This window comes from Hippocampus comes, unplaced genomic scaffold (genome assembly GCF_001891065.2).
Source record: "Hippocampus comes isolate QL1 unplaced genomic scaffold, H_comes_QL1_v1.1 scaffold327, whole genome shotgun sequence".
In the NCBI taxonomy this organism is placed as follows: Eukaryota; Metazoa; Chordata; class Actinopteri; order Syngnathiformes; family Syngnathidae; genus Hippocampus; species Hippocampus comes.
Genome location: NW_017806221.1, coordinates 2,033,190 through 2,097,381, shown reverse-complemented (window position 1 = coordinate 2,097,381; position 64,192 = coordinate 2,033,190). Strand labels below are relative to the sequence as shown.

General features: G+C 41.1%; 2 protein-coding genes across 5 annotated transcripts in view; both read left to right on the top strand.

Annotated features, from left to right (window-relative positions):
• Positions 1-23,201: 23,201 nt before the first annotated feature.
• LOC109507078 (neurocalcin-delta A) lies at positions 23,202-52,036 on the top strand. Of its 4 annotated transcripts, none has more exons than XM_019856233.1 (5): positions 23,202-23,486; positions 41,225-41,634; positions 45,233-45,338; positions 49,595-49,714; positions 50,286-52,036. In XM_019856233.1, exons 2-4 carry the CDS (start codon positions 41,257-41,259, stop codon positions 49,690-49,692), a joined length of 582 nt encoding a protein of 193 aa, XP_019711792.1. In that variant the 5' UTR covers positions 23,202-23,486; positions 41,225-41,256; the 3' UTR covers positions 49,693-49,714; positions 50,286-52,036. The 4 variants fall into 4 exon arrangements, with proteins under 4 accessions (XP_019711792.1, XP_019711791.1, XP_019711794.1 ...); XM_019856232.1 differs by having other exon boundaries at positions 23,203-23,486; positions 41,228-41,634; XM_019856235.1 differs by lacking the exon at positions 23,202-23,486 and adding an exon at positions 38,153-38,302 and having other exon boundaries at positions 41,228-41,634.
• An 8,904-nt stretch (positions 52,037-60,940) lies between these two features.
• LOC109507077 (14-3-3 protein beta/alpha-A) overlaps positions 60,941-64,192 on the top strand; it is an 11,007-nt gene continuing 7,755 nt past the window's right edge. The window contains exon 1 of the mRNA XM_019856231.1: positions 60,941-61,073. The gene's annotated coding sequence lies outside the window, so the exon portion shown is untranslated. The remainder of the gene's footprint in view (positions 61,074-64,192) is intronic.

Here is a 64,192-nt window from a genome sequence, read left to right as displayed (position 1 = left end):
TGTGTGTGTGTGTGTGTGTGTGTGTGTGTGTGTGTGTGTGTGTGTGTGTGTGTGTGTGTGTGTGTGTGTGTGTGTGTGTGCAAGAGAAAAAGAGAGCGCTGCAACAAGACAAAAGTTAATGAGGTTTGAAGGCTGCTGTGGCAGCGGCAGCCTCATCTTTTTTTCCTTTACCTCTATGCTTGCTGCCTGGGCCTTTATTGAAAGGATAATACAGCAAGGGTCTTTAAGTGTGCAGCTGCAAACAGAAAGACAAGGGTAAGAGAGGAGTCGAGGGGGGAGAGGGGATTTGGTGTGGTGAGCAAAAAGGCAGAAACCAGGACGGCATGAATATCGAAATAATAACAATAGATAGATAGAGTAGTAGTAATAACAAAAAAAAAATTATCAGGAAATCTGTTTATTTGGACAAACCGTATCAAATCGTTACATTTTAAAATCATTACATTTTTAAATCGTAATGTACCCCAAGTATCAAGAATCACATTGAATGGCCTCTTGTGGAGCGATGCACATCCCTGAGAGCTAGCTAGCTAGCAAGAGAGAGAGAGAGAGAGAGAGAGAGAGAGAGAGAGAGAGAGAGAGAGAGAGAGAGACCGCATTATCGCTTATAGCTTCTTGTCAACTGATCAATCTGACAAAATGAGCTAGCAAGCATTGCCTCTGGATTGTCCAATTAGTAACTTGTTAATTGGTGCAGGTGCACGGCAGTGTCAAGGGGCATTGTTATGTATGAAATGATCTGTGCAGACCTCCCATTGGCTCAAATTAGCCCACTTTTTGGAAAATGGCAAGTCTCAGGTGTGGGTGTTGTGAGCAAGACTTGTGCCTTTTAGTGGTGTCATGTGGTGAGTGCATTGTAATTAGGATGTGGCTGTTATACGTCTCCCGGTCGCCTTCTGTGTCTGACTGGCTCATTCCACCAGCTGTCTCTGTATTTTACCCCGCTGCTTTGTACAGCATTCTCACCTCTGCTCTCTCAATCTGCCTGCTTGTCAGCTAGTTGAAATGTATGTAATGTCGTTTTTAATTATTCACTTTCACTTTCCATTCTCCACTCATTTGTCCCAGGCTACAATATGCAAAGTATCATTCACACTCATTTATTACATCCATCTATTTTTTTTTTATACAGCTTATTTTATTCATTGCCACAGGGAAGCTTGAGCACTGGATTTGTATTACAAAATATTATATGATATAATGGTCTACAGTATATTTGAAAATTTGGCGACTGATCACGCACGACCCAAATGTTGATTTTTCGTCAGGGCTTGTTCATGGTCACAAATGGTCATGAAGACCTTTGCCAGACATGCGCCGGCAGTTTTAATGGTCACAAACAGCTTTTCTTGTTGCCAGGAGATGGTGAATTTCACTACATCAAGAAAAAACTCTTTGCAACCGCCCGAACTGTTGCTGCACAACTTTGGGACCGTTTGCAGCCCTTAACGAACCCTGATGAAAAAAACAAAATTGGCTACGTGAGCAAACACTCAACGCTCAAGAGATACGGGCTTAACAGTTTAATAGATTGGTAAATGAGTGTATGTGAAATGTATGTGTGCGTAAAACTCGAGGGTCACCACCATGTGATGTAGATTCACTAAAGATGGTGCACTCCATTAATCATTTTAACTAAATTGGATTTTTCATCTGTTGGACAATGACGTGTTTTTTTTTTCTTTTTTAGGAGGGTGGGGGGGGGCTGGCTAACAAAAGGCAGATTGACGAGCTGGTGAAATTTACTGACGGAGGCAACAGTTAAAATAACATAACGGACTAATTGACTGAGGATTACAGTTTGATTCGGCTTGAAAAAAAATTGACCGACGATGACAGACGGGTGCCCGGGCCGCTGACAAATAACAAATAACAGACTGGCATAATTGCCCACTCTCGATATAACAGGGAAAATTGGGGTTTTCTGGGCACAGAAAAGATGAAGAGACAAAAATGAAAAACAACCACAGTAACAACAAGGAATACTTGTGGCCCAAAAGGCATATGCTGTAGAATAGTACACACTGTATTTCCATAGAACATTTCCCTCCCATACTTGTCAAAATCATATAGTAGGATCACCTTTGTAAATATCCTCAACAGAGAATTTTAAATGAAACAATTGAATTGAGGATGTACCTTGTATAAAAGCTGGCAATGTACTTGGGGCATGTGCACAAGGATTATCTGTAAAATACTGGTGTGCTACCGTGATCTTGTGAACCAAAATGCTGAACCATGACACTTAGTCACTATGGTGGCTCCAGCAAGCTGAGTCATATATTAAAGCTACGCGCTCCTTGTTGCAGTGTTCGAATAAATGTATGACTTGTTGCGTCTGACTGTCATTTCCAGAAACAGTGTTGCCCTTCTTCTCAATCTGCAATCTGTATGCATTAGTTTCATTTGGTCTGAATGGATTTGGTTTGCATTATTTCTACTCCATATTTATATTTCATTTACATTTATATGATTACTTCTCACTCACAATCTAGATTTGCAAGGATTCCTGTTTATTGGGGGATTTGTTTGAACAATTGAACGTGCAAGGCGTGCGGTCCTAATTCCACACCATATGAGAGTTGTCTCAAAGGGAACATATCGGGTGAACAGGCATCGCCAACCATTTGAATGGTGAAAGGGAGTCATCAGCAATGGTGAAGTGACTGCTTTATATGGATGCAGGCACTGAAGCAACTTTCAATCTTATGTGTGTGCATTATATTTTTCTTTTTGAGTTGTTTTTTGTTTGTTTTTGGCATGGTGTTGAGCTGTGCCGATGTCACCCTCTTTGGTTTAGTTCACTTCCTCCTCTCTGCTGCTATCTCTCCGCTATCACTAATGCAACAGACATTAGCATAGCGTTTGATGTTGAGTCAAGATACCTTTAAATGCTCCCTGTTTAACAACAGGCATTTGCCACGTCTATTTACTTCTAGAACAACATCAAACAATAGCCATACATGGCTACAATTGGCTACAATGGCAACCTGGCTGTGGGGGATGCTGAGAGGAGAAAAGGGACAGATACAGAGTAAAAGAAGCAATTGAGCAGGAAAAAGCCGAGCCCTCACTCGAGTGAAAGCAAAAATGGTGAATCAGCAATGCCTCACTGCAGTTCCCTATCATCGCACAAGATGAGAAGAAACTAGACTGCATAGAGTTTGGATGTTCTACTCCTGTTTCCTCAAACAACTATAGACATGTAAAGAAGGTTAATTTCCAGCTTGATTGAGTGCTTGATTTTGTTCCGCATTTCAGATGCAACCCAGTTGCTGCCCACTGCTCCCCATGGTTCAGTTTAAGACGTGTTCTTCAACAAGTTCAATGTAACTTCACTCACAACTTAACGTCCAGCAGCACCGCAGCCATTGATTAGAGGTTTGTTTTAGCAGCAAAAGTAACACAAAGTCTCTCTGAGGTAAAAAAGCGAGAACCAGAAGGTATTACAGAGGTGAGATGGAAATGGAAAAGAGAACCAGCAGCAGCACCTCTCAAAGCTGTTTCTAATAGGATATAGAATCCTTTCTAGGTTGGGTGGGATAAAGGAAACAGCAGAATGTGATGCCTCCCGACACGCACACACACACACACACACACACACACACACACACACACACACACACACACACACACACCATGGAAATACGTAGTACGGGCTCCTACACCTGCCGAAGTGTCACCAATTTGTGCAGTTTGTGTACTGCTCCAAAAATCCATTTATCCATCGATTATCTGATCCGCTTATTCTCACAAGGGGTCGCCGGCGTGGTGGAGCTTATCCCAGGGGGGCACCCTGAACTGGTTGCCAGCCAATTGTAGGGCACACATAGACAAACAAGCATTCACGCTCACAATCACACATAGGCACAATTTAGAGTGTTCCATTAAATCTACAGTGCATGATTTTGGAGTGTAGGAGGAAACCGGAGAACAAGCACACAGGCACGGGGCGAAAATGCAAACTCCACACTGGAAGGAAGGAGCCCGATTCAAACCCATGACCTCTGCGCTGTCACGTGGACGTGCTAAGCATGCCCCCCGCTCCAAAAATGAAAAATGAAACCTAAAACTTGCACTCACAGGAGTGACCCCACGTAGTAACAGGCTTTTTATCGCTGCTAAGTCCCAGTGAACACATGCTGACCCAACCAAAACACTTACAGAACAACATGATGTCTTTGCACGGTCGACTTGGTGCCTAACTCGACCTCCTTGGCGCGGTGCTGTGCTGTTGCGCCAAAGCAACACATATACAATGAATTGGTTACTCAACGGCACACTGTGCTGACTTAGTACAGTGCAAAGAGGCCTGAACTGTTCGGCGGCAATCAAGAGGCGCCTGGCAGGCAGACGCGGCCCAGGTGCCACCTCTGGGGGGCTACTGTCGTCATGGTTTGCTTGCCTGACTTCTGTGAAAACAATTTGGGGTTCAGTTAATACTCAGTGATGGTGTTTGTCCATTGTGATTGACTGCCAACCAGGCTCTGACTCCATGTGTTCCTGATATGCTATGCAGCATGGGGTGTCAAACTCATTTTTGTCACGGGCCACATTGTAGTCACGGTTTCCCTTGGAGAACCGTTATGAATTTTGGGAAACCATATAAATGTTTAATTTATTGTAGTTAATAAATGTTAATTACATACAGAACGCACAACAAATTAATGAATAACTAGTTTTAAAAACAGAAGTCAAGAATAATGACTGTTAATGTGGATTACATATGACAATTTGAAATTTTGGTTCAGACATTACCAAGCATCATGGAACTTGACATGCTTTCGCGGGCCATATAAAATGATGTGGCGGGCCAGATTTGGCCCCCGGGCCTTGACTTTGACACCTGTGATATACAGCAAAGAAAATGGATGCGTGACACTTTCACCCAAACAGATCTCCTTCATAGAGGCACATTGTTGACATCGCTTCAAGGCCTCATCATGGTTTAATCTTACATTACCTGTATTTGTAAAAAAAAAAAAAAAAGTTCCATTAGTGAATTAATCTATATACACCCGATCAAATGAACCATTCACAGCGCATGCACACAAACATATTTTCATCTATCTTCATCTTTTTTCATCTTTGCATTTCAGATGTGAGCCTGCGTTCCTTGTGGCAGGTGTCTGCCAGTTTGAGCTGTCAAGGACAAATGGTAAGCAGTTCACTAGTGAGTAACAAGCAGTAATCAGGAAAGGTTCTCTGCTCCAGTCAGCCACAGACCAAATCCTGCTGCAATAACTCTGATAACCGAGGCTTTTGGAGTATCGATGTGTTTCTTTGGCATTTCGTTCTGGATATCAGTATTGAATAGGTAGCCCGTCGATGCTTGTGTGTCTACAACATTGTCCTCTGTTATCATAATTCCGCTGAGGTGGGCTGTGAGTGAAAGCCCCTTTTAGTTTGATATGTAGAGACACCTAAAGATCACTCGCTGGACGTTGATATTTGCCAATCAGCCTTTTTTTTTTTTTCACACCTCATACTGCAGCTTCAGCGTCTACCATACTGTCTACCTCTGTCACCTCCAGCAAATCCTTTCCCTGCACTGATAACACTCCAAATATCAGGTGAGTGACTGCTGGCAGACGAGATTGCCTGACCTTATTGTTTGCTGTCGCCCCCTTTTTGTTCTTCACAAATAAAGGTTTCTTCTTTTTTTTTTAATAAACTGAAAGGTCCTCTACTGTGGCCCATGGAGAAAATGAAAGGGGCCAGTGAGGTATGGTACAATGTGACGGGGGAAAAAGAGCAGCTCATCAGAAAATAACAAAGGTGCAAGTTAAAGATAAGGTGCTTGTCAGAGATTAATCCAGTCCTGCTTGATTGTTTTCTTTAATACCAGACCTGCTACAGCAAGCGATAAGTTTGCTGAGTAATTTGGTTTTCTAGGGGACAGGCAGGGACTGGAGTGGCGGGCTGGCTGCTCGAAATAATATTCAGGTGTGCTCTATAATTGATTTCTTTTTTTTTCTACACCGTAGTTCTCAAAGAAAAATGAGATGAAGCTCCAAACTGCTTTGACAGGCTTTTTTCGTTCAGCCTGCTACCCCCTTCTTTTCTTTCTTGCTCACTTTCTATTTCTTTTACCTCGCCTTCCCCCTTTGGATTAATAAACTGGCTTTGTTGAATACAGTAAGGGAAAAGGAAGAGAGTGCTTGAAGAAACATTATCTTCTTCTTCCTAGCACCTCAATGTGATAGTTTCGGGGGGAGTTGGGGGAGGGGATTGAATCAATGAAACCCACAGCCGACTGTGTCACATTCTCGTTAGTGTTACAAAAATGAATGCAGAGAACAATAGATTAAAATCTATTACAGTAGGCTGGTAATGAAATGCAACTAAAGCCACCCAGCGGTAATTGGTCTGCTGAAATAAATATGCAAATGTGGTACAGAAGAGAAAACTAGTTAAAAAGAATATCCAAGTCATCAGAAAGGGTTCTTTTCATTTTATGTAGAAATGTGTCCCTTTCTTTTGTTTTTTTTTTTTGTTTTGTTTTTCAACCCAATTTTAATAGCAGTCTAGGCAATATTCATCATTCATGTTAGGGGCCGTTATGGCTGTTTCTCATTATTGCATCCGTGTGTGCGTGCGTGTGTGTGTGTGTGTATGCGTCCACGTGCGGTAATCGGTCGCACGGGAGGTTGGTTGCTTGAAAAGTAGATCTTGAGTCCAAAAAGGTTGGGCAGCCCTGCATTAAACAGAAGTACTGTACATGTCTTCATCTCTGTGCTACAGAGGCAGATGGCTGTGGTGGCACCACCCTAATGTGGAACAAAGTCACTAATTGGCTTTAGCAAAAGTTATTTCTGACCAATCTTTACAAAAGGAAAGGAGATATATTACCCAGAACCCTTTAGGACAGCAATATTTAAAGCACAGGTGTGAAACTCAAGGCCCGGGGGCCAGATCTGGCCCGCCACATCATTTTATGTGGCCCGCAAAAGCAAATCAAACATGTCAACTTCCATGATTGATGCTTGCTAAAATCTTGCAACATTTCAAATTCTCATATGTAATAAAAAACATATTGTAAGCATTTTCTTGTGACCAAAGTCCTCATCACAGTCACTTCAACAATCGTTGAATAAACCCATTATGCTTGACTTCTTCATATGGTTTAACAGTCATAATGGCCCTCCAAGGGAAATGGTGACCCCAATGTGGCCCGCAACAAAAATGGGTTTGACACCCCCGATTTAAAGGAAAAGACCATCAACGAAGTTTACAGACCACACGGACGCTCAAGAGTTTCATGCTAGAGACGTAGATAAATAAAATAAATCAATACATATTTCGCCCGAAGCCCTTTACAGAGGCTCACATTCACCTATTCACACACCGATCGACGGCAGCTGCCATGGAAGCCGCTGCCAGGGACACTGGGAGTAACTAAGGGCACACTGCCGACGGACACTGAATGTCTCGCTCTCGCAACTGAGCCACAGTTGCCCCAATGAAACCACTTTCTGATCTCATTTGCCTGGCACGGAATTAAAAATTGAATAAAGACTACATAGAAAAATGGTGTGTCACTGCACAAACAAAATATTATACAGTATCCAGAATTAGCCACATCCAGCCAATTGACACATGAAGTACCAGCGATTCGGTTTCTCTTCCCCATAAACAGTACTACTGTACATAATCCAGTCAAATGAGCAGTCACACTTTAAACGTTCAACACAACTAAACAGTAAAGATCATTTATTACTAATTGTTTTTATTAGCAAGTCGAGCACATAGAGGGAATGCGCACAAGTGTGTGCACACATGCATGCGCGCACACACACACAAACACACACACACACACACACACACAAACACACACACACACACACACACACACACACACACACGCACGCACGCACACACACACTTCTCCTTGTCTTGTTTTCTCCCAAGGGTCTCTGTTAAAATTGACCTTCTCTGCCTTTCATCACAGGAAAATATCACCCTCAAAGGATAATAAGGCCGCCAGACACATTAATTAGAGGGCGTCTATTTAGATAAATGTCTAAGAGAGAGAAAGAGAGAGTGAGGAAAGAGCCAATGTGGAAAAAAAAATGTATGTCATTCGGCATACATAAAATACATCATGGTGCAATGTAAAGAATTCTTTTGAAATGATGGGGCCATTGTTTTACATGAATAGTAACTGACATCTGGGTTTCATCGACAGCGCACATTTAATAGACCACCAAGGATGGTTTATGCCACAGCTGCCCTAGTTCAACAGTATCCAAACTAATTGTGTCTGTAATGATTAATGTTTAACTGATATTTTCAATTTAAAAATATAATTTCAGTATCGTTTCTGTCTCTGTCTGTCGTCGTGAATTTTCAAATTTGATGTCACCTCATTAAGGTAAAAATTGAACAGATTACAAAAATAGACATACTTATTTTTTGACAGGACAGGGATGATATAATTGAACATGTACTTTGTCGGACTTTGCTCCAAATGAGATGTATTCGCAATGTTCGCCCTGACTTGAGTCTCGCAATTTGTGCCCAAGGCGGTTGAAGAAAAAGAGAGGAACAAGTTGAAAAATTAAAAGGGACAAAGAGCAAAATGTGGTCTCGCGGAACACTTGCCGTGGTGCAACTCTTTGGTTGTAGTCTGCTACAATCTTCGGGGGCACGCTGGCGAGAAGTCTTGGAGCGCACGGCCTACGAGTTTGTCGGGCCTGGTGAAATGACGCAGGGCGTAATTAACGATATTAGGCTGTTGCGTTAGTTGGCAGTGAGACAGCCGCTCTTGGTGCACAGCCAAAAAACTAGAAAAGAGAAGTTCTCAAAAAAGACAAGACGAAGTGGATGTTCAACATCAGTGTCCAGTGAGAGAAGCGGAGAGTAGAGACACAAGACAAGGTCCGGCGTCCTGCTGGAGCGTGGAGCCAAGAGCGAGAACAAAGGGGGACCGCGGGCTCTTATCTTTGGCACATTTCAAAATCAGAGGCCCCGTCCAACATATAATAAATCCTTGAAGCAAAAAAAAAAAAAAAAAAAAGAATCCATCCGTGACTGATTCTGAAAGAAAGTAATAAATTGTCATTTATAATTTGACTCTTACTTAATGCTGACCAACTAGTCTAGATAATGCAATTTACAGACATGAAACACATTCACAATATTCGATCTATTTAAATTGCATACACGTGACATTTCATGATTCCATTGTTCTGTTGCACATTAAGACATTTACAGTTCTTATCGTTGAGCTGGGTGGCGAACGGGTGTTTGGCTCGTGTCTCTTTTGATGTTGACGGACAACCAACCTAGAGTCTGGTTCAGCAGGGGTCAACAAAAACAAGGGGGCCTCCCCCTGCGGCAACCGTTTTTGAGACTTGATTTGTCGACAAATTGATTGAATTTCTGGTGGTTAACTGTGGTCACATGTCTCTGGAATGTTTGCATTTTACAATGGGGATTTTCATCCCTCTACCTTGAAGACGAACCAGACTGTCCAGTCCTCTTTGGAAATGACCAAATACAATGCCATACAGTGCATTTTTATTCATAAAGGAGTCTTATTCAACTTAATGAAAAGTCATATCTGGAAAACTGTCAAAAATCGCAACACTGCTGTTGACAACTTTACTCATTCCGACCTTACTGAGATTGAGCTGTTTTGCAAGTAAAAATGTTTTTTGTTTTTGTTTTTTACAGTTTGAGAGGTTTTTTTTTTATTTCTAAAAAAATGCAAATATTGTATGAATTTCGTTTTACGTCACAATCATGTCCCACTTGGTGGTGATTTTTAAAAAATCGAATTTTATTTCTTTAGGTTTGAAGCCTGAAATATGGCAACAGATCAAAGAGTTCAAGTGGGCCGAATACCTTCGCAAGCCGCTGTGTTTTTACATTTAAAACACATGTCGGGTAGTTCTTATTGTCACCAAATACGTGTACTCATTAAGTGTTAAAAGTAAAAAGAAAAAGGTGGCAACATCTCGTTTCCATGCAACAGTCGTCTCTCAAGACACAATCTACAGCTCAAGTGTGAGATGTGCTAACAAGACAGTTAAAAACAACGGGTGCTTGCACGTGTCACCGGCACGTACTTTGAAAACAGTTGAGAATTAAACGCTATGCAGCTCTCTGCTAGCTCATCTTTGTTAAATCACTTAGTGTCCAGAAAAAGCGTATGCCTGCTGTCATCGTTTCTTTACTCTCTCTTCAAGTTTGTAGCGTCCCTTTCTGTCTGTTTGCAAGTGCTTCTTTGTTTGCATGAATGTACGTGTGATGTCGTACATCTGTTTGCTAAATACTATTGATGTGACACAGCTCTTTTATTCCATCCTTTAGCTGTGCATGGGTGATGTGTGTGTCACTGCATTCAAATAGTGACCCAAAATCAAGTCACTCATGCAATTTATCATGAAGAAAGGAAAACTGAAAGACTTTTGCACTCATAAAAACAAACAAAAGGTTCCAAGATCACTCAAACACATCTGATTGAATTACCTGATGGACTTTTCACATTTCCTTTCATACCTTAACTGTGTAAATGAAGCACTATACTGCTCACTGATTTTAGCCCATTGCATGGTGAATATGACAAGAAATTAGCGATAAATGTCAAATCAATTTGACCGACAGAAAGTGAAAACCTACTGTAGATAAAATGGCTTCGGAGCTTATTTATGATGCACTGTCCTGAGTTTAATATATTAGCCTGATGCTTAAAAAGAGCAATTTTACCATGTAAATGTAAAATCTATTTTATTCCATTTTCAATTATGTGTGGTCATCGACTTGTTGGTCCAGAAGTTGGCTTTTTGCCTTTTCGGTGTAATTTGGTTGAGTGCAGTTTGTTGCCTTTGGGCTCATTAAGGACAATATAAACAGTAATTACTGTGCCTAATTAATTCATTGGGGGGAAAAAAGGCCGCGTGCCATTGAAGCCTCCAGTAAATCTTTTTGTGGGATAACAATTTAACAGATTCATTATGGCTGACATAATTTGCATGTTCCAAAATAAGCTGTAACAATGATTATTTTTGTCTCATTCAATGCATTTTCCCTTTTATTGTTCAAATTCTATCCCATTTCACTAAGCTCACTTTCTGTGAGTTATCCCTGTCTGATCAAGTCACTGTCTGCAGACTTGAATTGTAATCCCCCTATGAGCACGTTCTTTTGTCTTTTAGACCATTTCCATGCTTTGCTTTCATCCCTGAGCTTCACTTATAATAGAATTATTTGCTTCATTCTCTTGGTGTTGTCGAATCTTAGGATGTCATTTGGTCCGAAATTATGCAGTCATGTATTATGTATTATGTTACTGGTCAGTTTTAATTTTGAGCAATTATAGATTCCTCACAAAAAATAACAGTTATTTGTTTCAGACAGTGCATGGTGTACAATGGAAGCGAAAAAAATAAATAAAATCCCCCAAAACAATAGGAAACGTGGTGGGGTTTTGTTAATGAAACTGTTTCGAGGTCAACCCTAGCAACTGCTTTTTAAATGGCTTTCTATTTCTTCGAATAATGTAAACATGTACATATGCTGTATATATTTTGGTTCAAAATATCAAAGTAAGTAAGTCTCTTCTACAGTGATGCTTGTGAAGTTAGTGTATACCTGTCTGTATATATGATAGATTTGTCATGTAAGGAAATGAAGATGACGTAAAGAGCGTCTACCCTCCGAAACGTTGAAAAGTTCACTTGCTATTTGTGCAGGATTTTTGTCCATCTTAAATCATCTATTGTTGAAAGCCTCTCTCCTCGTTAAATTTATCCACACATTTCACTGGTGCCTCGTCTTCAGAAGAATACTCTAGCTTTTATCCCCACCTAGTGGTCTTTTGTCTCTTATTAAAGTCCTGTCACTTGTGAGGTCTGAAAGACCTCCTCTCCATCAATATGAGTCGACACAAATATATTATCCAACACAAGAAATCAACATAAAAGTTAAAGTCTGAAACACTGAATATCTTCCTATGAGACTGGAGCATTTAACGTTCTTTGATGTGTTTTTGTAAGAACATGTCAATTGTAAACCTCTAAGAGTGGAATGCAAAACACAATATACAGTACCTCACAAAAGTCAGTACACACCTCACAATTCTGCAGGTATTCATAATTGTTTAAATAATTTCATGGGACAACACTGAAAAAAATGACACTTTGACACAATGAAAAGTAGTCAGTATACAGCTTACATTACAGTGTCAATGTATTGTTCCCTCAAAATAACTCAAACAACAGCCATTAATAGCTCAGCAGCCCCTTGTTAAGTACACACCTAAGTAAAAAAGCCAACATTGTTTGTCATTTTCCCTGCCTGGTGTCATGTGACTCATTACTGTTATAAGATCTCAGGTGTGAATAGGGAGCAGGTGTGTTAAATTTGCTCTCCCACTCTTTCATACTGGTCACCCAAAGTTCAACATGGCACCTCATGGCAAAGAACCTACTGAAGATCTGAAACAAAATAACGTTTGCTCTACATATACATGGCCTACCTCGTCAAATGGTCAGCCTGTCTGTGCTCAGACCATACGCTGGTGTAAGCATGGCTGTCGTCCCAGATGAGGCTCTTCTAAAGATGATGCACAAGAAAGCCTGCAAACAGTTTTCTGAAGACAAGCTAAGGGCATGGATTACCAGAACCATGTCCTATGCTGGTCTAATGAGACCAAGAGAAATTGATTTGGTTCAGATGGTGTCAAGTGGTGTCAGAGAAGCATGGTGGTGGGAGCGTCAAGGTCTGAGGCTGCTGACATTGGAGAGCTACGGTTCATTCAGGGAACCATGAATGCCAATGTGGACTGTGAGAAACTGAAGCAGGTCCAATCCTTCCAGGGAAGTATTCCAACATAATAATGACCCCCGCACTGGGCTGGGGTGCGCCCGGACGATGGGTGCCCCCTCTCCGGTTTATGACACCGCATGTTTGTGGAGAGCATGGTGCTAAATGACTTGCAGACGACCTGATTCTGGGTCAGGGTTTCGTACGTAGCAGAGCAGCTACCTATTATTCCAACATAATAATGACCCCCAACCACACCTCCAAGATGACAACTGTCTTGCTAAAGGGGCTAAGAGTAAAAGATGACTGATTGGCTTCCGCAACACTGATCCAAGTAGGTTGGAACAGGTGGAGCAAAGTGTCAGGAGTGTCATGTGATAAGAATCTCTGCTATGATGAAGGGAAAAGTTTATAAGACATGAATGAAGACAAACAAACAAGATACGAAGACGAGGAGATCACTGAGTTTCACCGTCTACTTTCGTAGGAGACCTGACACAGGGAGACAAAGGAAGGTATGTACTTTTGTAGAACATAGTCATTTTTGCAGGAACATAACCTATTGTATGGCTACCATGTACCGTTTTATTAAAATGCCGCTCCAGATTCCTTTTCTTTGTCAGTGTTGCATTGGAAATCACTCAAACAAGCAAGCTTTGAATGAAAGTGATAAGCGTGCAAGATGTAGTGTACACTAACACATTTATGCAAAAGTATATGATCAAAAAACAAAACGTGCAATTTTTCTTTCTTTTTTGTCCTTTTTAGTTTTTCCTCCTGACAACCCTCGCGGGCTACTTATGATCAGTTTGCATTCTACCAGTAGAGCACGATCGACTGGTTGTTCTCATCTAGAATATATGAAATTATATTTCATTAACGGTTGAATTGATATCAGATACATAAAGTATATGAGTAAAAAATGATAAGTATACCAATGTGAACAGATTTGTACTCTGAATCTTAAATGTCTTCAAGTGTAAAAACTGCACTGTGAGAGCCTGCATTCAAAGACAGTTAATCATTATAGTTTAGTTAGATAATTCCTGAGTTTTGGTGAGACGTTTTTACATAGAGCAATACTTTCTTCTTTATTTAGTCAATTTACTTTAAATTAAAAATGTGTTGCTTAATGCCTTGGGTAAATGTATTTATTTTATTTTGGAACAGTTAATGGCCAATAGAGGACGCTGCAGACTAAATATGGAACTCAACCCACATCCACGAACAATAAACTGGATTGGAAAGACAACAGACTATACTGTACTAGTTTCGTGAGTTTGTTAAATTAGGCCTCTTTGGTACAAACAATTAGGTGATTTGAGCTAGGCTGTTGTGTCCGTCCTTTCCTACTGCCTCGGCAGCTTCCTATCTATCTGCACACACAGTTATCTACAAACACACTACCAATGAAGTTGATTTGCAAATCACATTGAGCCTATATTTAATTGGATACATAAAAAAGACAAGATATGTAATGTTCAAATTGATAAACTTTAGTGTTTTTGTAAATCATTAACATGTGGAAATTCCTCAGGACGAGTAAAAATGAGGCTCAGTCGTGTGTATGTGGCCTCCTCATGCCTGCATTACTTCCCTACAATGCCTGGGCATGCTCCTGATGAGATGGTGAATTGGTTCATGAGGGATCCCTCCCAGACTAGGATTAAAGAGTCAGCCTGCTCCTGTGGTGCAACGTGGCGTTGGCGTACAGAATAAAACATGTCCCAGGTGTGCTCAATTGGATTCATGTCTGAGGAACGTACCTGCTAGTCCATTGCATCACTGCCTTCATCATGCAGGAACTGTCGACACACTTAAGCCACATGATGCCTGGCATTGTCATGCATCAGAAGGAACACCACTGCTCCAGCATGAGATCACACAACGGGTCTGAAAATCACGTCAGGCTACCTAACGTCAGTCAAGGTACTCTGATTCCCACAAGGAGAACTGTGCGGCCTTCCAAAGAAATGTCTCCCCAAATCATTACTGACTCACCCACCGAGTGGTAATGCTAGCTCATATTGCAGGCAGCATAACGTTCCCCACGGCGTCTCCAGACTTTAAATTGGGCTGGCAAATTGGCGCCTTTGTTAAAGTCAGCTTCGTTCATTTTAAGCAGCTGGCTAAAGTAAAGCCTCTCCTTTCTCAAGGGTACTTTGAAACAGTAATTAATGCCTTTTTCACATCTCGGCTGGATTACTGGAATGCACTCTACTTTGGAGTCAGCCAATCCTCCATTAAGTGTCTCCAGTTGGTCCAGAATGCTGCTGCTCGGCTCTTGACTGGCACTCATAAGAGGGAGCACATAACTCCTACTCTGGCATCCCTTCATTGGTTTCCTATACATTTTAGAGTTCTTTTTAAGATCCTATTATTTGTTTTCAAATCACGCACCTGCCTGGTGCCTTAGGTCTGCGGACCAGACACTTTTAGAGGTACCGAAGAACTGAGCGGAGGCTCAGAGGGGATCGAGCCTTTTCCGTTGCTAGTCCCTCTCTTTGGAATGACCCCCCCACTGAATGGTTGGCAAGCCCCCTCGCTGCACATTTTATAAACAAATTTTTACTCTTTGGCTTTTGACTCAGCATGAGGCTTGATTTTTAGTTTTACTGTTTTTGTGCTTTCTACTGTCTTTATTAATTTGTTTTGTTTGTTGTTGTTTGAATTATTTTTGCTCCATGTACAGCACGTTGTATACAGCGGTGGTTTTAAAGTGCTCTATAAAATAATGTTAAGTTGAATCACGTCGGTCACATGTGCTCAGTATTAAACTGCTTTCATCCGTGAAGAGCACAGGGTGGCAATGGTGAGCTTGACAATCTTTATCTTCTCTGGCAAATGGCAATGCTGCTGCACAGTGTTGGGCAATCAGCAGAGGACCCATTTGTGGCCACCGGGCCCTCATTCCCCTCATGGGGTCTGTTCCTGACTGTTTGACCGGAAACATGCACATTAGTGGCCTGTTGAAGCTCCTTTTGCAAAGCTACGGTAGTCGTCCTCCTGTACCTCCTTGCACAAACAAGGTAGCGGTTCTGCTGATGGGTTGTTACCCTACGACAGTATGACAATTTCCACATGTCCTGGTGTACTGACCTGCCTTCTGGTATCTCCTCCTTGCTCTGGACACTGTGCTGGGGGACACAGCAAACATTCTTTCCACAGCTAGCATTGATGTGCCATCTTGGATGAGCACCACTACCTGAGTGATTTCAGCAGTTGGTGGACACCGCCTAATGGTGCCTCCATGAGTGGGACACTTAAGAGCAGGGAAATTGTTTGTGGACACCACATGCAGTAGCCTTATAGGGGTTGTCTTCAAAAATGCCTTTCATTTCCACCTGTTGGCTGTTCCATTTGCAGCATGGCTCAGTGGTAGGGTGGCCATTTCCCAACCCATAGGTTGGTGGTTTGATCTCCACCTATTATGGCCATGTCAAAGTGTTCTTGAGCAACGTACTGAACCCCCAGTTGCTCCTGATGTTGTGTCATCAGGAGGTAAATGAGGTAACAGTGTGAAGCATTTGGAGTACACAAGCTATAAAAGTGATTATGTGGCATCTCGTCACTCTGTGTTTGAATCCACGTTTTGTTTTTAATAATTACCATTTTAGATGTGATCATCCTCACTTTGAGTATTTTTCCCTGCAGTCAGCTGCACACTCCATCTGGTTGATTTGTGTCCGCTTACGAATGTGCTTGTGTGCATCTCAGTCTGTAAAATTCCGTCTGTGTCCATCTGCTTGATTGGCATGAATTCCTTATTCCCGTGTCAAACAATGAGGTCATGCATGGGTTTTGCAAAATGGAGGACACTTTTCTTTTCTTCTCATACATGAGTGAAAGTCAGTGGAACATTGATTCAGCTTTGATGTTTACAAAACAATTGTTCCAGTATATCAGAAATTAGCGAATGCTGACTTGTAATTCTCGTGCTACCTTGCATGCTGAAAACAACCAACAGATGACCCATCCTTAACATACATTTGTGCGGTAAGGTATGACACATGGCAGTTAATTTGGCTTTACTGCTTCAAATGTAAATACCTGTACATATTTTTATCTTATGTAATCTGCCATCATAATACATAATACATTCATTGCACATGCAATTAAAAAAAAATTAGTATTCTTAGCAAATAAAATAAGTGTAAATATAAGTCAACAGCTGTCAGTTGTGAAACTTGAAAAAAAAATGAAAGACTTGGGGCCTTATTTTCATGCCCAGCAGAAGTCTTCGAAGGAGCTCCAGTTTTTTTAGGGTGGTAAATTTTATCAAAGTTATATAAGACAAAGGCAGGTTCATTCTTATTTTGATTAGTTCTTTTTTTTGTTATTTTATTTTCAACATACTGTGATCCCTCGCTATTGCGCGGTTCGTTTATCGCGGCTTCAGTGCATCACGGATTTTTTCAAACATATTCATAAAAAAAAAAAAAAAATCAGATACATGGAGTACAGTACTGTATATGTTGCTCTATGTGACTCGCTGTTGTTTTGCTGACTTTCACAGCTTCTCATGGACCGTTTGCGGACTTTTTGCGGACTTAAAAAAAAAGTTTGTTTGTTTTATATGTCGCTACTTTGCGGATTTTCGTTTATCGCGTGTGGTTTTGGTTCCCATTAACCGCGATAAACGAGGAATTTCTGTATGTAATTTCATTCATAATTTGAGTTAAAAATAAGACAACACCTAAGAATTTAATTGTTCAAATAAAGGAATCAAATACATTACATTATACTTTTGGAGAATCATCAACACGTATGCGTGAGGGAGTTACTCATGGTATGACAAAAAGGTTCAGGGGCACACAAGACAAAAATGGTTGGGGAGCACCGTTTACGTGTTTTTTTTTTGGGGGGGTGGTTGCTTTGTCCAGTTGGTTCCACCGAGCAGACCTCAATACAAAGCTCCTAATTTTTTGTCAGAAACTGAAGATGGATGAGAATAGTTCACCAAAATTGCTGGATCGTTGCCAATCATTGCTTTCAGAGCCACATACCAAGTGTCAACAGTTTCCTCCTCCACCCAGATTGTGCTGAAATAGCGGTGGGTTGAAAGCGTCTTTGAGCGATCGTTATATGAGGGAGCAGCAGCAACGAGTGGGATGGTGACTGTGACTGTCATTTTGCCGCAAGTGAGTAAGCGAGTGCACAAGAGGAAGATGGTTATATGTGGGAGTATACCACTGTGGAAATGCTAGCGAGACAACACATTGCACTGCCTAGATTTATTAAGTGGATGAGCCAATGCGCAAATAAGCATGTCTGGTCCAGACACCCACACTGCATGGGATGGTGTCCTAGGAAATAAGCAAAATATTGTTGCATGGAGTTTTATCTGCTCAACACTGTGCATTGTGTTATTTTCACCGTTTCGCTTAAAATCATGCATTGCCTAGGGTAAAATCGTGCTGTATATTTTCTAATAATTGACACATTTCAATTTAGAATACAGGAGGTACGTTTAATTGTATTGACACATGCCTGAGCATTGAGACTCTCTTAGTCGCGGTTCAAGACTGACTTTTCTTAGCGGCGGACATATGGTTGCTTTTATGCAATATTCTTTGCTTTGACACACAACTCCCCTTAGCATAAAAATAATAAATAATTAACAGACGTCAACACAAGTCTACGGTCTGAGAGATTAAACGTACAGTATGTTGCTGAAAAATGACAGGAACATAAATGCCTGACTTAAAAGCAAGAATGTTCGATCAGACGTTTATCTGAGAATCATATTATATTGAGTCAAACCTTGTTTGTTCCGGTGGAGAAGACTGTTCGAGTGATTGAGCATGCAAAACATGCTAGAGAGCAAGTTAGGTTCACTGAATCTATTACCGCACAGACCGAGTCGGAATTTCTTTTACCCACCCTTCGCGACAGCAGTTAAGTTCAGACAATGGCATTTTTATGACTATTCATCCACTTTCTTCACATGTGGACTGAGCAATTAATTTAAAAGGTTTTACAAGATTTACAGCACTTTTATGCAAAATACAATAAGACAACCACTCTAGAGTCTAGAACACCTTAAAGCAGGGAAGCTGTCTTCCAAGGATCCAAGAATGCCAACAACACATATCATTCCTGGAAAGCAATGCTCATTTTCTATTAGCCTGTCAATGAGATTTTACATTGCTCGCTTTAGCACTGGCGACAATTTATAGTCTTCGACTAATTTACCAAGCTTGTCTTGAAATGATGGAGGAAACCAGAATCACTTGAGAAAGCTAGCACAAATGCCACACAGGAAGCCGGACTTGGACTCATGACCGAACAGTGAGGGTGACATGCTAACCAGTCAGCCACTGTGCCGCCATATTATAAACAATCACTGAAAATGGGAAGTGCTGCAAAAGCATCCGCTACGATATGTCCTTTTTGGGCTACTTTAGGTCGACAGATTCTTAAACTGGCTGTTGTGTTCAATACATTAAAAAAAAATAATTCTTTACTTCCATGTTGTCGCTGATCGGTGTTGACACTTGTTAGCTGCTAACATGCTATTTGGGCATTGAGACACGTGGATTGTTTCATGTGTTGAGTGAATGTACCCACAGTTATGAGTCAGTTGAAATGTACATGTAAATCGATGGATGTACAGTAGGCATTAAATAAGAATTGGTCACTTGGACCTGCAATTTAAGCCCGGCCTTACTAGTAAAGGAAGAAAACTTAACTCGGAAATAGTCCGGAGAAGGTAGTCTCAGGCAATGCTCACCCCAATGTTTTGTGCTTCTTTCTCCAGAGAATTTAGTCATGAATCCACAGAGGCCTCGAGACTCGCAGCATGGCGGCGTGCCAGTATGGTCATTTGGCTGAAAATTTTTCCAATGTGTTTCTGTCAACTGTGAAGGAAGACAGACGGCAGAAGATGAGAATATGATAGAAGTTACAAGATTAAGTCTGAGGTGAACGCATGTGGACAAAACTTTCGTTAAAGCAGGCCTGGGCATTATGCAGCACAGCCCGTCCATAGTTTCTGACCAACCTTCACAAAGTCGTTATTAAGTCAGAATGAAAACTTCGACGTGTGGCTTTTAAATTTAAAGCAATTTATTTTATGCCACTTGCTACAGAGAGTAATGTAAGATTTATTTTGTGTATTTCCTTTATTGAAGGGAAGATGGGGATTTGCCCAGATAATGAATGGATAATGAAGGAACAACTAGTGTTGGTGCTAAAATTTATATCCACTCTGTAGAAATTATTTTTTAGCGTTGCGCAAACACTGATATGTACAGCACTGCATTAAAGAATGAGAACCCCACAATGGTCACCAGTAAGACTAGAATTTGCCATATGATGAGCGTAAAGCTCCTGGGAGAGCATGTTTTGGACAGATGAAGCCAGAGAGGAGCTTTTTGTCAAGGCACATCAGCACGTTTATACATGCAAAAATGAAACATTCAAAGATAACACATGCATATCTCCTGAATAAATATTTCATCTTTAAGATCTGGTTTTATTTGCAGGTTTTACTTTTGAGTAGACAAAGTTAAGTGTTACATAACCTCATCCCACACGCCACGATATTTTCTCACTCTACACTAGTTATTTATATTTCCTGCCTAAAGAATGTTAAATTACAGTCAAGGCTTCACACTTCATGAATTTCCCAGATTGTTTTTTTTTTCGTTCGCTCAACTCATTTCAGTTGCATTCAGACAATAATGTCGTTCCCTAGGCGTGTGCTTCTAACAAAGACACCACATGAGACTGTTTCCTTTTTCAAAGGAATCTCTAAATGATTTGCTTTGGAGAGACAAGTTGTTTTCTCTTCCACCCAGGCTGTTGCTTCCTGAATCTTCAGCGGGGAGGAATTCCCTCTTGTGCCTGTTGCCCACTCTCCTTCCAAATGTGCACACACGCACGCACGCACGCATGCACGCACGCACACACATACAGAGCATGCAATACATTATAAATTGCATTTATTGCAACATTACATGAACTTAGATTGGAACCTTGAAGACAGAAAACGTACAATTTGGAAACACGCCACACATTTTCAGCAATAATGCCAAGTACACTTCTTTTCAAAATAGACAAGACTTATCCTTGCTTTATTCAGTAAACAAACTGTCAGCGCATATATTTGACAAAATTCCCATACCTTCGTTCACAGTACCAAATGAATTGATTATAGAAGGATAAGTGCATTATACTGTGATCCACTGATTAGCATGGTTGGATTCCAGTTTCTGGCCTCCCTGTATAGAGTTTGCATGTTCTCCCCGCGCCTGCATAGGTTTTCTCCATGTACTTCCAAAAACATACACCGTAGGTTGATTGGACCCTCTAAATTGTCCCTCGGTGTGATTGTGAGCACGAATGGTTGCTCGTTTATGTATGCCCTACGATTGGCTGGCAACCAGTTCAGGGTGTCTCCCGCCTACTGCCCGGAGACAGCTGGGATCGGCTCCAGCACGCCCACGACCCTTGTGAGGATGAGCAGTTCCGATAATGGATGGATGGATGAAGGTGCATTATAGAAAAAAACAAGTTTAAATAATAATGGGCTATTTAAAAAATAGCAGTGTCTGTATTTTTCTTTCCAAACTCAAATCTTGACTGTACAAACAGAAAAATCGTTTGAATTTAGCATTTCGATGAAATGCCAAATCATTTCTAAGAACATGCTTCAAATCTGTTGGATTTAGGCAACCAAGAGGATTTGACAAATTCAATAAATCCTCTGCATTTCTTGATTTTGTTTCAGAAATTTTATTTCTGACATCATCCCACAGGTTTTCGGTCAGAACTCATTCAATGACAATGATATGTACCATATTTGTCTTTTAAGAATACAGACATTCAATCTCCATTGTATATGTAATTCAATGATCAAGGAGCTAAATTTTCTGGGTCTTTTTACCCGCAGCAGGGTCACCCCAGGCAAACAGGTCCTAGATGACGGACAAAGCATGGCTCAAAAGACCCTATGATGAGTGAACACTTTGGACCTAGTATTTCCTCGCCTTGGACATCCCTCTGAACGTCACACACAAATCTCCTGACTTCAAATACACACTCATTGATAATAACCATAGAACTGTAAATGGAACTTATTGGTAAGTAGTTGTAATGTTGCAAGTTTATGCATTCTAATCATTCTTATCATTAACTGTTATTTGTTATTTGGGAATGTCAGAATAAGGAAAACATCGCCTATTCAGATTTTAGGATGCCAAAATGTTGCACGCTCAAAGCTTAATGTCCACTGTTTATTCCTGTCATATCTTCAAACTCTGTAAATGGAACTTATTGGTAAGTAGTTGTAATGTTGTAAGTTTATGCATTTTAATCATTCTTATCATTAACTGTTATTTGTACACATCTTGGGAATGTCAGAAAAAGGAAAACATCGCCTATTCAGATTTCAGGATGCTAAAATGTTGCACGCTCAAAGCTTAATGTCCACTGTTCATTCCTGTCATCCCTTCAAACTCTCAGTGTCTTAGAGACAGTAAAACATCCTCACATGCAATCAGTCAGCCATCTTAAATCCCAGAATTTGTTCAGCCACAGTCTTCACTCACTTTTAACATCATCAAGCACTTTGTGCTCTCTGTGCTCTGTATCCTGATGGCTTTAATCATTTCTCTATATCAGTATCGAGCAGGACACTTGGCAGTCATACCCAAGCTGCGGGTTCATTTCCACACTTCACTGCACACCCCTCCTTCGCCACATTCGGTTGACCAGCAGATGCTATTCAGATAATAAAGCTGTTGGTTGAGTGGAGGATGGGCTAAGGAGATGTTTTATTGGTTTTCCAAGTGCTGATGGACTCGTGCATTACAAATAGAAGTTGAGGGACGTATATTGTTGTATATTTTACCACTTTGGAAGTTACTGTGCTCCACATTTTCAGCTCTGCTTTATGGGTAGCCGATGCTCTTTCATTTATTATTTATTATGCGTTGCATCAAACCCTGGAGTTAAAAGTGTGCCGTGTAAAAGAGTGTAGACAACATTTGACGTTTAACTTTTAGGGAATAGCAAACATTTTTTTAATGTTGGTGTTAATATGTTTTCATGGGTGCAGTTAATCACACTCTTCGTTGTTCCATTGTGTTTTAGAAAATGAGCACAGGAATCAATCCCAATACCTTTTTCAGTTTATTAACGTCTTCTTTCTCTTACCACTGCCAGCCCCCTTTTTCTTCACGGGTCGTGTCATTTGTGCCACTCAGTTTTGCGTGTTTGTGCGTGTGTTTGCGTGTGTGCGCGTGCGTGTGCGCGTGTGCGTGCGTGTGCGTGTGCATGCATGTGTTTGTTGACCTATTGAAATCATTTCAGAGCAGTGTTCCTGTTGCCATGGCAATGCGGGCTTCTGTGTCTCTTTTTTTCTTAGCGTTTCCCCTCCCATTGCATTTCCCCTCCACTCCAGAGTGAGGTCACGTGACTGTGCTGACGTCAAGCCGAAGAGGCGAGTGAGGGAGAGCGTTAGCGTGTGCGTGTGTGCGCGCGTGTGTTTTAACAAACCCGCTTGCTGCAACGAAGAGTATCTGGACGTCTGTGTGTCTCTGTCATTCAGTTATCCAGTCAGTTTTTCGTTTAGCCCGTATTGTTCTTAAATCTATTTGTTTTTCCCGTTACTATTCTCGCCTGTTGCTTCCTCTTCTCCCTCCACGAACTTGGTGTACAGAGTGTTGGATGATGGACTGCTAAACAATTGCACATCGCTACAAAGTGAGGTAAGCGCCATGTGTATTTATTTTTATGATGCATTTTTTAGAGTGACTAGTGGTTGCGTCTGGAACCACTGCTGAGAGCACTGAAAAGCTTTCTGCTTTTTGTTCCAGAGCAAGAAGATTCCTATACTTGTTCGGGGTGGGAGGATGGGGGGGCATTCAATATTCTGTATTTATTGACCGACTGACTGTCCGTACTCGTTGATTACCTGCTTTTGGTAACCTGCAGATAATGCGATTAGGAAACAGTTATGATAAAAGATCACATACTGATTACAAGACAAGTTGCTTTCTGTCTGATCTTTTTTTCAGAGCTACTGCAGGGAAGTTATGAGGGGGAAGGCGGGGGGGACGGTATGCTCAGGCTAGTGTGATCATTACGGGGGCTGAGTGTTTGTGCTCTCGAGCCACGAGTGATTCGCTGCGCCACATGGCTTTTCCTCTCAAAGCATTCTAATGTTAGTGGCAGGCTGGCAGCCGTGGGCCGGAGCTGTTTCTTCTGCCTGCGAGAGATTTAGAAGACGGGGTGGGTTTGTGCAGCTGCCACCTGCCCCCCTTGGAGAGAATGCGAAACAACGAGTGGCATGAAGTGTATGTCTCCTAGTCTTCATGTCAGTTTTAATTATGATTTCAAAGCGCATGTCACTAATAGGGTAAGAATACCCCCGAATTTCTCTTGATGAGGGTCACACTGAAGAACACCCTCCCCCCTCTTTGCAACACATTCACACACAAACCAACTCGTCTAGCTGCACGCCTTAAAGGGATCATCCTGCCGGGATGGTCCATATTCACTAAAAAGCTCAACTTCCGTTTTTTAATCGGCAAAATTATATTAGCTTGCATTTTCAGTTTGTTTTTGGAGAAATCATCAAATAACTGACTACTCACAAAACGCCCCTTTCTAGTCAGCATTATGGCCACGCCCCCTCCTTCTTCCCATGTCTTGGTGGGAGTCGGGAAATTAATCGGACCAAATGTGTTCATTCAAAAGCATTGTACAGACATTGCTAATGATTTCCAAAAATGGCGATCAATCGGCACCCAAACTGATGTGGATATATCTACTTATGCCCACTTCAACCTCAGAAAATATCACAAGGATGAGACTCTCCATGACTGGTTTATAAGAGATTGAGGAAATGAGCAGCTAACGTGCAGGCTCTTTGATGCCGGATCTGTTTTCTCCCATGAGTCACCAGGATATGCAAACACAATGCTTTCCGAGAGGCTTTTCGTAAGCTGAATTGTTCGTAGATCATTTTTATTAGATTGCAATCAAGTGTTAGCTTGACTTCTTAATTCCCACGTCCACTTCCAGGGGGTACACCCACACCACTCATCCGAAAACAACGCGTTGAAAGCGGCCAAACTCGGCTGAGGAGGGTAGGCGTCTTGGTTGGAGCTCTGTTCCATCCATCCATCCATCCATCCATTTTCTGTTTCGCAAGTAGTTTCCAACTAAAATTCAGCCCTTAAAAAAAAAAAAAAAAAAAAAAAGAAACCCTGAAATCACGACAGTTTTTTTCACAGGGGTTAATTTTAGGACTGACATAATTTTTACACACAGACCTATTATATAAGTGCCAATGTTCAAGCAAACAAAAGCGTGCCAGCCCACATTTAGCTCAGAGAGGACGGAAAAAAGGAGAAACAAGTGGTTCAATTTTCCTATAAAACTCCCCACTCTTGCTTGCTTTTGTCTTTGCTTTCGTCATCGCTGTGAGATTTTTTTTTTTTTATCGCTTTCTCTCCATCCCCACTCCAATTTTGTGAGGCCAGACCAAGTAGCGGGTCATTTTGTCTTGTTGAAGGTTTATATTTATATTCACGTTCCTTTAGTAGAAGAGATTTGGGGCTTGTAATTTACTGTGTTTGTCTCATAGTAGCCACTGCACTGGAAGTATTTTTATCACTTAATTGCAGGTAGTAGGTTCTTCAGAATCACAGAGTCATGTAAAAATGTTTTCAATACAACAGCCTGACTACATACTCCTAGATAGATAGATAGATAGATAGATAGATAGATAGATATATTGTGAAGGAGTTGGCGTGGAAAAAAAAACAATATACAGTACTGTCGTTGAGAATATAAAGAGCAGTTGTTCTCCTGAATGCACCACCACTGGAGACAGATAGCTTACTTTTAGCTTTATCTGACATCCTGCAGCCTACCGCAACATGTGTGTGTGCGTGTGCGTGCGTGCGTGTGTGTGTGTGTGTGTGTGTGTGTGTGTGTGTGTGTGTGTGTGTGTGTGTGTGTGTGTGTGTTTGCACGCGCTACGTCATTTGTGCTAACTTATGTCAATGCAAAATCCAGTTCATGACAATTTTCTTTAGAAAATCTTGTCTTAGCTGCAGAATGGTAGGTCACAAAAACTAATTTAGTGTAGAAATGTTAAAAGATAAACCTACTTTTTATTTTCCTCTGTTAATGCAGTAGTGTTTACAAGATCTTTTACCCATAATTATTTTCAGCCGTCCTTCCATTCTCTGGACCGCTTACTTTAATCCTAAAATATACTGTTCATGAATTTCAAACGTAGTGTTTTCCCTGAAAAATGACAGAAAACAAGTACACTCTAATTTTTTGATCAAGATGCCAAATTATTTACTTGCCTTACTGAATAGAAAAAAACGTTTTATTGGTTGCTATTATAACATAACTATGTGTGAATAATTTATGACGTTTTTCGAAGTTGATTTTTCTGTATATAATTGTGCATTAGATACGCTTTTAATGCCCCCGAGTGCAGCGGCTGCTCGAGCTCCCAGGATGAAGCCCTTTTACAATGATATCAAAGGCAATTTCAGAGCCATCTCAATGCTCATCCCTTGCATGAAGTATAACTCGGATTAAGTAGAAACCAATTTAGAGAGAGTTCAGTGACAGCTATTTCATCTGCATTGAAAAGTACTTCCACCTGACTGCATCTCCTTTGAATGGAAAGATACACAGCACGGGGAGACAGGGACAACTGAATGCATTGCTCACGCAAACAAAAGCGGGGTAAACGTGCTGGAAGGTTAGCTCAGCTGAAGGCTAACACACCACCGATACCATCAATCTTCCTAGCTAACGCTCGCTCAATGGCAAAGAAAACGGATTTCATTTTGTGGTTCCAGGGAGATGCAGGCTTGTTCCTTGCTTTGTTTGATGGAAACGTGCCCAAACGACAACATGCCCTACGCAGCCTTCAAGCTTGATGGACTAAAACTATTTGTTATTTTGAGCCGACTGTGATGCCCACTTGGGGGCGCTGTCTCGATATCAACAAAGGTTGGCGCACAAACAGTGGAATTATAGTGATGGGGCCATTGCCCTGAGGAAATCGAGAATTTGAGTCTTAGAAGCTGGTCACAGTACTTGCATCACGAATTCACGGCTGTTTACATCATTGCAGTTTACATTGGTCCCAGAGCTCATGCTAATGCGAACACAAGCCAGGCATGACCGAACGACTCCAATAGTTCCCTGCAATCCAAGCACCCAGTGGTATTATATGTGGTCGCAGGTGATTTTCACCACACAAAACTGACGGGACACTCTCAACAGCATGGTGCCATACCAACATGGGCTAATAACATCCTGGAGCTGTGTGTATAATAACTCACGTGGTGCAGACAGATCCCTCCTGTGCCCTCACATTAGTTGGCCCAAGCTACCACATCACCATACTGATGGCCCCAGCCAATAAACCAATGGGGAAATGGTCCAAGCCCACAGTTTGGAGCTTCTGGGTGTGGCTCAGTGATGCTGCATCTGTGCTTCAAGACTTCTTTTAGTGCACAAATGTTCAGAGAAGCAGCTACTTTGGAAGCATAAATAGACCTGGAGGAATATGCTCCATCCATCCTGCGCTGCATCTCAAAATGTACTGATGATGTCTCCATCACCAAGACCATCACAATGTACCCGACCCAGAAACCTGGGCTGAGGTGTTTTTTAAATTGATGTCACCTAGTGGTGAATTTCATATACTGACGGACTTGGAAAAAAAACCCGGAAGTCAATTTGCTTGCAGACCTTCTTTTCACATGTCGTTTCAATCGTTAAACATCCTCATCCCCATCCATCCATTTTCTAATCTGCTCATCCTCATAAGGGTCGCGGGGCGTGCTGGAGCCTATCCCGGCAGTCGGCGGGGTACCCAGTGAACCGGTTGCCAGTCAATCGCAGGGCACACAGAGACGAACAACCATCCGCGCTCACACTCACACCTAGGGACAATTTTGAGTGTTCAGCCAGCTTGCCATTAGTTTTTGGAATGTGGGAGGAAACCGGAGTGCCCAGAGAAAACCCACACAGACACGGAGGGTACATGCAAACTCCACACAGGAAGGCTGGAGCCGGAATCGAACCCTGCGCCTCTGCAATGCGGGGTCAACGAGCTAACCACTGGATCACTGGGCCACCTATTAATGTTTAACCTTGGATATTCGATAGAATTCCATAGTTTAATTGCTATATTGCTGTTAGGTTCAAAATACATCTTTACCGAGTACACGTACTTTTGACTGAAAAAGAATATTTATTTGTTATACAACTTTGTTGAAATGTACCTTGTTTGAATTTGAGAATTAACATATTTGTAAAAAATGTTGTTTTGTTGCAGGCGGCATGGTACAATAAAGTTTAGTGCATCCACCTCACAGTGCAGAGGTGCAGGGTTTGATTCCACACAGGAGTTTGCATGTTCTCCCCGTGCCTGCGTGGGTTTACTCCGGGTACTCCGGTTTCCTCCCACATTCCAAAAACATACACGGTAGGTTAATGGAACACTCTAAATTGTCCCGAGGTGTGTGTGTGTGTGTGAGCGCTAATTGTTATGTGTGGCCTGCGATTGGCTGGAAGCCAGTTCAGGGTGTCCCCAGCCTACTGCCCAATGACAGCTGGGGTAGGCTGAAGCATGCCCGGGACCCTCATGAGGATAAGTGGATCAGAAAATGGATAGATATTTTTTGTTGCCTGTAGTTTCACAAGAAAAAAAGAAAAGGGATGCATTAAACCTGCCGACACAACTTTCAGTTTCAAGTGCTGCATCCTTCTCGAATGTTGACACTGACTGTTAGATCCCATCCTCACTAACAAGAAATGGGAGACAGTGCAGTGTTTTTTTTTTTTTCTCCAATATTTTCTTCATGGCCGTGCATTCTAAGTTGATTTTTGCTATTTGTGGCCAGGTCCCTATCCCACACGAATAGCAGGGATCCACTGTATTTTATTTATTTTTTTGGTGGGAACTAAACTAACAAGAAGTGAATGCATAATGCAGAGCTGCAATATTTACTGCAAATAATGGTTTGGATGCTACATTTATTGTAGTTGAACTTTCAAAGTTCTAGGGAGTAAAATATCATATGTTCAGCCGAGCTTCTGAAAGTATCTTCAACATCCTGTTTTGTACTTAAGAGGGCTCATGTAACACTAGTGGAAACTAACTTGAAGGCAGTTTATTTAACCAGTGATTTATGACCACAGAAAGAAAGAGATGGAAAGAAAATCCAAGTGAGAAAGAAAGGAATTTAACAGATGAGAGAACAGACAAATACTGCAGGAATTAAGTTTGAATCGGATTCTTCTCAAACACCGAATGGTTTGTCAGTCTTAAATAATGTGTCTTTTATTTTCACAAAAGTAAGCTGGACTCCACAAAATATTCCTTGTTATGTTGAACCTCTGAGGCCAACCAGATTCCGTTTCACGATGCTGGTTGATCTCTTATCATTCAGAAAATGAAACATTCCCTATTGGAAGTAATGGCAGCGAGAATTAATCCAGGGTTGATCTGGCCATTGTAAATTCTTTAATAACCATACAGGCAATGTTTTAAATTGTATTGTTTCCTTCTTAATTCCCATAGGAGTGTAAAAATAAGTTAACCACATTAAGTAGAAACAACAAAAGCGCTTAAGATTTTGGTGACAAAGGTTTCATGTAAAGCCGATTTGAGTCCCAATTGAACATCTGTGATGTAGTGTGCCAATCATAAACATACCTAAAGTCTAATAATCTGATCCACAATTTTTTTAAAGAACAACATTTCATGGAGGGGAGGAATTAAAAGTCTCTACTCATCAGGAATCGCACAGTGACCACTCGGTTATGTCAGTTACCGGGGGGTCAAATGTTTTTAACAATCAAATATTAATCAACAAATGATGTCCATCCCTCACATTGAGACTATTTTCAGTGGATTCCACAAATGTCAAAACCTGATTGTCTGCCATTGTGTTAGTTACTTAGCCCTTTGTTAACCATAGAATTCAACACAATTCACTGACCTTTCATAGTTTCCTTCCTTTTGTCAGCAAGGTCATCTTTTTTTAAGAACTTTTCAAGCTCCGTATAGCAACCGGGGCATTGTGTGTCGGTTGTCAAATATTAATTGTTTCACCTCTTTGAGACAAATGCTATTGGGTGTAGTTGCATCACAAACTTGCAGTGTGGCTCACTAATGTGCTTTTACACATCAACTTCTTAAACGTTCAGTTCAAACCCATTTTCAAAAATAAATGGAAATGAGGCGTAGTTTGCATGATTAACGAGTATGAGAATCATGTGGTCATTCCCCCCCAAAAAACTGTTGGCTGGGATCCTGCAAGTGTCTCTGGAAGGGAAAATGTAATTTATAATCAGGCCATCGGGTGTATTTATGGGAACATGAAGAAATGTACAGTAGATGAACTGACGAGCTAAAATTTGCTGGTCTTGAGTGTGGCGCAAGACAGGAAATATGGTGGATGCAGTTCATATGACTGAATTTGAGCACGCTAGACAAGTTTTTATGAGTGAATATCGTAATGAATCTTCCCAGTTTGCTTCTGATTAACACAACTCTGCTCACGATTACCAATCTAAGAGGAGTGTTTAAATTCTTTTTTTTTTCAATAACATTAATTTGTGAGTCCACCACACCCTTGTGAAACACTGCACAGATTTCTATGAAATCTGGTCAAAGATGATTACACGATGACTGTGGTTCATCACACATTGAATGCAAAAGAAAAATAGCCCCCCGCCCCCACCGCTCAAAAATAAATAAATAAAATACAAGAGAACTGATGTTTCTAACATTGCAACTCAATTTAGCATATTTTTTTGGAATGTGAGAGGAAACCAAATTACCCAGAGAAAAACCCATTCAGGTATGCGGAGAACATGCAAACTCTATACAGGAAGGTCGGCACAGGAATCGTACCCAGGACCGCTAAGAAGTCTAGTTAGTCACTGCTAATCAGTGGACTACAGTGCCACGCTGGGAATATATGTCAAGCCCCAAACTCACATCGGTGTGTGGTGTTTAGAACAGCCAAACATCCTCCACACAAGTCCATCCATCTATCCATTTTCTGATCCGCTGAACCTCACAAGGGTCGCAGGGCGTCCTGGAGCCTATCCCAGCTGTCTTTGGGCACCCTGAACTGGTTGCCAGCCAATTGCAGGGCACACATAGACGAACAACCATTCACGCTCACACTCACACCTAGGGACAATTTAGAGTGTTCAATCGGCCTGCCATACATGTTTTTGGAATGCGGGAGGAAACCAGAGTACCCGGAGAAAACCCACGCCGGCACGGGGAGAACATGCAAACTCCACACAGTTGTGTGGAAACTCCAAACTAACTCCACCAAACAAACTCCAGCCAGAGCTGGAATTGAACCCTGCGCCTCTTCAATGTGAGGCAAACGTGCTAACCAGCTGAATGTTTTATAATTTAGATTGTTCAAAGTAGGCACCTTTTGTCCAGATAACAGCTTTGCACATCTTAGTATTTTCTCAGTCAGCTTTATGATGTTGAGTATCCTATCTGTCGATATGTGGTTCAAGTTTGGTAGCAATCGAAGCAAAGTTCAACTTTGATACTCCCCTCGTAACAGCCAGATCCACCCCTAAAGAACAGCTGCAAACTAAAGTGGCCAACTTTACGACTTTACAGTTTGGGTTCTTGAATTGACACCTTGAGATCCTTCGCGCCTCATGCATGAGCGCTAATTAAACAAGCGTTCCTCTGTTGCCTGTCTTTACCCTTTCTCCTCTTTGCAAAAGACGCCGACCATGTCGCCTGAAATTGGTGAGTTATGCATGGCGAGTGACATGTTTATGATGGATGCAAAGGAGAACTGGCCTGCCTCAGAGTTTTGCCACTTTGCAGTTGAGTTCTTGACAAGGGGTCATGGGTCATTTGACTGAAATCCCACTTCAAGTGGTTGAAGAATGCACAAAGGGGTCATCTGCAGCTAAAGACTGCATGCATGGTGTCATGGCTCATTTGGAAAGGATAACCCTGGCCTATAGGCTCTTTTGCATTTGTGGGACCTATGGGAAACAGATGTTCTATTTTTATCCTCAGAGTGGAATTCCCACACACTGAAAAGTCATGCTGGCCACAAGCGAATGATAAAAAGGAAGATGATGTCTCTGTTGCTACTTTCTGGACTATGTTTGAAAGTGACACCATTTCATGAGATCATTTTGTTCGTGTTTGTGATATAAATTTTTCTAGCTGCCATAAAATCATCATGTCTAGAACAAAAAGTAAAATTTTTAACCTAACTATTCCTAAAACATTTTTGTGATTTGCTGTGATTCCTTTCAAAAGCAGATGTGACATTGATTTTGATAATACAAAATATACGATGGTGACCCGGTGGTCCAGTGGTTAGCGTGTCAACCTCACAGGGCAGAGGTGGAATGTTCGATGCTTCGGCATTCCTATGTGGAGTTTGCATGTTCTCCCTGGGCCTGCCTGGGTCTTCTCCAGATACTCTGGTTTCCTCCCACATTGCAAAAACATGCAGGACAGGTTAATGGAACACTCTAAATTGTCCCTTGGTGTGAGTGGGAGTGCAGATGATTGTTTGTCTACGTGTGACCTTCGATTGGCTGGCAACCAATTCAGGGTATACCCCACCGACTGCCCAAAGACAGCTGCGATAGGGTCCAGCCCGCTCGCAACCCTCGTGAGGATAAGCAGATTAGAAAACGGATGCATGGATGGATAGTGATCACGGTGAATGTCACAGTATTTGGATTGCGGAATGCTATCCTGTGTTCATCCTGTGCCCCACCTGATACAGTATTAGATGCGTGACACTTGATGAGTGTGTTTTGTACTGCAGAGTTTGCAACCTCTGTCTTAGCTGGATGTGAAGGTCATTTCCATCAGGCATGGGCAGTTTCGATTGTGCTCTTTCTTTCTCATGAGAAAGTATCTGTTTTATAATCTATTCCTGATATGATTTTTGATGATATTTTTTGACTATTATGACTATTGTAATTATTACCATACGTTTTGATTGATGTCTGTTTTTCGTGCTTTCAAAAAAACAACGTTAAGATATAAATCATTATTTGGTGAGCACACGACTCTCATACCACTAAGTCAAGCTGTCCAGCGGTCTGTATTTTGAGAAATACTTTTTTTAAAAACCTTTCACACACATCCTAGTTCCTTGGAGTCATCCTGTCTCCTGACCTCCCCTGATGTGACTTCCGTTCTATTGGTTATTTTCCATGATGCTATATCCTGTTTCTAATTTTTTCTGCACAGGAAGCAAAGCGAGCTCTGGTCCATCCCTGGGGGCATACTTAATGAGAACCATCTCTCGATTCAGGCTTTGCCTCGAGACTGCTCTCACTAACTGCCATAATGCATACACTGTAGTTATGAGTGGCATACACATGTCAATGTCTGTACACTCGCTCTGGTTGTTCTAATTAGGTGTCAGACTAACACCTTTTTAACCGCCATGCCATTGCACACTCCTGATCGTTTTATGTACAGTATAAGCAGGTGTTATTACGGGCTCACTGTGCCGGTCACACACGACACCGTAAATTGTGTTCCTTTCACTAGTGTCACCTTTTTCCTGGCCCCAACACAGTTTGGATGCGGTCACTCTGACACAACGCCGAGTTCTAGATATGCACGGGCACCCAGACTGAATGTGTTGTAGAATCAGTGCCATCACTCCTGTCACCAATTATCAATGCTAACTGTCTTGCATAAATATAACCCAAATTAACTTATACCATAATACAGTATTGGTGTACTTTCACTGTGCATACTTATACCTGTATGCATAATTTTGGATGAGATAAAAAGAACAAAATTATTATTTTTCAAATTAATTTATGTATTTTGTATGTTAACGGGAAAAGAACGGTTCATAAAAGTTTACCAAGAGTAGGTCTGTCTGTAGAAACTGCAGAAAGTGTTTGCTGGTTTGACTGCACACTGTTTTTGCAGGTAGAACAATATACATCTGTGTATCTTGCATTAACAAAGGGACTGCCTCAAGGGTCACGCCTGGGGCCACTCCTGTTTATTCTGAACATCTATATCATTGACCAAAACCTATGTAAATGTGAAGCTTCAGTTATATTCTGACAACACACTGATGTACTGCATAGTCCCTACCGCAAATCACACACTTTTTTTTTTTTTTTTTACAACTGTCTTATATTCATACCCAGAAAAACTTTTTTGATTGAAAACATGCTAGATGCAGACTAAACTAAAATCATGATCATGGATTGGTCTGAAAAATATTGTAATTGTCCATCTGGAAATTTCTTAACTGTCCCGCTGCCTGGACATTCTTGAAAAGTATAAGGTTTTCTTGGTTTATTAACGGTGAACTAAAAAAAAATCAGCGTATGTAAATTTCAGATTACAAGTGTAGGATTTTGAACTGATGGAACAATTATATAATTTATGAAGGCTTTGAGGTGTGGTTGAAATATTTCTTGCAATTTTTCCCCCATTGTCAAAAAGAAAAGAAGGGCACATTGTTTTGAGAATTTGAGCAGTTCAAAACATGCTCACGCTCATCTTCACAGCAAATGTAGTCTCATTCCAGGCAGTGACATTCCTAGTGTTTGTCAGGTCCGTTTGTCATGTCAGGCCGACCAGAGCCCTAACGACATGTTCAACAAATTCACCATGACCAATATTGGGAGTACAAAGCAGTGGGGAAGCTGAGCTGATTACCTTCCAAAATAGTTGTCAAGTGTGACTCACTTGAGTGGGTGCTGAATCCACTGCCCTTGCACCCTTCACACATTTTTTCCTTTCTCATGACATAATCTTTGTGGAAAATACCACACATCTCTTACAGTATTGTTTTATGTTCATTTTTTTATTACATCATCTTTAGCACAAGAGAAATACTGTAATCGTTTTAGTGATGATGAAATTGAGTTTATCGTCTGGCTGGTTCCATTCATTTTCCTGAATCAGTGATGCTCGATCGCCTACTCATCCTTTTGCAAGGTCTGTTACTGTGGCAACCTAATGAAGGAGGGAGAAAATTCGAAGGTATGTTCACCCTGCATCCATATCTTGCCTGGTCAACAGATTCTTGTCAGAATGTTTCAAGGAGTTTGACCTTTATGGGCCGACTGGAACATATTGGATTACAACATCATTATCCAAGTCTTGGTGAACAGATGCAAAACCTGTGGCATGGGATTGTAGGCAACTTTTTTTAAGGATTTTTTTTTTTCTGGCTTGTGGGCGGAACAGTGAGGGGAACAAAATGGTTCAATTGAAACAACCAGAATTAGGATGGACACTGTCACAGTTTAATCTTCAGAAGGTTTCTTTACTATTCTTGTTTTTATGGATGCGCATAATTCTGCTGCCTTTCTTGTTTCAGCGCTCAAAGTAGATTAGAGATGTGTCTTATATCACAGTAAAAGAAACATTTATGTAACGTTTATAGATAGAAGAGAGAATAGAACGTGGGCCTTATGTTCTCAAAATATGACCAATTTTGATTGATGATGACCTTGGACCCGTGAACAGCATTCATCCCATAGTGTCACAAAAGTGATGATTGACCCTTAAGTTCACAGGTACAACCCGTGGGTGTCATGATTCTGTTTGGGCCCAACAGGTGGCACTGTAGGGCTCCCCCTGCAGCTGCACACCTGTTGGTCGTTAGGTAATTCTATAAAAGGACTCCCGCCCGAACACTCATTGTCGGGTCATTGTTGCTGTTTCTTTGTTGCTGTCATGTCTGTTTGTTTGCTGTACGGTAGGCCGAGCGAGCCCCGTCCGTGTCCACGTTGAGCCGAGCCTCGTCACCTGTCTGTTCGAGTTGAGTCACATTCACGTCCACGACAAGCCGTGCCATGTCCACGCCCACGTCAGGCCGAGCCACTGTTCACGTCTGGCTGTCCCATGTCCCCCGTTACGTCGAGCTCCGTCCATGTCAGGCCAAGCCCAGCCAAAGGGTTGCCATTCGCTTCTTGTTCCTGTTCTTCGGCAAGCCGAAGGTCGCAGTCACTTTTGTTCCCGTTCCCTGGCGAGGCGAAGGTCGCCGTCGCTTTTGTTCCTGTTCTCCGGCGAGGCGAAGGTCGCTGTCGCTTTTAGTTCCCGTTCCCCGGCGAGGCAAGCCTTTTAGACAACTTTGGGACGTCTGGGATCCGTCCCTTGAGAGAGGGATACTGTCATGATTCGGTTTGGGACCAACAGGTGGCACTGTAGGGCTCCCCCTGCAGCTGCACACCTGTTGGTTGTTAGGTAATTCTATAAAAGGACTCCCGCCCAAACACTCATTGTCGGGTCATTGTTGCTGTTTCTTTGTTGCTGTCATGTCTGTTTGTTTGCTGTAGCTGTCATGTTCTCGATCATGTTTTGTTGACTGTTAGTTTTAGCTACAGCCTGGGTTTTTTTTGATGCTTTGGATTCTTTCTGTTTTTTGGACTATGTTGTGAATTTAGTTTTCTGTGTTTTATCAATACACTTCAAGTACACCCTGCTCCTCCCTCCTGCCGGTTTTTTGGGGTCCACCACCACCACGCAACGTGACAGTGGGCATGTGTGGACGAATGAACATACGACTTCTCATGTCTGTATCACAAAACGGCAAAGAAACATAAAAATGTATACAGTGGACCCCCATTAATCATGTGGGATATGTTCCAGACTCATCTGCAATATGTGAACATCTCTGCTATTGAGGGACTGTATACAGATATTTAAAAAAAAAAAAAAAACCACGCAACGTTGAATGCAGGCAAAACCCTGCACAGTAGCAAGTACATTCAATAATGGGATTTTTATTACTCACTTCATCATTTTGTTTTGCTGTTTCTCACATTGTAGAGCCTTCTTCCATTTCAACCATCATAAGGACTGTATTCATCACAATAGGCTGCCTGCTACTCACCTCACGTACCTTCACCCACACATAGCCTCCACACCCACACAGTAGACACACGAATCATGCAGTCCCAGCCTCTGTTTTAGCTAAGAGTAAATCCATGTATATGCGGATGAACATATCAGTGCATTCAGCCAGAAAGCTCATCAATGAACAGAATGTTGCTATGGTAACTGTTATTAGATTTAAAAAGAGAGTGTAGGTTGCAGTAAAAGGGCTCGTGTATGGAAATAAGGTGCAAGAAGGGAAAGAGGGGTAGCATTAAGATATTTGTGTAAGTTACATGACACGGCATATGTGACTATTATAGTGGAATCCCAAAATTTTAATTGTCTTTTCTGGGGTGATAGTCAACCTCGAATTTGTTTAGGAAAATAAACAAAAAATCTGTAATGAAAATGTAATTATACCTCGTGATTGAAACGTTAGTAGTCGACTTCACTGTGTGGATTTTGCCATCTCACCCGCATTTTAATTTGCATTACAGCCGCATTGGAGTCTGCTCCGACCTAATTGATGCTTTCTTGCATGCTGAACCGAGCTAAATTAAGGTGAAATCCTATGCTATGGTCAAACCGATGGCAAAACATTGCTTTAATTCGCGTTTGGTTGGACCATAGGATCTTATTTGACATCATGCATGCTTACAGTTCAACCTCCATATTTTTGTGCATTTTCTGTGAATCCAAGACTCAAACTACAATTTTGCAATTATTATACTGCAACACTAACATTCCCCAGCCATCGACTTTCACAATACTAAACCAGGCAACATTACAAAATGTTTTTATGTGCGGTTACCATAATTTTCACATCCTTAAATGATCATTTTAACTGGTGAATGTGCGAATGTGAGGTTATGTCATCGAAAAGTAAGTCAGATTGCCGACCTTCTTTTATTGCGGTCTGACTCGCAGTCGGTCTAGTTTGAATGATAATCTATTTGCTCAGTTTTGATTTGAAGAAGCGTGATTGATTCCGCAGGTACGTTTCTGTTAAAAAGCATTTGTCAAGGAAAGAAAAGTGTCCTGTTTTGATTTACTTTGCATACTTTATCAGAGCTGCGATGACATTACATTTTCCCTTGTAACATTGGAAGCTCTTTCACCAACAAAAACATTACCATGTTTGGCTGCTTAGCATGCACTTCTACAAACAGTAAATTTGCCTTTTGATGTTACTTTAGAGAAGGACTAACAGATGTGTTTGGCAAATATGCAGCTGTCTCTGGGAGCACTGGCTGGGATTTTACACTTAAGTGTTTCCAAACGTAATGCTCAATGGAGCTTCATGCAATTCCATGAATGCAACTTGTTTCTATGCAAGCATTAGCTAAGATCTGGGTGAACATTTGGAAAATGCCTTTAACAAACCGCAATATCTAGGACCGTTCATCACACAGTCTTCAGTTCCCCATCAACAAATGGGTGTCGCTTACTGTGAGTCAACATCAGGAAATGGTGCAGAAGGGCCAGCCCAACTTACCAGTTATCCTTCCTTTTCACATTTGTAACTCTTGTAGTGGCTGAGCCTGCGAGTACCCCTGTGTGAAACTACCGGTATGCTGCGGACCGGCGCCAACATTTATTCTGTTCCATCGCTTCCCCGGTACCACAATTACTGTGTCATTATTTACAGAGGTGGGTAGCGGAGCCAAAAATTGCTTTCGAGTGAACGCCATTACTTTGAAATTATGTGACTCAAGTTAAAGGAAGATGTCGGCTCACCAGGCAGAGAGTAGTCATTTTATGTATTATTACATTGAACTTCGTGAGGTGGATTTAAGCACTTAATAATAGTTCTGCCAACTTCCATCTTTGAATCCGTAGTGCTACGCATACATTGCAAAATGCTTTTTCTTCCTGTTCTTTTTGAATGAACAAAACCCTTTCAATAGTTAGATAGCTGTTCTTTTTTTGTAGTCCATCCGTTTCGTGTGCCACTTATCGTGAGCTGAAGCCTATCTGTAAGCTCAATATAGACTTCTGTTACATTGCACTTTGGGTCACTTTGAAAATGTTGCTTCTGTGTGTCGTCATGCGGAGACTTTGGTGCAGTCCCGTGACTGTCTGCCTGGCTCTGTTCGATGGGTCAAATGAAGTCAAAACACATCCCTATTGGATTGGTGAAACAGTCACGTGAGATAAGTCTCTCTGAGGAGCCAAAATGGACGGTGCAAGGAATAATAAACACATTTCAATAAAAAAATACAAGTAGCGGGCAGAATTGTCATTCATTTGTAACAGAGTAAAAGTATTGTTTGTTTTAAACAAAAGCACTCAAGTAGAAGTAAAAAGTATGCTGAATTAAAACCCCTCTGAGAAGCACGTTTCCAAAAAGTGACTTCAGTAAATGTAATAAAGTATATGGCGATTGTTAATGCCTGCCTTTGATTATTTACAATGTGACCATAAAAAAAGGAGTCAGCGGGACATGCAGAAGAGACAGCCCATGAAATAGCGATGGCATTATTTCGAATGAGGATTTATCGTGATGTGGTGGTGCAGCCGCCCGGTTCCCAGTCATTGAGCTGTGAGCGTGAATGGTGACCAATGCAGCTTGTAGTAGTCCTGCCATTCGCCCCAAGTCTGCTGTCATTGACTCCAGATTCCTGCTTCAGTTATCAAGAGGATGTACAGTCAGAGAAAAACAATGGAAGGATTCATCGTTAAGAGAGTCTTCAAAGCGTGCTGTATTGTTAAGATTAGACTGTTTTACTTTGACTTCTATCTGAATCGAAATGGCAATTAATTAGGAAAGTGTTAAAATGTCGCTGTGGGTGGCGCGATTCACTCACCTGACATTAACGCCGGCAATGTGGGTTGAGTTCCCACTCAGTGATGGCGTGAATGTGAGCGTGAATGGTTGCCTCTTTATATTCCCTGTGATTAACTGGCGACTAGTCCAGGGTATAACCTTCTTTTCATTGTAATCAGCTGGTAGAGGCTCAATATCGTGAACCTGAACAGGAGTGGTGGTGTCAGAATATGTATGTTAGTTTGCATTGCCTGCCAAGTAAAGAAGTGTTTTCTGATGACAGTTTGGGTTCCTGGACTACTTAGTCCAGATATAATGGATAAAAAAAAAGTTTTTTAATCATTTATACAATATAAAGGACTTACAGATGTCCTAAACACTTTTTTTGCAGCCAGGTCAGTGTTTGAGTCATTTGCTTTCTTCTGTCAATCCCGAGTCTCAATGTATACACTGGGAATTTATTATGAAGAAAAAAGGAACGTATCCAAATTGTCTGAATGATCTTAATTTTTTTATTATTCAAATAAAGGTAAATGACTATTTATATTATTTTTATGTGGCTGTAAATCAGCAGTGGTTCAAATGAAGTAATCCCATAAAATATTGCAATCTTGATTTTAGAAATGAAGAAAAATAAAATCACGTGATTGGCCCCGTTTTCTGATAAGAGCGAACAACGAGAGAGGACGCGCTCAAGAGCCATATACTGTATAAGTTAGTAGCTTCTGGAAGACTTATTTGGATTATATAGAGCCAATTGAAGCTCTCTTTACCCTCCATCAACCAACTGGCCTGTAAATGTCCGACGACAGTTACACAGACTAAACTTCCCTAACAAAACTGTGGAGTAGGTGCTTTCCAACACTCCCAATAAAATAAGCTATAGCAGGAGTCTCAAAGTTCAATTCTCACACACACACACAGACGAACAGCCATCCGCGCTCACACTCACACCTAGGGACAATTTAGAGTGTTCAATCAGTCTGCCATGCATGTTTTTGGAATGTGGGAGGAAACCGGAGGACCCGGAGAAAACTCATGCAGGCAAGGCGAGAACATGCAAACTCTACACAGGAAGGCCGGAGCTGGAATCGAACCCGGTACCTCTGCACTGTGAAGTCGACATGCTAACGACTCTCGACTACCGTGTGTGTGTGTGTGTGTGTGTGTGTGTGTGTGTGCGTGTGCGTGTGCACATGCACACGCTGTATGTAAAATGACAAAAATGGAATTTGCATGTTTGGGCAGCACTTCAATAAAGCTACTTAAGAATACACCTTTTTTGACTGGAAAACAATGGTTTTGTAAGTTGCTAATAGCTATGTATTCACGTGCATTCTGTCTTATCACTGTCAGATTGTTATTCTTTTATTCCTCACTTCATCAAAAAGACGGTATTTACTTTTATACACTACAATACTACACAGAGCAACTGAATCAAAGACAATTTATATCTGCACTAAAACCCTGATTTTCTGTCTGCATGATTTGGGGAGTTAACGGATTATTCACAGGAATGTGGATGTTTAACTCATGAAGCTGATTCATTTTGTTCTTTTACATCTTGCAAAATGTAATGTTTTTAATTTTAATGTTATGGCCGTGCTCGCGTGATGTAGGCAAAAGGTGGACCCAAATGCACGAAACGGGAGAAGGAAAATGTAAAAATGCAAACCACACTTCCCAATACTCATGTCTGCCTCACATAAAACTGGGATGAAAAATGTCAAGACACATTTCAAAGCTCAGTGTCGCTATCTTTTGCATCCAAATCTCAAACCTACTCATTTTCTCTTTTCCTCCAGCAGTGAGTCTACTACTTTAAGGCCCGGCAGACATGGGGAAGCAGAACAGCAAGCTTCGTCCTGAGGTGATGCAGGACTTGCTGGAGAGCACCGACTTCACCGAGCATGAGATCCAGGAGTGGTACAAAGGCTTCTTGCGAGATTGCCCCAGTGGAAACCTATCCATGGAGGAGTTCAAAAAAATCTATGGCAACTTTTTCCCTTATGGGGATGCCTCGAAGTTTGCCGAGCATGTCTTTCGCACATTTGATGCAAATGGTGATGGGACAATAGACTTTCGGGAGTTCATTATTGCTCTTAGTGTGACGTCACGTGGCAAGCTGGAGCAGAAGCTAAAATGGGCCTTTAGTATGTATGACCTGGATGGAAACGGGTACATCAGTAAATCTGAAATGCTGGAGATTGTACAGGTAAGTCATCACTATATCGTGTACAAGGGCTAAAATACACAATTAACCATTTTCACTTTCATTTCCAACTCCCTGTCATTGTAGTCTCTTTCTAAGAGGTAGTTCACCCACATACAAAGCCCAGCATTAGTCACGGCACAGATTGTAACAACAGTAAACCTCAATGTCCATAATAAACCCTTCATGAGAATAGAACAAGCACTGCTCATGATAAAGGAGAACAGTTTTTCTCCAAGAAATCAAAGAAGCTTTTATACCTGTGAAAGGACAGATGTGCATTAAATTAGCAGATTACCAGCACTGAAAACTTTCATTGAGTATGAAGAAGGAAAAAAGCATTTATAATATGAAACTGTTTTCAGCAGGCATTCATTCAGTGCACTCGCTTTGAGAAATGGCGTTGAAGCTCTCATAAAATGGAAGGCATGTCTTCTGTCCGAAGATAAATGTCCTGGGTCTGTTCAAAACAGTCCAAGTTTCGTTCTAGAATGGCTTGGGGATCCCAAAGGGGAATGAATGGCAGAGTACTGATTCGCTAACATTCGTGGATATTTGGATGGTGTTTCATTTAAAAAAATAAATAAATAAAATCTCAATATTTTTTGGGAAAATGCAAACTTTCGGGAGCAGTGCTCCCCTCACCTTTGAACAAGAAGTTGAAGGAAAGGAGAGAGCTTGAATGGCATTTCCTGCCCTTGCGCTCCAAATGTAAACACCATCACATGCAAAAGTCTTCCCGTAAAACATGTTAAACACAGTGTAACAGCAGCTAAGTGGCCCACTCCGGCTTCACATTAAATCAAGAGACACATTGCCCCGTGCAAGTCTAACGCGTGATGTAAATCTGTGCAGTGACAAGTTAGACTGGGTTTTGCTATTTTCGCAGACACGCACCTTGGCACAGTTAAAAGTGGCCGTTTTACGCCATTCCAGGTGTGAACATCGGGAAGAAATTGATTTGGTGGACCCCAAGCAGGTCAAAGCACATAAATGGCGTTAATAATTCTGCGGCCAGCCAGACCAAACACGGGTTCAGCGTTCATAGCAGGTCAGGTCCTCAACTGACCGGCTGTCACCAAGAGCTTGTTGCGGTGCTTTGCCAGGACCTTAACGTCACTGGTCATCCATGGCTTCTGGTCACAGCACACTGATGCGTTTCTCAATCGTGACTCTGGCATCGCAGGGTTTGATGTAACTGAGCACATCAGAATCATATGACTCTTGGTCTTGCGAAGCAGTTTTGGTGGCAGGCATCCTCAGGACACTTTTTTACAGACTTTATGACCGAGAAAGCTTTATTCCAGAAGGTGGGTCTATGCTTAGATTCCTTACTTACTTGGATTACTTATCTATGGTCACATCAGATGTTTCATTCAGAGTGGTGTTGCTCTGAATCCATTTTTATTAGCCCATACATTTTCCAGAATATTTACTCCCCTCGTGGCACATGTACTTGTGGAATTTGAGGAGAATTGTTTTTAGGTCTGCATGGTTAAAATCACCAGAGACCATGTGGACTGTATCAGGGTGGACGGTTGTTTATTTCAGTACGTAGCAGGCTAAAACAGTGCTAGCTTTCGTACTGATGAAGGATCTACAGCAGTTACCATGACAACATTAAACTCACAGGAAAGGTAAGCGGGTCTGCTATTAGTATTAAAATATCAAAAGGGAACCTTAACTATTGTGTGTTTGTACAGCACCTGTTGTTAATACAAATACTCAATTACACGGTCGCCCCGTTTCTGTACTGGAGTTGTGTTGTGCGGCCTCCTAGCTCAAAAAGCGTGACTGGGTGCAGCCACATCTCTGTGATCAGTAGAATGGAGGAGGACCTGACAAAATTGGTGCTGCGGTGGGTGGCAGTGCAGTCGTAGGTGTCGAGCATGAAGAGTAATATTCCCTCTCGATCAGTGTTTTTCTTCTCTTCTTATTGTGTTCTTATCTGTTTTCCAAGTGATGGATTTTTGATTGGAGAAAAAGATGCTGCAATCATTTTGTGTGGCTCTCTTCTTGTCCTCCATTCTTTTTCTTATTTAACTTAGTTTTTCAGTTGTCTGTCTGCTATTGTGTGATCTGCAAGTATCCTTAAAAAAAAAAAAAAAACGGAGTCGCTGGCTGCTCCAAATTTGTACTTTACATTTTTAGAGTGGCATTATTTTCTTTTAATGCCTGCTTTTGTTTTTTTACTTCCAATTTGCTAGCAGTTATAAAAAAATAGATATAGACATATCACCTCGATCCACAGTGGATATTTATTCATTCATTCATTATGTGAGCACTTTAGCCTCACGAGTGTCGTGGGCGTGCCCGGAGCCTATCTCAGCTGTCTTCGGGCAGTAGGCAGGGTACACCCTGAACGGATCGCTAGCCAATTGCAGGGCATACATAGATGAATGCCCATTTGCGCTTGCACTCACACGTAGGGACAATTTAGATTTTACAGTGTAGTATTTATGGTTTTGTTTACCTTGGGCCCCAAATGTCGAGCCCTGGGCTGAGCCAGTGATGTTGTAAACCAGCTGACATACCTTACCCATAGTGTGATTAGCAACTCGTGCTGCCCTGGACTTTGACGAACAAACTGAGATGCAAAATTGTTCATTTCCAACCTTGATGTATATTTACAAAAAAAAAAAACAACAACAATAACAGGAATTGTTTTTCTTGGTCATCGGTTTTGTGTTGCTCCGAATTACAGCTACATATCCTTGCTGAATAAATATCGAAATATGTAGTTGTTCACAACAGATGACGGTAACTTGCTGTTGATCAGCTGTTTTATGACCCAGAAGATGAGCTGCCCTGACACTTTGTAATATGAAGCATAACCATCACCAATACAGTATAAAGCACTGTAATCACAATCAGGCCTCTTCCGTTCACATGTCAGCTCTTATTTTCCTCACCGTTGCCTCCTTATCAAAGACGCCAAGAGTGGGCTATGATTCCAGTGTTTACCACTGAGCAGCCTGCAAGGACACAGACAACATTTTTTTGTGTGTGTGTGTGTGTGTGTGTGTGTGCGTGCGTGCATGCGTGCGCGTGCATGTGCATTATTGGTGATTATCTCAAGGTAGAGCAAAACATTTTTTAATAAGTTCTGTCCATTTTGCATATAAATTAGATGTACTGCAGACATTGATTAGCAGCAAAAAAAAAATCAAAATCATCTCAGCCATTTAATGTGCGATAAACAGCTTTCTGCTGATCCCGATACTGTATTACAAATTCAAAAATCATAGCGGATGCCATTTATGTTATCTCTTTCTTTCCTCCTCTTTCTATGGATATACTGTATATCGATCTCTCGATCTAGCTAGCTAGCTATCCATCTCACTAGCTATCCATCTCACCCAAAGTCAGTTGAGATTGATTCCAAATGTTTGGCGTTTAAGTTAAAAAGAAATAAATCAAATACAGTTTCTAAACATGTTTTTTTAAACCATGTAATGGTAATCCCCAAGATTGAAGAATGGTTTGTAAAAGTTTCATTTATGTTGTAAATGATTTGTTTCTTATAAATGATCAAACGGTTTACTTTCATCAAAGTGATTTGGGAAAGTTACTCACCAACTATTTGTTTGCCTTCATGCAGGCTATTTATAAGATGGTGTCCTCGGTGATGAAGATGCCGGAGGATGAGTCAACACCTGAGAAAAGGACAGAGAAGATCTTCAGGCAAATGGACACCAACAGAGACGGTAGACTTGCTTTACCTGCTGCTTTTTTGAAGAGACACAATTTCTAGGGGTTTGCAACATGCTAGTGCAGTCAAAATACCATAAAATGTGAATAATTTTAACTCACATTACAATGCCTCTTTTTGGTCTTGTTGAAATTAGTCTCTTTTGAATGTTCTATATTGTCTCATGCAAGTGAAGAAGGGCTCACCCAACACTTTTCATTGCTGGGCCAATGATGAGTGCAGATTTCTTCTGCATAACTCAGGGCAAAACTGGGAGAGGCTTTGTACTTTGAACCCCAAATATATCTATTTTTTAAAAATAAATACGTTTTAAAAAGCAACTGTAAAGCTCATGCAAGTCCCCCAAAAAACTGTCACGTTGCGTACAAGGCAGGAAAAAAAGAACTGCTTCGTATGCAACAGAGCGAACGAGAATAGGTGGATCCCCGAAGTAGCAGACACTGACAAGGCCTTCGTCTCAAAAAATAATATTTATTACAAACGAAAACACCGTCTAATGGAAAACAGAAAACGCTGGTCAAAACGAGAACCAGGAGATAATGTAACGTGAAAAAACAAAGCGCTTGCAAAAAACGGCAAGGAAAAAGATAAGACAATTCACTCGATCAAATCTGCGTTAATAAATAATCCCAATGGGATGACGAAAGTGTAGCGAACAACAATTGAATGCGAATAAGGTTTACGAGCATGGGCAATCACAGTGGCACGGCATGCAATACTCCGGCAATGAATCGGAAGCCTGAGTGCTTAGAAATAGCAGGTGTAATCATTAACAAATAGGCAGCAGGTGTGCAGACAGCAGAATGAACGCCTGCCACCTGCTGCCAAATACGGAACATGACAAAAACAGAGAGAATTATAATTTTCCTCATAGAGGAAGCAAGTCATCAGCTGCCAAAATACACTTTGTCAATCAATCAATGGTCAGTGTATTGTATGTGGCACATGCGAAATGCAAATTGCACTTCAGGAATAAGTGCCCAGTTATGCGCAATATTCAGGCCATATTTATTAGTCTTTTACCTTTTTTTCTTATTATTGTTGTTGTTATTTCTCACTTTAGGATTGTTTAGGTCTGTTCATGTTGTACATTGTCCATTGACTTTGCAGTTGCATTGGCACATATCCAATTCACATCTGAATTTTATTCACATTTCGAAATGGTTATCTAATTCATGCCTTATTCTATTTACAAAAAAGAAAGAAGATTTGATTTGTATGATTTGAACAATGTAGTGTAAATCCAGCGTTATCATTGAATCTAGGTGCAATGAAAAGCATGTATTTTGAAGTGCGTGTGTGTCAAAACATGTCACTGCCAGCTGGTTTACCGGCCGTCAGCTGTCTTCTTCTGATGAACTCTTTGAGGGGCCCCAAACAGATGGAAATCAGAAGTCGCAAGGTCTTGACTGTAAGGGGATGGGGAAGCAATTCCCAAACCAACTGGTTGATGGGCTCCACTGTTTTGGCTGCTTCATTTTGGGAACCCAGCGGCAGCTGACATTGGAGTGAAGAAAATCTTCATGAACAATTTGGTGTGCTATTCCAACAGAGATACTTCAACCGCATTGACCATGGTTGGAGTTCTCACTTCTGGCCTGTCTTCGCCAAGATCATTATTACGCCCTTCCTGAAATAATCTAGACCAGGGGTGCCCGTTATGTCGATCGTGATTGACCAGTAGATCAAGGACTGGTCTCAAGTCGATCCGAGGGGTGTGTGTGTGTTGGGGGGGGGGAATAAATGTGTCTCTGTGCATGTGAGTAATAATATTTTTTTTTGTGCTAATGCACACTGTACCCTAATCATTCTGTCACTCTCACTTTCACAAAAAGTATTTAAAAAATAAAATAAAATAAAGCAGGTCATCTCTAACCGGAAGTTGTTAGCGCACAGCAGTTGCAGCTTGCGACCAGAGTTGCTGCGCTATATCTTGTATCGTTATCATATTCTCATTCAGAGTTTGTTTTGTACAATTCACCGAGGGGACGGGCAAAGAATGGGAATCTGGAGGGCTGAGAGAAGCATTTTAAAAGGGTACGCGTGAGCTACAATCGTTAACAGGCTGACTAAGTGCGTCGCATGCCTCAGCGTCATGCTATTGCTGATTATGGCATGCGTGTGTACGTGCGTGCCTGTGTAAGCGTGCGTGCGCGGTCACGAGTCGATCGCTGGAGGTGGGTTGATCGAAAAGTAGATCCTCGGTCAAAAAAGTTTGGGCACCCCTGATCTAGACCATTTATAGACTTTTTTTCTGAATTGTGCTGCTCTATACAGAGCAGACATTCTTCTAAAAAAAATCACTTGGTTTGCACTGTTCTGATCTCGGTTCAGTCCTTGAGCACATTTTCATGTCAGCCATTTTATATCATTGGAAAACTGATTACAAAACAATGAGCTATTATCACAAAAAAATAAATACTGTGAATAGGACACTGGAGGTTCGAACATACACACAAACATGCACATTGCGTACACAATCACTTTTGCAATTCAAGTTTTATTTTCTGCATTCCCTGGCAAGTTTAATGATTGTCACATGAGTAAGAGAGCTCAATGGTCAGCACTAACCCAGTCTGTCCTGGCTATGGAATAAAAATTCAAAACTAGGAGTGCCACAAACACTTATATTGTTTGTTGACTAGTCAGCGATACTAGTTGCAATTGGTCGACTAATTGGATCGTTTAAATTACAATGACAGTCCATCCAACTGTGATGAAACTTCCCTTCCCTAAAATGTGGTATTTGGTGTTGTGAAATCATAATAAACAAATATAACTAGTTTCATCCCATTCTGAGGTAGTCAGATTAACTCCATCTGTCGAATTGAAACAGAACGTCCCAATTCTGGTTGATGGCAGCGTAATGAGGAGAGAAGGCATGAAATGCTGAGATAGGAATCAGGCCTCTTCCAAATGGGGATAACAATCTGATATGTATCAGATATCTGCCACTGCGCCTGCAGCGTATCCGACAGATTTGACACACCCTGTCAATGTGACCCTGACCTGAAAAGACACATGAACACATTTTACAAGCACACCTGAAAATCTTAACTATAACAGCGGTCACTGGCATAGACTATTAAATATGTTCTGAATATGGAACATTAAATATGCATCGATTATTATCATAGAATCATTCATGCTGACGGTGTCCGACAGAACAATGCCAAGGTTACTTATTTGAATCAAAGACAATCCAGGCCACACAAGTGGTGCAATATTCAGTTGTTACTCCTTCCATATTTTCCAACCGATTGTCACCATTCCAACTTGAACATATTGCAAAAATTAATGGCATGTATGCTTGCCGTTTTCTCTTTCCAAAAATTCACGTTTTTCTCCAAATTCCAAATTTTTCACCCAGAAATTCCCCATTCATTCCCCAATGACACATTCTACATTTTCCACCCATTCAATTCCTACAAAAACTCACTAATCATTCTCATTTCAATAAAACAGAGTCACGTCATTCCCCTTCCAAATTCGAAATGTTCAGCTCATTCATTTCACTTTGAAGACAGTCGTCAACATTCCAAAAACTTTCCCGTGCCTAATATGTAAACTTCACCACTATTTAAACAGGAGAGAAATGTGAGAAAATTATTCTCACATTTCCCTCCTGTTTAAACCCGCTCAAAGTTCAACCCTTTGCAAGAAAAATAAGCATACAGTATTACTATTATTTATTGCTTATTGTACAGGATACACGCATGGAGGAGATGGAATCAAATTGGTCTATGGAACACGATGTGTGTTTGAATACTGTACAAACAGCATGCAGAATTACACGGTAAAAAAATACAGAAAGTCAATTAAGACGCAATGAGGGTTGTAAACTGTAAACAAAAATTAAATAAAAAATAGCATGCAAAATTGCGTTTGAAAAAAAAAATCCACGATAATACAGCGAGTCCGCGAAAGGTGAAACGCAATATAGTGAGGGACCACTGTAGTTAATTACACATTTAATGTGAACGCCACAATCTGGTAACTAGACTTCACGGAATCACGCCTCTTTGGTGGTTATCCACCAATTTCCATCTTACACATGGTGGGTGTGTCAGAAGCCGAGACGGGAGATCACTGCACCTTGAATGCGCGCAATAAAGGCGTTTGAGAAATCGACTTAGGCACGAACGTGCATTAAAAATGTTACAATACTGAAATGGGTTACATTGTAATGTGCTTTAAAATTAAATCATGACATGAAATTCAACGCACTGTTATAACACTGCTGTGTTCTAGGCAAGCTGTCCCTGGAAGAGTTCATCAAGGGGGCGAAGAGTGACCCCTCTATCGTACGCCTGTTGCAGTGTGACCCCAGCAGTGCTGGACAGTTTTAAAGATGAGGCATCAACTTGACTTGTAAGGCTCAGATGAATAATCCACAAATGACATCAGTCTGTCAAATAGATTACAGAAGATAGTGAAGTGCATTTGTGACCTTTAGTGTGTCCTGCTGCAAGATTTTCCCTTAAGGTAGCAGTACTTTCATCTGAAAATGTTGTGTTAGCGCGTCGACCTCACAGTGCAGTGGTACCGGGATCGATTCCAGCTCCGGCCTCCCTGTGTGGAGTATGCATGTTCTCCCTGTGCCTACGTGGGTTTTCTCCGGGTACTCCGATTTCCTCCCACATTCCAAAAACATGCATAGCAGGCTGATTGAACACTCAAATTTGTCCCTAGGTGTGAGTGTGAGCATGGATGGTTGTTTGTCTCTGTGTGCCCTGCGATTGGCTGGCAACCGGTTCAGGGTGTCTCCCACCTACTGCCCGAAGACAGCTGGGATAGGCTCCAGCATGTCCCGCGACCCTTGTGAGGATAAAGCTAATCAGAAAATGGATGGGATGTCCAAGGACATCCTAACTGTCAACAATTGTATTTGATAAAAATGTTCCTATTCTCACTTCTGAACAGGTCATGTTGTCTCTTTTAGAACTTGTCTTGGTGATCCATAATGCCCTTCACTCTCCACTATGGAGAAGACTGATGATGAAGAATGTCAAGCAAGTGACGACGTGACGAAGACGACAGGCCTTCAGTATACACTGAAGATGTCAAAGCTGTGCACAACTCCCGACCCACTAGTAGTTTTTCTAAATCCGGGCAAATTCCAACTGCCTGACCTTCGATTGGTTTTGAGAACCCAGTGATAGCTGTCAACAGGCTCGTAGAGAAGATTTCCACTCAATGTACTGTATATACACTGGTGTTTCTGTATCAGTGTCCTTGCTTGGCTCTTTGTGGACCCGCACAGAGGCACGAATGTGCATTGTAGACAAGGGTGTTCAATAATGAGAACCCCAACCACGTTTTGTAAGCAGAAGAATTTCATCTGCAGGGCAGACTTGAGAAGTATTATGTTTGACTTCTTCTTTGCTGCATTGTGTGACAATGTATTTGGTGAATTCCACAAATTAGTGTTTCTTTGCAAAAACAAAAAAGAAAAAAAAACAACACACCCACAATGATATGCTCATTTGCCTTTACTGCACTTGCAAGAGCTCACAAATGAAAGGATGGTTTGAATGTCATTGAGTATCTTGAAAAGGAGTGTTGGATAATTTCAGCTCTCTCCATTTTTGGGGAATGTAGGAGGGTGGAGGCAATTTGTAAACCAGATCCATCCCAAGATGATTGTCATCGTCTTTGTATTCATGCTACTGTGAGATTTCCATCATTTAAAAAAAAAACACCTCACTTCATTTTCGATGTTTTGAAATGCTGCATGTTAGATGGGATCAACCAGTACTCAAAACACATATGCATGGAGCTTATGCCTGTGTGGAGTTCCGACTGATGTGTGAAGATGAGTGGCTGAATGGTCAGTCACACATGCGGTTCTGTGATTCTGTTCTCAAGTACTGTATCGCCAGAATCAGTACTACCAGTAGTCAGTATTATTGAAACCACTCTCGGATTTGCCTTTTAAAAAGTTGGACAAACGTGACCCCGAGTGGTGCCTTGCTCACCTTGATCATGGAGGAGCTAATTCACTTAGGCTTAGCTTTGGGTCTTATATTGAAGAACTGCTGTTCGTATTTCATACCATTCAGATTTAAAAAAAAAAACAAAAACATAACTACTCCATAAACTACTGCAATGATATGGGTTGCTTTTATTGTATTGGTGAGATTTTTTTTTCAGGACTGCATCAGGTGTAACTTTTCTGTAAAATGCAAAAAATGAAGGAAAAAAACCCATCTTGTGGTCAAGTGCCAACTAAGCAACAAAAGCAGTATTGTATGAATGTATACTATACATTTGTTGTTCAATGGAATGTTTGTAGGTGTTACATTTTTGTAGATTTTGTGTGGTATCCTGTGCTAAATGGCTCCAATTTGAGAAATACAGGATTCTGATTTTAGTCAGCCTTAAACGTAGAATATTAAATTTACAATTTAATTTTAGCTTTTGTGTCTGGTGTTCGTGTGATTTCGTTTACAGGCTGATCTCAGAATCCTTCTAGCTTTTCCTAAAAGTTTGGGTCCCGGCATACCACTCAGCAAAAATGTGACAATAAGTATGGCTATTGAAATAATTATATTGTCTCAATTTACTCACAAATTGACTTTGTGTGAAATCTGGCTCTGCCTAATTGAAAACAAAGCTGATGTACCGAACCTACAGGAACTATGACTTCTTCTATCATAAGCACACATTCACAGCAAAAAAAAAAAAAAAAAAGTAAACACTGTAACAGCGCTGGTGCAAAAGTGACAAAATATGTATAAAGGCAAGCACTGACGATGGTCATAACGTGTAATTGCAAATTATGGCAAGCAATAATAGAGCCCACCATCTTCCTTCGGCTTCACACCCAAATTTGTAGAAAAAACAAAACTGAAGTCATTTCAAATGGCATCTTTGTGGCTTTCATGAAAACATTATAGAATCACATTGTAAATTTCCATTCCCAACATTGAACACCTGCATCAGATAAGACCTGCTCATTGCCCCTGGCCTGCCGGCCTGCGCGTGTTCACCTTGAGAAACAAAAACACCAGTGAAGTGAATAAGCACACATTCACAGCAAAAAAAAAAAAAAAAAAGTAAACACTGTAACAGCGCTGGTGCAAAAGTGACAAAATATGTATAAAGGCAAGCACTGACGATGGTCATAACGTGTAATTGCAAATTATGGCAAGCAATAATAGAGCCCACCATCTTCCTTCGGCTTCACACCCAAATTTGTAGAAAAAACAAAACTGAAGTCATTTCAAATGGCATCTTTGTGGCTTTCATGAAAACATTATAGAATCACATTGTAAATTTCCATTCCCAACATTGAACACCTGCATCAGATAAGACCTGCTCATTAGTCTGCAGTTAAACAGGAGCGATCACACCTTGGAGAGCTGTTGCACCAACTGGACTGACATAAATCAGGTCCCAAGACGAGAAAAGTCAATTGAAACAAAGGAGACGATGATCAAACTTTATAAAGGTAAATCATCATACAGTGTTGAAAAAGATGTTTTTGTGATTTCATACTTTTTTTCCTTAAAATTAAGTGACTCCAGACTTTTTCCTACTGCTTGGTCTTAAAAAAGAATTTATACTGCCTACCACTTTTTTGTGTTTCTCAAAGCCAGGAAGTTGAACATTTGAAATTACTTAAGTTTGGTGTCATGTCTGTGATCAGCTTTGTTTCTACAAAATTAAACAACTGAATGCATATCCTCTGAGGCGTGTGATTCTAGCATTTTTGCCAGGAGTTCTGAAAGGTTCTATGTCCATTTTATTTCTTGAAACTATGATAAACAATGAATTAGCCATGTTCATTGCCTGCTATTGTGTGAAAATATTGGATACAATTGACTTTGACTGTAACAATCAAACATTCTATTCTAAAAACTATTACTACCAAAAAAAATGTTCAGACATTATCCACGACCACCCCTGGCTACCGCGTGGCTTAAAGCACGAACTAAAGTCTAATTCTCAGTTAAGGCTTTTCTCAAAATGTGAAATTCTTCTTATACCAAACGGCTGATAACGCTTCATGTGATATCCCATAAATGAGCTTTTGACCCCTCTCCTCCGCTATTTGACCCCATTAAGAACAGAACATACTGTATGTGCATGTGCGCTCATTCGAATGCATCGGTGGTGTTGTTGTGCAGGCCTTTTGTATTTTCTGAAACACTAAAGCTTATGGGGGGGTAAATTGTGCCTATCTTGACACAATTAAATAAACACTGAATTCAATTACTGTATGTGATTATATGCTCATAAAAAAACAACACAAAAAGAGCTGATCTTCTCCACCAACACGCAGCACGTTCCTTAATAATGGTTGTTGTAAAAATGTAACCAAAACTAATCATTTACTCCAAAATATCTGGTTGGTATGTACATCTATTAGGCTAATTAGGCATCCAGACTACAGTAGTCTCATTCGCTGCACAGAGCCTATAAGATTATTGACTAGGATATTGCTTCACAAAAACTTCAAACTCGCGTTTCAACCAACCTCTCACAAACATACTGTACTGTTTGCACATCACAAAAAAAATCAGTTTATTACAATTTCCTCTGGTGGTGCATGTGAGTACTGGGAAATGCTAAATAAAGAAGGGAGTCTAAATGTGGAAAATGCTTCACAGCATCACAGCAAGCGCCAGATGTTAAGTAAGTCTGCCCTCTAGCGGAGGAGCTGTGAACAGAAGCACAAATCAGGCGTCGCCGAACTGGGCATCGATTCCCTGAATTCCTACGTCAATGACAGTGGTGTTTACACACAAAAAATGGACAGAGACTGGGCCAAAAATAAAGAGCTAATTCATTCAGACCTTTGAAATGTGACCAATAACATGTACAATTTAAATTTTAAGAAGAAGGTGTGCAGTATTATATTTTTATAACACGATGTATGGCTTAATCCAAAACACTTCACGTGCATTAAAAAAAAAATCAGATGCGTGAATCTGTGCGTACACATGAATTCAAGCATATTCCTTTAGTACATCTCAATCTATGTCAAAATGTTGGAGTAACAGAGTCCTTTTCCACTCCTCTGCATAAGTATGCAAATTAATATAAACAGGGCCTGAAGGTGGGTCTGCATGATCAGATAATCAGATTATGAAGCCATGAGTCACCAATGAAAGAAGAGGAACTTCACAAATGTCAGCTGGAGATACTTGTAAGACGAGTCCCCAAAAATTATTAGAGCGGGGTTTAGCTCAGCGGTCAGCGCTCTGAGCTCCCAAACCGGAGACATGTTGCCCAGCATCACCTGTCCAGCTCGCCAACGGCTCAAAAGAAAGAAAAACATGCACACACCAGCCAAGTAGTTGGTGTGTTTAGTACCGCACATTCCCACGATCAATTTCACGCGATACATCCGAAGGTATGGGGAAAGGTGTGTTTCTGTGTGTGTGCACCTTTTCTACATGAAGCCCCTTGTTATTACAGTGGAGTTCCTTGCCACATCGCTTAAAACATTGGTGTCAAACTCTGGTCCTCGAAGGCCGCTTTCATACATGTTTTCCATCTCTCCCTGCGGCAACACACTCGATTCAAATGATCAACTCATCAGCAAACTCTACAGGGGTTGGCTAACAAGCGTGATCATTTGAATTAGGTGTGTCACAGCCGGGAGGGATGGAAAAAAGGCAAGACATCGCCCCGCGAGGACCAGGTTTGGACACTTGTGGTTCAAAGAAATGTATATCTGTCGACCAATCAGATGACAGCGACATTCCTCATCAGTCTGCATTTTGTAATCCGGTTGAACGAGATTCCGAGGAACAGTTCTATTGCAACCGCGCAGTCCCCTAAAAGTATACTGGGAAAAGCCACCACGCAGGATGAAACTAGGCTGATTTGGGGGTACCATGGAAATGGACCTCATGGTTTTGCCGCCAACAAATAGCATGAACAGGATTTTTTTTTTTTTTTTGCGGGGGGGGGGTTGTTTTTTTTGTTTGTTTGTTTTGTTTTACTTTTCCAATGACGTCCCCTTCAATGCCTTTCCTTTTCATGCAAAGAGTTGAGAGCAAAATTGTGCAATCATTTTAGTACAATGACAATTGTACAGATGATGCCGAGAATTGTCACACAATTTAAAGTGACCAGTATTGTCGTAATTGTGAAATAAAGATGATACAAAGAGTCCTCCTTGAGCACTTTAAAGTGTCCGGTGGGGTGCATTTTCAATTGTGAGTTGTCCTGGAAAATTCAGTTTCCTCCCTCTGCTTCTCCCTGCCTTGTGGGTGAACGCAAACGGGCTAAACAGGCATGTCTGTCTGTTCTAAGTTGCCTTCAATGGGCAACATTGAGGTGTAGCACTTTTCTGCTTCATCTCTGCTACGAGCTGGCGCAGCTCCCCATATGATTCTACCAACCAATGAGATACAGGTATTGTATGAGAACAGTTCTGCTCTTTGTTGTTGGATTTACCGACTTTTCAGACACAAGTAAGGATTTTCTTTCTCCAAAGGACTGCCAAAACTAGCGACTTTCAGTTCAAAAGTGTCGCCTTAGCGACGTATATCGACGGTGTGGGGTCCCCCCCCCCCGCTCTATCCCCTCTGTTGAATGACAAGAGAGCTGGAGTGGGTGTGAATAACGGAAACTTCATTAGGAATTCAGCTCAATTCAAATACTGTATCGTGTATGTGCACAGAGTGGAGCTCTGACGTTTCATGCAGTTTTTAGCGAGTGTTACAATCTCTGTCAATGAGGTTAATCAACTTGGGTATGGCATTGCCATGGGTGCTAGGATGGGGTTTGGCCTCTCTCCAAACCATCAGCAGCTCATTAGTCAGTCAGCTGTATTCCATTGTCTTGATTTGCTTCCCAATGAAAGTACCGGTAATTTAAAAGTCAACATCCAAGTAAGATCTAATATTAGCGTTGTGACGTTCACGAATGTGTACCGGTAGTTCTTTCGATTGTCTCTTTTGGGGTGAACGATGAGATGAGAATTGATTTGCAGCTGTGAGAGAGAGGTTATTTTTTAATTCTTATTTAAGATGATTTGGTACAGTAATTGGCCACATTGAAGCAATCTGGCAAAATGTACAAAATATAAGGCACCAGTGTAAAAAAACAATACTTCCCCAAAGCAAAGTGGACACTTGAGAACCCCTTTCACTCCGATCGTCGGTACAGTACCATGTGAGGTCATGCTCCACTGTCAGGGTTGAGAGTCCCACTTTAAACAGCTCCTTGACCATATGGAAGAACAACAAAGACACGAGGAAAAATTACACAATGTGCTGTATATTTTTTTAATATAATAACATTTGGATCGACACTTTAGTCGGGGCTCTTTGCATTTTTGAAACCTGTGATAATACAGGTCCTTCTCAAAAAAAAAATCATATTTAAAATTTTCATATATTTTAGATTTATTGCACACCAACAGAAATATTTCAGGTCCTTTAATGTTTTAATACTGATGATTTTGGCATATGGCTCCTGAAAACCCCAAATTCCTATCTCAAAAAATTAGCATATCATGAACAGGTACTCTAAACAAGCTGTTAACCTAATCATCTGAATCAACGAGTTAACTCTAAACACCCGCAAATGATTCCTGAGGCTTTTAAAAACTCCCAGCCTGGTTCATTACTCAAAACTGCAATCATGGGTAAGACTGCCGCCGACCTGACTGATGTCCAGAAGGCCACCGTTGACAGCCTCAAACAAGAGGGTAAGACACAGAAAGAAATCTCTGAGCGAATAGGCTGTTCCCAGAGTGCTGTATCAAGACACCTCCGTGGGAAGTTTGTGGGAAGGAAAAAGTGTGGCACAAAATGCTGCACAACCAGAAGAGGTGACCGGACCCTTAGGAAGATTGTAGAGCTGGGGCCGACTCCAGAACTTGGGGGACCTGTGGAAGCAGTGGACTGTGTCTGGAGTACAAGCATCCAGAATACAACCAACATGCACAGGCGTGTGCAGGAAATGTGCTACGGGTGCCGCATTCCCAGGTCAAGCCACTTTTGAACCAGAAACAGCCGCAGAAGCGGCTGACCTGGGCTACAGAGAAGCAGCACTGGATTGTTGCTCAGTGGTCCAAAGTACTTTTTTCGGATGAAAGCAAATTTTGCATGTTATTTTGAAATCAAGGTGCCAGAGTCTGGAGGAAGATGCCAAAATGCTTGAAGTCTAGTGTCAAGTACCCACAGTCAGTGATGGTCTGGGGTGCAATGTGAGCTCCTGATGTTGGTCCACTGTGTTTTATCAAGGTCAGCTCGCTATTAGGAGATTTTGGGGCACTTCATGCTTCCATCTGCTGAAAAGCTTTATGGAGATGAAGATTTCATTTTTTTTTAGCACGACCTGGCACCTACTCACAGTGCCAAACCCACTGGTAATGGTTTACTGACCAGGGTATGACTGTGCTCAATTGGCCTGCTAACTCTCCTGACCTGAACCCCATAGAGAATCTGTGGGATATTGTCAAGAGGAAGTTGAGAGACACCAGACCCACCACTGTGGATGAGCTTAAGGCCACTATCGAAGCATCCTGGGCCTCCATAACACCTCAGCAGTACCACAGGCTGATTGCCTCCATGCCACGCCGTATTGAAGCAGTCATTTCTGCAAAAGGATTCCCGACCAAGTATTGAGTCCGTAACTGAACATAATTATTTGATGGTTTACTTTTTTTGTGTGAACACTTTTTTTTTTTTTTTTAATTGGTCGGATGAAATATGCTAATTTCCCTTTTTTGCCCCAATAATGAATATGAAAACAATAAAAGGCTTGAACTACTTCATTTTAATGTAATGAATCTAAAATATATGAAAGTCTAATGTTTATCAGTACATCACAGAAAATAATGAACTTTATCACCATATGCACATTTTTTTTAAGAACCTATATGTTGAATCAGACTGTAAAATGATAGCAACAGAACACATTGGCTACCGACACAATCATGTTTGTAACTGGTGACAGAGCAGACACTGACACACCCATTCTGATTCGTTTTGTGTACCAACATAAACTGGTAGCTGATAAGAACAAACCATGAGCTCATTTTGTGACTGTGGTATTGCAATCGCTGAGGTCAGTCTGTGTTGAAGATGTCAAAGAAGTCCAACAGGTTTTGTGAACAAATGCAATTTTCTGTTTCACCCTGGAGACAAATACCACTTGCTCACACCTCTTACCACAGGAAACCTACCACAACTTGAAAAGTGAAGCAATTTAGATTCCGTTTTTGTAGCTTGGAAAGAGAAGCAATGACCATAACCTAAAAAATAGTGTCATTTACGACGTTTGATATGGTCTCTCCAATGCTAATGGGCAAAATGATATACCGTAATGGAAGCTTTCCATCACAATTTAGATTCCCACATATCCCGACAGTTCGGATTTTCCCAAATTGATGCATCACATAAAGGATGAATTAATCATGTTTCACTTGATAATCAACTGCCAAATAAAAATGATGTGTGTGTCTGTCTATGAGATTTGGCTGATTTATAACTGGTTTAACTAGTTAGACATCTCATATTCCCTGAGTTTAACTCTTTGGTTGTTGTCTAAAATTCCTTTGCTTTCCCATGGAACCACACCTTGACATGAAAACTCGAAATTGTGGGGGTTCTTTTATTGACACAAAGAACTTGCAAATACTAGCCTCACACGCTCTTCTGAAGTCAAAAAATAATAAATGAAATACTCCACCCCACCCCCTTCAATATCATTGCTTCATTTCGCTTCCACCCTTAAATATGCTTTTAAAAGAATGATTTTTTATGAGGTTTCCAGACCTTTTTCAACAAAGATTTACTTTAAATGCCAGAATAATGACATATACGGAACACAAATTAATGACAAAGACCACCGAGGAACTAAATTTACGACAATAAACCCCTTGCTTGAATCTAAAGAGAGACAATCAATGCTAACGATGATTGTCTTATTTAAAATCCATCATCGTGGTTTAAGAAGGCAAAATCATACAAATTCTGTCACTATCCAAATACTAAACTTACTTCATACATTAATTATAATAGTAGCAATAAAATGATTGTTCTGTAGAATACATGTTGATGAAGAGAAAAATAAAGATATTATGAACGTGAAATAATGTAATAATCTGTCTTTATGCCAGAAATATTTGTTAAGAGAAAAGTGGTCACTGACCTTTCATACAGATCATGCAAAGTAAGAGATAGCAAGAAAAAAAACACGGTGATTTGGATTGTGTATCCGGATGACGTTTTTGCGGTTTGATTGAGGACATAAGTAGATAAATGATTGAAAATAAAGTAATAGTTGAGTAGCTGATAGTGTCGTGGTACAGTACACTCACTTGGCTTGTGTGTGTGGGGGGGGGGGGTGCAATGCGGGATCGGTTCCGATTCAGTGATGGTATGGATGTGAGTGTGAATGGTTGTAATGATTTTAGAACTTATTTTTCATGTACATTTAATACCTTTTAAAACGGATTTAAAAATAATAATGCTCACCGCCATGTCCATTGGACGATCGTATATTTTGCAAATGTTGGACTAGACTGCATAATCATATTCACACTCTCCGTCGCCCAATGTAATGCATCTATGCTAGCTTTATTCCTGGAAAAAAATGACACAAATCTACCAAGTGATATTCTACTTTTGATGTGAAAGACGTGGTGTAGGATGGTCTATTTTTGGGGCACAAAATACACTTTGGAGAACTGCGACTGACCGGCGACCGATCCAGGAAATGCTCTTTTGCTCGCGAGCCACAACCGCATCAACAGTGCTGGAAAGTGGAAATATATTTCTTCCTACTTCACGCACAAGTTGACCAGAGAGTGCGGAGAGTGCAACTTTTGTCCAGTGTCTCAACAGCTTCATTCACGAGTGCAGCTCATCTCGTTATGGACACGAGAGCCATACTACCGCCAGACGGCGCCAGGGACGCAGATCCTCCTTCGGGCAGATAGGCTCCTGTCCTGCATCTTGCTGGTGAAAATGTATTGGGATGGCGCATCTGTTTCATCATTCACTGTCCCGTAAATGTTCATAAACGCGTGGCGTGCCTGCCTTTACTGTCTGTCTACCTTCTGCATACGGGGACCGACAAAACTTGCGTAAGTAAACTTTTTGTAAAAAATGTGGGATAACATGCCGGCGTATATAACTTGTTTACAGTTTCTGATCGACCCCTTGCACATTTTTGCTCTGCATTTTGGTATACTTTTTCTTTGTGTCCTCGTTGTTGTCCGATTTGTCTATTGTCCAGCAATAAATTACACACATGTTAACGTCTCGTTTGGGCTATCATGGACGTACCCATTTGTTGAAAATGTTGCCATAAAAGTGAAATATATGAATATGTATTTTGCAGGTCTTACGCGTTTTGCCATCCATTTTGATAACCGCCCATTCTGAACAGGGGGGAGTTGCTGGAGGCTATCCCTACTGATTTCGGGCGGAAGGCAGACTACACTCTTAAAGTGGTCGCCGGTCAGTCGCAGGGCACATATACAGTAAAGGCAAACAGCCATTCACACCCTCATCCACGCCGTCATTGAGTGGGAACCGATCCCACGTTGTCCGCACACAAGTGAGGTATCTGAGACTACAACTCCCATGATGTCTGCCGTGGTTGCCATGGTGGTGCTGACGTCATCCACCCTTGCACAGGCTGCGCCTTTAACGAGTAGAATTGGAAGGAAACCATCGATTCTTCTCGCTGACAACGCAGAGGGGTATCAGCTGGAAGTTGAAAGCCAAACCCGCTGGTGTCTACCATTACCTAGGTAAGAATTGACAGAAACACACTGCAACTATCCCGTCGCGTTACCACGGGAGATTGCTCGCCTTTTGTCGTGTAATACAGCGACAAATTGTCCCAGTGATAATTGCAATTGACCTTGGGTTTGCTGGAAAATGCCGACAATCGTCACAGTCCAGGAACAATGGCCAGCTCCACAACAATGAAACCTATCTTATTAGCTGCTTTCAACTAAAACCCGAGGAAGGCGTGTCACGTCGAAACTCAGGTTATGTCCGTGTGACTCCCTGCCAACTAACTTCTACCTGTTGGGCTGTGTTTGGTCATTGTCCAACAATAGATAACTACAAAGAAAACCCAAGTTGCATTGTCTCGATTGTTGCTTTTGATTTGTCGCGGATTCTTTAAAGGAATCCTTGTTAGCTTTCGTGATTCTATACGTTTTGAGATCCCGAACTTTGTTGTGTTTCCTATCATTCTAACGCCAATTTAACAAGAAACAACGCTTGTTGGCATCAGACAGTGTTCAATATTCGAACACCCTTTTTGAAGCATTTTGACAAATGTCTTGCCTTCGCAGTAGTTAGATAAAAGCCGCGTGTGGAAACTCATGGCCTAATGTCAAACGTTGTCGAGGTTTGTTTCAGGAAATATCTCGATGTCGTTCTGAAAACGGGTCACAAGCGCTAATATTATCGCGGAATTTACTTTTTTCGCGTACGTAGATTATCTCCTATCAGAACTTCACCAGGAGTTTGGGTTGGGGATGTGTGGTGTAATCGCTAATCGCCGGCAGGACATAAGGCCTCATCGTAAAAGTTTTCTATTTGGCACCTAGCCCGCGCTAGCAGGGCGAGACTCAGGTATGGAAGTGGGTGTGGTGTATATATGCAGGAGAAAAGTAGTGGGGGTGTGTTTGCCTTGCAGCTTTGTAAGGAGGGTTAGAACGGTTAGAAAGTGTGTATATGGCATTCCAGTAAGTTATTTGTCCGAGTTGCTATGTTACAGTCATAGAATACAGTACTTAATAATTGCATCCTTTACTTGTAGCCTTCCATCACTTCAGTGAGCAGGCGAGACGGTTCTTCATTTGGTTTGTAGATAGGGATAATCAGACACTGTGCAGTCATTTAGCATCGTGAAAACCAAGTGAAAAATTAACCTAGTACTGTCAACTCCTAGACCAGAATCAAATAAGATGAAGAATAGATGTATTTTTTTAAACATAACCCTTGTTAAGCTTGTCAACAGAACCAATTTATTATTGAAGATTTCATCACTGTGTGGTCTTTCTGGAACTGTGGTTTGGTTTGTCTTGAGGCTCAGGATTTGTATGAGTCTCTTCCTGAAGCACCTTTTTTTCCAAAAAGCTTCAGAACTAATTCCTTCCGCGGTATATATATATATTTGCACATTTGGATTGATTTGTAGCTTTGTGACCTTCAAGTGTTCAGAAAATAATAACAGGTCACAGGTTTTCTACCCAGTTTAATTGTATTTCATGTATCATCTTCACATATTTTCCCCATATAAACTCAGCTCTGCTTTACATAACGTGATCCCACAATGCACATTGATTTACATCCTTGTGGTTGTAAATACGGCAGGCACACTTGAATTTTATGTAATCATGCGGTAATTCTCACATGTCATTATTATACAATAAAATTACACGTGGCAAATAATAGAGTTTATAACTAGCTGTATACAGATGTTATATTGTAATATCACAAAGTATGTCTGTAATAATAACAGTAACATCTATTTAACACATTTAAATCATTCAACTAAAGCAGTGGATCTCAACCCTTTTACAGCAAGTACGGCCTAAAAATGTCACTTCAGAGTTCCCGACATAATGACGACCATCAAAATACAGTAACATAGTGGGTTGAAGTATTCGGAAAAAGTGAGGCAGAGGTTTTATTCCTGAAATATGCCCGTATTTAATAATACTTAGCCATTGCAACATTGTGCAAAGTTCAAACATTAACACTGCTTAAATACAGGAAAATAAAAATGTAGTAAAGCAATGATGACAATTAAATGCGTTGTTGGGGGGAAGTAAGATAAAAATCATACTCCAATAAATGTTTTAAAACAAACACTTAACATTAAAGTAATTTCTGTTTTTTGTTTCCCTCAATACATTAAATTTGTTAGAATATAAGTGATACCAATCTGTAAAGACTGGGAACAGTTTAGTGCTAAATTGCTTGGATATAGTATACAGCTATTTTTCACCCTCCTAGTTATGCAGATTTTTTTGGGCAAGGCTGAAACGTGGACGAGCTGATACAACCAAGGAACAGCATGAGTCGCTCCTCCCTGTTGTAGGTTCGAAGTGCCCACATGTCATCAGTGCAATGGTCCTTTCCTTGTTGATAATAACATGGCCCATTTCTAATACAGTACTACAATGTAGCTTGGTACAAGCTATACCTACAACTTGAAAAAATACATATTCCCTGAGGTTTTAATGCGTTTTGTGTCATTTGGACAACAATGGGCTACAATGTGAACTTATGCATAGCGCACGTCACAAGACTGCGGCAAACCATAAATGTGATGTTATGGTTTGCTACACTTCAGTGTGGCTCGGAGATTTTCATTCTGTTGAGCCACATTGGCGAAGAGGTTTCATCACCTCGTGCCATCCCTGAGATGGCATCCTGGTAGCTTGTAGTAGACCCCAGCCGGAAGCTCGTACATCTCCGTATTTTCCACCGGAAATACCTCACGACCCGCCGCGCGTAGGGTCCATTCACCATTTAATTAATATTTAAGACCCATTATTTAATCAGCTTTTTCTGTATATAAATTGAGCTTGATTGTTTTCTTTCTATGTTTAGGTTGTTTCATAACTTCAAACCGTTCAATATAATTTATATGTCCCTCACTTGGCTCCGCTGTCGGCTGGATTTGCGGCAATAATGAAATTGAAGAGAAGAGTTTGTTAATAACAGTCATGTTTGGAGCAAAACTATCAACCTAAAGTAATTTCAGCATTCAACAGTGTCATTCGTTGGTCATCAAAGAAATGCCTTTAACAATACAATTTTGAATGGCTTCAAGGGTGTGCTCACTAATTTTGATTCGGAATAATTTGGAACGTCCAAACTGTTGCCATCACAAAATCTTTAA

Coding starts and splice junctions, on each gene's coding strand:
- LOC109507078 (XM_019856233.1), top strand. CDS start 41,257: ATGGGGAAGCAGAACAGCAAGCTTCGTCCTGAGGTGATGCAGGACTTG. Junction 41,635..45,232: donor AAATGCTGGAGATTGTACAG/GTAAGTCATCAC, acceptor GCCTTCATGCAG/GCTATTTATAAGATGGTGTC. Junction 45,339..49,594: donor AATGGACACCAACAGAGACG/GTAGACTTGCTT, acceptor GCTGTGTTCTAG/GCAAGCTGTCCCTGGAAGAG.